Source organism: Girardinichthys multiradiatus, chromosome 14 (assembly GCF_021462225.1).
Source record: "Girardinichthys multiradiatus isolate DD_20200921_A chromosome 14, DD_fGirMul_XY1, whole genome shotgun sequence".
NCBI classification, from domain to species: domain Eukaryota; kingdom Metazoa; phylum Chordata; class Actinopteri; order Cyprinodontiformes; family Goodeidae; genus Girardinichthys; species Girardinichthys multiradiatus.
This window is the reverse complement of record NC_061807.1, coordinates 6,095,431-6,167,519: the sequence shown is the minus strand read 5'-3', so window position 1 is coordinate 6,167,519 and position 72,089 is coordinate 6,095,431. Positions and strand designations below refer to the sequence as shown.

Sequence of the window (72,089 nt, the reverse complement as noted above, 5' to 3'; positions counted from 1 at the left end):
TTAGATGACATAAACTGATGAAGATCCTCAGGTCTGCTCAGCTGACTCCTCGGCAGCATTAGATGACATAAACCTGTTGAAGATCCTCAGGTCTGCTCAGCTGACTCCTCGGCAGCATTAGATGACATAAACCTGTTGAAGATCCTCAGGTCTGCTCAGCTGACTCCTCGGCAGCATTAGATGACATAAACCTGTTGAAGATCCTCAGGTCTGCTCAGCTGACTCCTCGGCAGCATTAGATGACATAAACCTGATGAAGATCCTCAGGTCTGCTCAGCTGACTCCTCAGCATCATTAGATGACATAAACCTGATGAAGATCCTCAGGTCTGCTCAGCTGACTCCTCGGCATCATTAGATGACATAAACCTGATGAAGATCCTCAGGTCTGCTCAGCTGACTCCTCAGCAGCATTAGATGACATAAACCTGTTGAAGATCCTCAGGTCTGCTCAGCTGACTCCTCGGCAGCATTAGATGACATAAACCTGATGAAGATCCTCAGGTCTGCTCAGCTGACTCCTCAGCAGCATTAGATGACATAAACCTGTTGAAGATCCTCAGGTCTGCTCAGCTGACTCCTCGGCATCATTAGATGACATAAACCTGATGAAGATCCTCAGGTCTGCTCAGCTGACTCCTCAGCATCATTAGATGACATAAACTGATGAAGATCCTCAGGTCTGCTCAGCTGACTCCTCAGCAGCATTAGATGACATAAACCTGATGAAGATCCTCAGGTCTGCTCAGCTGACTCCTCAGCATCATTAGATGACATAAACTGATGAAGATCCTCAGGTCTGCTCAGCTGACTCCTCAGCAGCATTAGATGACATAAACCTGATGAAGATCCTCAGGTCTGCTCAGCTGACTCCTCAGCAGCATTAGATGACATAAACCTGATGAAGATCCTCAGGTCTGCTCAGCTGACTCCTCAGCAGCATTAGATGACATAAACCTGTTGAAGATCCTCAGGTCTGCTCAGCTGACTCCTCGGCAGCATTAGATGACATAAACCTGATGAAGATCCTCAGGTCTGCTCAGCTGACTCCTCAGCATCATTAGATGACATAAACCTGATGAAGATCCTCAGGTCTGCTCAGCTGACTCCACAGCAGCATTAGATGACATAAACCTGTTGAAGATCCTCAGGTCTGCTCAGCTGACTCCACGGCAGCATTAGATGACATAAACCTGATGAAGATCCTCAGGTCTGCTCAGCTGACTCCTCGGCATCATTAGATGACATAAACCTGATGAAGATCCTCAGGTCTGCTCAGCTGACTCCTCGGCAGCATTAGATGACATAAACCTGTTGAAGATCCTCAGGTCTGCTCAGCTGACTCCACGGCAGCATTAGATGACATAAACCTGATGAAGATCCTCAGGTCTGCTCAGCTGACTCCTCGGCATCATTAGATGACATAAACCTGATGAAGATCCTCAGGTCTGCTCAGCTGACTCCTCGGCAGCATTAGATGACATAAACCTGTTGAAGATCCTCAGGTCAGCTCAGCTGACTCCTCAGCAGCATTAGATGACATAAACCTGATGAAGATCCTCAGGTCTGCTCAGCTGACTCCTCGGCAGCATTAGATGACATAAACCTGTTGAAGATCCTCAGGTCAGCTCAGCTGACTCCACAGCAGCATTAGATGACATAAACCTGATGAAGATCCTCAGGTCTGCTCAGCTGACTCCTCGGCAGCATTAGATGACATAAACCTGTTGAAGATCCTCAGGTCAGCTCAGCTGACTCCACAGCAGCATTAGATGACATAAACCTGATGAAGATCCTCAGGTCTGCTCAGCTGACTCCTCGGCATCATTAGATGACATAAACCTGTTGAAGATCCTCAGGTCTGCTCAGCTGACTCCTCAGCAGCATTAGATGACATAAACCTGTTGAAGATCCTCAGGTCTGCTCAGCTGACTCCTCGGCAGCATTAGATGACATAAACCAGATGAAGATCCTCAGGTCTGCTCAGCTGACTCCTCAGCAGCATTAGATGACATAAACCTGTTGAAGATCCTCAGGTCTGCTCAGCTGACTCCTCGGCAGCATTAGATGACATAAACCTGATGAAGATCCTCAGGTCTGCTCAGCTGACTCCTCGGCATCATTAGATGACATAAACCTGTTGAAGATCCTCAGGTCAGCTCAGCTGACTCCTCGGCAGCATTAGATGACATAAACCTGATGAAGATCCTCAGGTCTGCTCAGCTGACTCCTCGGCAGCATTAGATGACATAAACCTGATGAAGATCCTCAGGTCTGCTCAGCTGACTCCACAGCAGCATTAGATGACATAAACCTGATGAAGATCCTCAGGTCTGCTCAGCTGACTCCTCGGCATCATTAGATGACATAAACCTGTTGAAGATCCTCAGGTCTGCTCAGCTGACTCCTCAGCAGCATTAGATGACATAAACCTGTTGAAGATCCTCAGGTCTGCTCAGCTGACTCCTCGGCAGCATTAGATGACATAAACCAGATGAAGATCCTCAGGTCTGCTCAGCTGACTCCTCAGCAGCATTAGATGACATAAACCTGTTGAAGATCCTCAGGTCTGCTCAGCTGACTCCTCGGCAGCATTAGATGACATAAACCTGATGAAGATCCTCAGGTCTGCTCAGCTGACTCCTCGGCATCATTAGATGACATAAACCTGTTGAAGATCCTCAGGTCAGCTCAGCTGACTCCTCGGCAGCATTAGATGACATAAACCTGATGAAGATCCTCAGGTCTGCTCAGCTGACTCCTCGGCAGCATTAGATGACATAAACCTGATGAAGATCCTCAGGTCTGCTCAGCTGACTCCTCGGCAGCATTAGATGACATAAACCTGATGAAGATCCTCAGGTCTGCTCAGCTGACTCCTCAGCATCATTAGATGACATAAACCTGATGAAGATCCTCAGGTCTGCTCAGCTGACTCCTCGGCAGCATTAGATGACATAAACCTGTTGAAGATCCTCAGGTCTGCTCAGCTGACTCCTCGGCAGCATTAGATGACATAAACCTGATGAAGATCCTCAGGTCTGCTCAGCTGACTCCTCGGCATCATTAGATGACATAAACCTGATGAAGATCCTCAGGTCTGCTCAGCTGACTCCTCAGCAGCATTAGATGACATAAACCTGTTGAAGATCCTCAGGTCTGCTCAGCTGACTCCTCAGCAGCATTAGATGACATAAACCTGATGAAGATCCTCAGGTCTGCTCAGCTGACTCCACAGCAGCATTAGATGACATAAACCTGATGAAGATCCTCAGGTCTGCTCAGCTGACTCCTCGGCAGCATTAGATGACATAAACCTGATGAAGATCCTCAGGTCTGCTCAGCTGACTCCTCGGCAGCATTAGATGACATAAACCTGATGAAGATCCTCAGGTCTGCTCAGCTGACTCCTCGGCAGCATTAGATGACATAAACCTGTTGAAGATCCTCAGGTCTGCTCAGCTGACTCCTCAGCAGCATTAGATGACATAAACCTGATGAAGATCCTCAGGTCTGCTCAGCTGACTCCTCGGCAGCATTAGATGACATAAACCTGATGAAGATCCTCAGGTCTGCTCAGCTGACTCCTCAGCATCATTAGATGACATAAACCTGATGAAGATCCTCAGGTCTGCTCAGCTGACTCCTCGGCAGCATTAGATGACATAAACCTGTTGAAGATCCTCAGGTCTGCTCAGCTGACTCCTCGGCAGCATTAGATGACATAAACCTGATGAAGATCCTCAGGTCTGCTCAGCTGACTCCTCAGCATCATTAGATGACATAAACTGATGTAGATCCTCAGGTCTGCTCAGCTGACTCCTCAGCAGCATTAGATGACATAAACCTGATGAAGATCCTCAGGTCTGCTCAGCTGACTCCTCGGCAGCATTAGATGACATAAACCTGTTGAAGATCCTCAGGTCTGCTCAGCTGACTCCTCGGCAGCATTAGATGACATAAACCTGATGAAGATCCTCAGGTCTGCTCAGCTGACTCCTCGGCAGCATTAGATGACATAAACCTGTTGAAGATCCTCAGGTCTGCTCAGCTGACTCCTCGGCAGCATTAGATGACATAAACCTGATGAAGATCCTCAGGTCTGCTCAGCTGACTCCTCGGCATCATTAGATGACATAAACCTGATGAAGATCCTCAGGTCTGCTCAGCTGACTCCTCGGCAGCATTAGATGACATAAACCTGATGAAGATCCTCAGGTCTGCTCAGCTGACTCCTCGGCAGCATTAGATGACATAAACCTGATGAAGATCCTCAGGTCTGCTCAGCTGACTCCTCGGCAGCATTAGATGACATAAACCTGATGAAGATCCTCAGGTCTGCTCAGCTGACTCCTCGGCAGCATTAGATGACATAAACCTGTTGAAGATCCTCAGGTCTGCTCAGCTGACTCCTCGGCAGCATTAGATGACATAAACCTGATGAAGATCCTCAGGTCTGCTCAGCTGACTCCTCGGCAGCATTAGATGACATAAACCTGATGAAGATCCTCAGGTCTGCTCAGCTGACTCCTCGGCAGCATTAGATGACATAAACCTGATGAAGATCCTCAGGTCTGCTCAGCTGACTCCTCGGCAGCATTAGATGACATAAACCTGATGAAGATCCTCAGGTCTGCTCAGCTGACTCCTCGGCAGCATTAGATGACATAAACCTGATGAAGATCCTCAGGTCTGCTCAGCTGACTCCTCGGCAGCATTAGATGACATAAACCTGATGAAGATCCTCAGGTCTGCTCAGCTGACTCCTCGGCAGCATTAGATGACATAAACCTGTTGAAGATCCTCAGGTCTGCTCAGCTGACTCCTCGGCAGCATTAGATGACATAAACCTGTTGAAGATCCTCAGGTCTGCTCAGCTGACTCCTCGGCAGCATTAGATGACATAAACCTGATGAAGATCCTCAGGTCTGCTCAGCTGACTCCTCGGCAGCATTAGATGACATAAACCTGATGAAGATCCTCAGGTCTGCTCAGCTGACTCCTCGGCAGCATTAGATGACATAAACCTGATGAAGATCCTCAGGTCTGCTCAGCTGACTCCTCAGCAGCATTAGATGACATAAACCTGTTGAAGATCCTCAGGTCTGCTCAGCTGACTCCTCAGCAGCATTAGATGACATAAACCTGATGAAGATCCTCAGGTCTGCTCAGCTGACTCCTCAGCAGCATTAGATGACATAAACCTGATGAAGATCCTCAGGTCTGCTCAGCTGACTCCTCAGCAGCATTAGATGACATAAACCTGATGAAGATCCTCAGGTCTGCTCAGCTGACTCCTCGGCAGCATTAGATGACATAAACCTGATGAAGATCCTCAGGTCTGCTCAGCTGACTCCTCGGCAGCATTAGATGACATAAACCTGATGAAGATCCTCAGGTCTGCTCAGCTGACTCCTCAGCAGCATTAGATGACATAAACCTGATGAAGATCCTCAGGTCTGCTCAGCTGACTCCTCAGCAGCATTAGATGACATAAACCTGATGAAGATCCTCAGGTCAGCTCAGCTGACTCCTCGGCAGCATTAGATGACATAAACCTGATGAAGATCCTCAGGTCTGCTCAGCTGACTCCTCAGCATCATTAGATGACATAAACTGATGAAGATCCTCAGGTCTGCTCAGCTGACTCCTCAGCATCATTAGATGACATAAACTGATGAAGATCCTCAGGTCAGCTCAGCTGACTCCACAGCATCATTAGATGACATAAACTGATGAAGATCCTCAGGTCTGCTCAGCTGACTCCTCGGCAGCATTAGATGACATAAACCTGATGAAGATCCTCAGGTCTGCTCAGCTGACTCCTCAGCAGCATTAGATGACATAAACCTGATGAAGATCCTCAGGTCTGCTCAGCTGACTCCTCGGCAGCATTAGATGACATAAACCTGATGAAGATCCTCAGGTCTGCTCAGCTGACTCCTCAGCATCATTAGATGACATAAACCTGATGAAGATCCTCAGGTCTGCTCAGCTGACTCCACAGCAGCATTAGATGACATAAACCTGTTGAAGATCCTCAGGTCTGCTCAGCTGACTCCTCAGCAGCATTAGATGACATAAACCTGATGAAGATCCTCAGGTCTGCTCAGCTGACTCCTCGGCAGCATTAGATGACATAAACCTGTTGAAGATCCTCAGGTCTGCTCAGCTGACTCCTCGGCAGCATTAGATGACATAAACCTGATGAAGATCCTCAGGTCTGCTCAGCTGACTCCTCGGCATCATTAGATGACATAAACCTGATGAAGATCCTCAGGTCTGCTCAGCTGACTCCTCAGCAGCATTAGATGACATAAACCTGTTGAAGATCCTCAGGTCTGCTCAGCTGACTCCTCAGCAGCATTAGATGACATAAACCTGTTGAAGATCCTCAGGTCTGCTCAGCTGACTCCTCGGCATCATTAGATGACATAAACCTGATGAAGATCCTCAGGTCTGCTCAGCTGACTCCTCAGCATCATTAGATGACATAAACTGATGAAGATCCTCAGGTCTGCTCAGCTGACTCCTCAGCAGCATTAGATGACATAAACCTGATGAAGATCCTCAGGTCTGCTCAGCTGACTCCTCAGCATCATTAGATGACATAAACTGATGAAGATCCTCAGGTCTGCTCAGCTGACTCCTCAGCATCATTAGATGACATAAACCTGATGAAGATCCTCAGGTCTGCTCAGCTGACTCCTCAGCAGCATTAGATGACATAAACCTGATGAAGATCCTCAGGTCTGCTCAGCTGACTCCTCAGCAGCATTAGATGACATAAACCTGATGAAGATCCTCAGGTCTGCTCAGCTGACTCCTCGGCAGCATTAGATGACATAAACCAGATGAAGATCCTCAGGTCTGCTCAGCTGACTCCTCAGCAGCATTAGATGACATAAACCTGTTGAAGATCCTCAGGTCTGCTCAGCTGACTCCTCGGCAGCATTAGATGACATAAACCTGTTGAAGATCCTCAGGTCTGCTCAGCTGACTCCTCGGCAGCATTAGATGACATAAACCAGATGAAGATCCTCAGGTCTGCTCAGCTGACTCCTCGGCAGCATTAGATGACATAAACCTGATGAAGATCCTCAGGTCTGCTCAGCTGACTCCTCGGCAGCATTAGATGACATAAACCTGTTGAAGATCCTCAGGTCTGCTCAGCTGACTCCTCAGCAGCATTAGATGACATAAACCTGATGAAGATCCTCAGGTCTGCTCAGCTGACTCCTCGGCAGCATTAGATGACATAAACCTGATGAAGATCCTCAGGTCAGCTCAGCTGACTCCTCGGCAGCATTAGATGACATAAACCTGTTGAAGATCCTCAGGTCTGCTCAGCTGACTCCTCGGCAGCATTAGATGACATAAACCTGTTGAAGATCCTCAGGTCTGCTCAGCTGACTCCTCGGCAGCATTAGATGACATAAACCTGATGAAGATCCTCAGGTCTGCTCAGCTGACTCCTCAGCAGCATTAGATGACATAAACCAGATGAAGATCCTCAGGTCTGCTCAGCTGACTCCTCGGCAGCATTAGATGACATAAACCTGATGAAGATCCTCAGGTCTGCTCAGCTGACTCCTCGGCATCATTAGATGACATAAACCTGATGAAGATCCTCAGGTCTGCTCAGCTGACTCCTCGGCATCATTAGATGACATAAACCTGATGAAGATCCTCAGGTCTGCTCAGCTGACTCCTCAGCATCATTAGATGACATAAACTGATGAAGATCCTCAGGTCTGCTCAGCTGACTCCTCAGCAGCATTAGATGACATAAACCTGATGAAGATCCTCAGGTCTGCTCAGCTGACTCCTCGGCATCATTAGATGACATAAACCTGATGAAGATCCTCAGGTCTGCTCAGCTGACTCCTCGGCATCATTAGATGACATAAACCTGATGAAGATCCTCAGGTCTGCTCAGCTGACTCCTCGGCATCATTAGATGACATAAACCTGATGAAGATCCTCAGGTCTGCTCAGCTGACTCCTCAGCAGCATTAGATGACATAAACCTGATGAAGATCCTCAGGTCTGCTCAGCTGACTCCTCGGCATCATTAGATGACATAAACCTGATGAAGATCCTCAGGTCTGCTCAGCTGACTCCTCAGCAGCATTAGATGACATAAACCTGATGAAGATCCTCAGGTCTGCTCAGCTGACTCCTCGGCAGCATTAGATGACATAAACCTGTTGAAGATCCTCAGGTCAGCTCAGCTGACTCCTCGGCAGCATTAGATGACATAAACCTGATGAAGATCCTCAGGTCTGCTCAGCTGACTCCTCGGCAGCATTAGATGACATAAACCTGTTGAAGATCCTCAGGTCAGCTCAGCTGACTCCTCGGCAGCATTAGATGACATAAACCTGTTGAAGATCCTCAGGTCTGCTCAGCTGACTCCTCAGCAGCATTAGATGACATAAACCTGTTGAAGATCCTCAGGTCTGCTCAGCTGACTCCTCGGCAGCATTAGATGACATAAACCTGATGAAGATCCTCAGGTCTGCTCAGCTGACTCCTCGGCATCATTAGATGACATAAACCTGATGAAGATCCTCAGGTCTGCTCAGCTGACTCCTCGGCAGCATTAGATGACATAAACCTGATGAAGATCCTCAGGTCAGCTCAGCTGACTCCTCGGCAGCATTAGATGACATAAACCTGATGAAGATCCTCAGGTCTGCTCAGCTGACTCCTCGGCATCATTAGATGACATAAACCTGATGAAGATCCTCAGGTCTGCTCAGCTGACTCCTCAGCATCATTAGATGACATAAACTGATGAAGATCCTCAGGTCTGCTCAGCTGACTCCTCGGCATCATTAGATGACATAAACCTGATGAAGATCCTCAGGTCTGCTCAGCTGACTCCTCAGCAGCATTAGATGACATAAACCTGTTGAAGATCCTCAGGTCTGCTCAGCTGACTCCTCGGCATCATTAGATGACATAAACTGATGAAGATCCTCAGGTCTGCTCAGCTGACTCCTCGGCAGCATTAGATGACATAAACTGATGAAGATCCTCAGGTCTGCTCAGCTGACTCCTCGGCATCATTAGATGACATAAACCTGATGAAGATCCTCAGGTCTGCTCAGCTGACTCCTCGGCATCATTAGATGACATAAACCTGATGAAGATCCTCAGGTCTGCTCAGCTGACTCCTCAGCAGCATTAGATGACATAAACCTGATGAAGATCCTCAGGTCTGCTCAGCTGACTCCTCGGCATCATTAGATGACATAAACCTGTTGAAGATCCTCAGGTCTGCTCAGCTGACTCCTCAGCAGCATTAGATGACATAAACCTGATGAAGATCCTCAGGTCTGCTCAGCTGACTCCTCGGCATCATTAGATGACATAAACCTGATGAAGATCCTCAGGTCTGCTCAGCTGACTCCTCAGCATCATTAGATGACATAAACTGATGAAGATCCTCAGGTCTGCTCAGCTGACTCCTCGGCAGCATTAGATGACATAAACCTGATGAAGATCCTCAGGTCTGCTCAGCTGACTCCTCGGCATCATTAGATGACATAAACCTGATGAAGATCCTCAGGTCTGCTCAGCTGACTCCTCAGCATCATTAGATGACATAAACTGATGAAGATCCTCAGGTCTGCTCAGCTGACTCCTCAGCAGCATTAGATGACATAAACCTGATGAAGATCCTCAGGTCTGCTCAGCTGACTCCTCAGCATCATTAGATGACATAAACCAGATGAAGATCCTCAGGTCTGCTCAGCTGACTCCTCAGCAGCATTAGATGACATAAACCAGATGAAGATCCTCAGGTCTGCTCAGCTGACTCCTCGGCAGCATTAGATGACATAAACCAGATGAAGATCCTCAGGTCAGCTCAGCTGACTCCTCGGCAGCATTAGATGACATAAACCAGATGAAGATCCTCAGGTCTGCTCAGCTGACTCCTCAGCATCATTAGATGACATAAACCAGATGAAGATCCTCAGGTCTGCTCAGCTGACTCCTCGGCAGCATTAGATGACATAAACCAGATGAAGATCCTCAGGTCTGCTCAGCTGACTCCTCAGCATCATTAGATGACATAAACCAGATGAAGATCCTCAGGTCTGCTCAGCTGACTCCTCAGCAGCATTAGATGACATAAACCTGATGAAGATCCTCAGGTCTGCTCAGCTGACTCCTCAGCAGCATTAGATGACATAAACCTGATGAAGATCCTCAGGTCTGCTCAGCTGACTCCTCAGCAGCATTAGATGACATAAACTGATGAAGATCCTCAGGTCTGCTCAGCTGACTCCTCGGCAGCATTAGATGACATAAACCTGATGAAGATCCTCAGGTCTGCTCAGCTGACTCCTCGGCAGCATTAGATGACATAAACCTGATGAAGATCCTCAGGTCTGCTCAGCTGACTCCTCGGCAGCATTAGATGACATAAACCTGATGAAGATCCTCAGGTCTGCTCAGCTGACTCCACGGCAGCATTAGATGACATAAACCTGATGAAGATCCTCAGGTCTGCTCAGCTGACTCCTCGGCATCATTAGATGACATAAACCTGATGAAGATCCTCAGGTCTGCTCAGCTGACTCCTCGGCAGCATTAGATGACATAAACCTGATGAAGATCCTCAGGTCTGCTCAGCTGACTCCACAGCAGCATTAGATGACATAAACCTGATGAAGATCCTCAGGTCTGCTCAGCTGACTCCTCAGCAGCATTAGATGACATAAACCTGATGAAGATCCTCAGGTCTGCTCAGCTGACTCCTCGGCAGCATTAGATGACATAAACCTGATGAAGATCCTCAGGTCTGCTCAGCTGACTCCTCAGCAGCATTAGATGACATAAACCTGATGAAGATCCTCAGGTCTGCTCAGCTGACTCCTCAGCAGCATTAGATGACATAAACCTGATGAAGATCCTCAGGTCTGCTCAGCTGACTCCTCGGCAGCATTAGATGACATAAACTGATGAAGATCCTCAGGTCTGCTCAGCTGACTCCTCGGCATCATTAGATGACATAAACCTGTTGAAGATCCTCAGGTCTGCTCAGCTGACTCCTCAGCATCATTAGATGACATAAACCAGATGAAGATCCTCAGGTCTGCTCAGCTGACTCCTCGGCAGCATTAGATGACATAAACCAGATGAAGATCCTCAGGTCTGCTCAGCTGACTCCTCAGCATCATTAGATGACATAAACCTGATGAAGATCCTCAGGTCTGCTCAGCTGACTCCTCAGCAGCATTAGATGACATAAACCAGATGAAGATCCTCAGGTCTGCTCAGCTGACTCCTCAGCAGCATTAGATGACATAAACCTGATGAAGATCCTCAGGTCTGCTCAGCTGACTCCTCAGCATCATTAGATGACATAAACCTGATGAAGATCCTCAGGTCTGCTCAGCTGACTCCTCAGCAGCATTAGATGACATAAACCAGATGAAGATCCTCAGGTCTGCTCAGCTGACTCCTCAGCAGCATTAGATGACATAAACCTGATGAAGATCCTCAGGTCTGCTCAGCTGACTCCTCGGCATCATTAGATGACATAAACCTGATGAAGATCCTCATTTTCAGGATGTTTTACTCTGAAGGAGCTGAAATGACTTCAGGAAAACAACCGAGGAACCGAGAGCTGCAGAGTCCATCCCAGCAGGAACATCTGCGATGTAGCAGCCTGGATGATCATCACCAGGAACAGGAGAACATCAGCCAGGACCAGCAGGAAGCTGAGGCAGCAGCAACTTTCTCTAGAAATGTGATTCTGACTCTGTTCTGGGTTCATCTCAGTGTTGGCCCAGTCTAAATCTGGACTTTCATGGTGTTCTGGTGTCCTGATTCTGCTCTGCAGCACCTGAGGTTCTGATGTGGAGATGACTGATGAACAGATTGCTGGTTGACTGACTGATGGACTGTGGATCAGGAGTTGGATCTGTTCTGCTGCGGTTCAGCTCAGTCCGCTGGTGTCAGTCCGTTTTACCTCCAGCTTCCCATCAGACTGACGGAACTTCAGGGATTCTGATGTCTTGAGTTTTCTGGGTCAGATATGTGAGCTGGGTTTCTCCTGCATGTGATCTTCTAGCAGCAGGAGGTTTCAGAGCTTCATCTTCAGTCCCGTAAACAGCAGGAACAAAGGAGTCTCCTCCTCCTCCTCCTCCTCTGAGGACAACAGAGCTGGATCAGGTGTCCTCTCTTTGTTCATGGAGGTGAGAGGAGGAAGCTCAGGTTGAGTCTGGGAAACAGGAAGAGGAGCAGCGACAGACAGGTGAGAGCTCCGCCTCCTCCTCACACCTGCCTCTGTTTGAGGATCAGAACCAGAACAAAGACAGACGTTTCCTCCTCTGTTCTTCTTTTAGACACGATTCAGTCAGAATCTAGAGGAACATGCAGTGTTTTACCACTGGAACACCACAGACATGTCCTCTGTCCAGAGACGCCGAGGACAAACCCACTCATACCCAGGAGAACCGGGACAGAACCCATGTATTCACAGGGAGAACATGCTAACTCCATGCAGGAACAACCCAAGAACCTGGACCTTCTGTGGTGCCCACTGACCCACCGTGCGACCCTCAGATTATATTCAGACTGAGAATGAAAACAGATTCATAAAACTGGAGAAAATGTCAAATAAAGCTTTAAATTTCTCATATCAGACCTGCTGATAAAATGATATAATTAATTTTATCTGGTGTAGAAACCGGTTTAAAACCAGAACCTGATCAGATAAAAGTTCCTTTAAACACAAAAACATTTTGACCAAACTGAACCAACTGGACTTTAATTCAGAGTCAAACTGGATTAAAGCTGTGATTTAAACAGGTTTCTGGTTTTACATGCAGAACAATCATGTTTAAACAGACCCAGAGGTCCACCTGAGTAAGAACGACCTCTGTGACCTCATTTCCTGCTGTTCACACCTCATCCAGGCCTCTGTGTTGCAGTGGTCAGGCTGCTCGGGTCCAGGCCCGTAGCTGAGAGAACCCAGAAGGTATCAGTTCAGTCAGACTGAGATTTAAACTTCCTGTCAGCTAGCAGGAAGTTAATATCTCAACAGGACAGGTTCTGATCATCCAGGATCCTCAGGAATAAGGAACTGGGTCTCAGTACTGGTTTATCAGTGAGAATGTCTCCCCCTGCTGGACCCTGAGGGAACTGCAGTCTGATTGGTCATGTGATTTATTGATCCAATCAGACAGAATGAGCCACAAACAGCTGATTGATGGACTGAAACCTTTATTAACACATCATAAACAGACGAACTGAGCATGCTCAGTGAGTGGAGAACTTGGGCAGCTGGTTTCCCAGTATAACCCGACGCTCCACCCCCTCCTCAGAGATGGTGGCCAGTCTGATGACGCCACCACTGGAGCCGTCCCTCTCCATGGCCAGAGACAGAGCTGGAACACACACCGGCACACAGTTAGCAGATGTGAAGGACTACAGCTCCCAGCATGCCTTGCAGCAGTGTTTTACCTGACGCAGCGAGCTCCAGACACTGGTCCTTGTTTAGTCCTGGTTTGTAGTTGGAGTCCATGAAACCGTAGACGTAGGTGCTGCCGCTGCCGCCCACCGCCACAGGCTGACGGACCAACATCCCACCAATAGGAACGCAGTACACCTGGTGGAGACACAGGTGGAGTCAGACGGGACCAGAACCAGGCGATCTCGCCTGGACGTACCTGTGAAACCCACCTGTCCTCCCTTCCTGCGGTCCCAGCCGGCCACCAGGATCCCCGCCATCAGCTCCTCTCTGTAGCGGTAGCAGCTGGCTCTGAACAGGTTGGCTGCCGTCTCCACCAGGGGGGGCTCATCCAGCTCGATGCTGCGGGGAGGAGGGACAGAACCACAGTTCAAGAACCCGTCAGAACCCAAAGGCTGTGCAGCAAACCCAGTCAGTACCTGTGGAAGCCCAGCTGGTAGGAGACCACCTCAGCGATGGCCTGAGTGTCTGCAGCCGATCCAGACCTGAAACACAGACAGAGTCCAGGTAGAACCAGAACATGGACCAGACGGATTCATGAGGAGCTGCTAACTGTGGGAACATCCTGAAGGTTCTGATGGGACCTTGTCAGTAAAATGGATGGACAACATGGATCAGAGGATGTTTGGTTCGGTTCTGACTGGGGTTCAGAGACACCTTCTGTGCTTTCCAGAACCGGAATCAGGTTGAACCAATGGAGTCACAAGAATCTGAGTCCAAAGTAACCCGGAGCACAGCCGGGTCAGCTGCTGCAGAGTGGGAGGGGTTGGCACATGGTTTTAAACGGTACATAAGCCGGGTCGCACCCTGTTCTGGTCCAACAAGAACAGCAGTAGGCCCACTGAGACCATGTGACTGATGGAAGCACCAGAAGCTGTTTGGGTCCAAAGCAGCGCAGCAGAATCTATCAAACAGCAATCAACCAGAACCGTCTGGTGGGACATCTGAAGAGTTCTACATCATCTGGTTTAATGGGCTTTCACTGCCTTCATGTCTTCAATGGTTCTGATCCAGAGCTCAGAGCCAGATCCTACAGACGGGTCGTCATGGAGATGATTCCTAACAGATAAAATCAGCTTCAACATTAGATGTTTTCGGCCCTGGTGCCGGTTGGGTTCAGAACCAGATTCTCTCAGTTTGCTGGATTTAGTCAGAATATTCTGGTCATCAATGACTGACGTTAGAGGAACACAGAAGATGGAACTCTGAGGTCCATAAATGCAGCACCAGGACAGTTTATGGCCGGGTTGTCCATGGTCGATTCTGGAGGCCCGGTGTCCTGCATGGTTTAGATGTTCCTCTGCTTCAGCAGACCTGACTCAGGGGATTGCTGCTCAACCATCAGTGGAAATCTGGTGTCCTGGAGCAGGGAAACATCTAGAGCAGGACACCGGGCCTCCAGAACCGAACACATTCTGGACCTTCTGGACCAAAGGGAACAAGTCCTGGACCGCTCCAGCAAGTTCAACTAGAAGGAAACATGTATGAGGAACTTCCATCCATGGAAGAACATCAAGCTAATGAGGTCAAACCTTCTGAACTCTGAGAAGCTGAAGCTAATTACAAGGTTTCTACCACAGAAGGTCTACGACCCGTTCTGAACCAGAACTTTAGCCCAATGGACCAGAGTTAATATCCCACCTGAAAGGTTCTTCTCCATAGACCAAAACAAGCAGGTAGGAAATGTCTGAATCACGTCAGCTGGTGGTCAGAGACCAGTGAAGATCAGAGATCCACCTCTAAATGTTCTGGAGAACAAGGTAGCAGAGAAGCAGCAGGTTGCTGAGAAGCTCTGAGTTCCAGATGAAGTCCGAGGTCTTGGTCTCCTTGTCAATGAATCAATGATCCTGATTCTAAGACTCTGGGTCACTGTACACACGACCAGGTGGGTCGTAGACCTGGAGCTCAGGGACTGAAGCTCCAGATGTTTCCTGAATGGCCCAGAAGGTCAGGAAAGAAGACATTTAGAAGAACATCTGTTAGAAAGATGAATAAAGTCCCAGAACTTCACATCTGATCTAAAATCAAGAAGATTTGTTTCTGTTGTCTTCCATCTAAGCGCTGCCTGATCCACCTCAGCAGAAAATGAGTCCAAACTAGAGCAAGCAGCACCGCTACCAGGCAACTACTCACCCAGCTGGGCCGGACTGGCTGTTAGTTGAGTCCAGAACCATCGGCCTGCTTCGTTCATTACCTGAAAGGTCACATGGAGCCTCAACAGGCCTGCAGTAGAGGAGACGGTTCCTTCCAGAACCGCTGTGGAGTCAACCAGAAGGTGGAGGCAGAGCAGCTGAACCCAGGATGAAGGTCGGGTTAAACCTGAGAACCGACTCAGAATGGACCGATTGGACCTAGCGCTAGATTACATCTACTGTAATATTAGTCCTGATAACAGGACAGAAGATGAGAGTCCAAGAAAGGTCCAGAATGAGGTTCTGAGTTCTGAACTAATGACTCCGTGGAGAACAACAGACGGGTTGTTAAATATTTCATTTATTATTTCTAGCAGCTAAAATAATTCTTCATAAATGGAATGAAGATCTGGAAAGATGCAGTAAAGGCTGAACACTGGACCAGAACCAGGCTGAACACTGGACCAGAACCAGGCTGAACGCTGGACCAGAACCAGGCTGAACGCTGGACCAGAACCAGGCTGAACTCTGGACCAGAACCAGGCTGAACGCTGGACCAGAACCAGGCTGAACACTGGACCAGAACCAGGCTGAAAGCTGGACCAGAACCAGGCTGAACGCTGGACCAGAACCAGGATGAACTCTGGACCAGAACCAGCCCCATGGGGAACTGACCTGCAGCAGTAGATCTTGTCGTGGATCCGAGTCAGTTTGTCCGTCACTCTGTTGGCGATGTAAGCTCTGAGGAGGAGACACAGACAGGTGAGGTTACCTGGTTAACTACAGACGGTGAACACCTTCCTGTTGTCCTCACCCTGTGGTGGTCCGAGAGTCAGCTCCAATCACAACTCCTCCATCATACTCCACCGCCATGATGGTGGTCTGAAACACACACACATTTAACTCAGTATTCTTACTGCTTAATGCTCAAAGCTGATTCCATTATCGGACACGTTTGTTCACCAGACACCAGACCAGTTGTTCCTTCAGGTTCTTCAGGTCACCTCCACCTGGTCAGGTCACCTCCACCTGGTCAGGAGGTCACCTCCACCTGGTCAGGTCATTATCCAACAGCTACAATATCGGGCATCCATTATCGGACAAAATCTATTTAACACCGTCTGAGCCTTGATCTGCTGATGATGATGGATGGATGGATGATGATGGATGGATGGATGGATGATGATGGACGGATGGATGATGATGGATGGATGGTGGATGATGATGGATGGATGGATGGATGATGATGATGGATGGATGATGGATGGATGATGGATGGATGATGGATGGATGGATGATGATGGATGATGATGATGGATGGATGGATGATGATGGATGGATGGATGGATGATGATGGACGGATGGATGATGATGGATGGATGGTGGATGATGATGGATGATGATGATGGATGGATGGATGATGATGGATGGATGGATGATGATGATGGATGGATGATGGATGGATGATGGATGGATGGATGGATGATGATGGATGGATGATGGATGGATGGATGGATGATGATGATGGATGGATGATGGATGGATGATGGATTGATGGATGATGATGGATGGATGATGGATGGATGATGATGGATGGATGGATGGATGATGATGATGGATGGATGATGATGGATGGATGATGATGGATGATGGATGGATGGATGATGGATTGATGGATGGATGATGATGGATTGATGGATGGATGATGATGATGGATGGATGAATGGATGATGATGGATGGATGATGATGGATTGATGGATGGATGGATGATGATGGACGGTGATGATGGATTGATGGATGATGATGGATGGATGGATGGATGATGATGATGGATGGATGATGATGGATGGATGATGGATGGATGGATGATGGATTGATGATGATGGATGATGATGGATGGATGATGATGGATGATGATGGATGGATGATGATGGACGGTGATGATGGATTGATGGATGATGATGGATGGATGGATGGATGATGATGATGGATGGATGGATGATGGATTGATGATGATGGATGATGATGGATGGATGATGATGGATGATGGATTGATGGATGGATGATGATGGATGGATGATGGATGATGGATGGATGATGGATGGATGATGATGGATGATGATGGATGGATGATGATGGATGGATGATGATGGATGGATGATGATGGATGGATGATGATGGACGGTGATGATGGATTGATGGATGATGATGGATGGATGATGATGGATGATGATGGATGGATGATGATGGATGGATGATGATGGATGGATGATGATGGATGGATGATGATGGATGGATGATGATGGATGGATGATGGATGGATGATGATGGATGGATGATGATGGATGGATGATGATGGATGGATGATGATGGATGATGATGGATGGATGATGATGGATGGATGATGATGGATGGATGATGATGGATGGATGATGATGGATGGATGATGGATGGATGATGATGGATGGATGATGATGGATGGATGATGGATGGATGGATGGATGATGATGGATGGATGATGGATGGATGGATGGATGATGATGATGGATGGATGATGGATTGATGGATGATGATGGATGGATGATGATGGATGGATGGATGGATGATGATGATGGATGGATGATGATGGATGGATGATGATGGATGGATGATGGATGGATGGATGATGGATTGATGGATGGATGATGATGGATTGATGGATGGATGATGATGATGGATGGATGAATGGATGATGATGGATGGATGATGATGGATGGATGATGATGGACGGTGATGATGGATGGATGATGATGGATGGATGGATGGATGATGATGATGGATGGATGATGATGGATGGATGATGGATGGATGGATGATGGATTGATGATGATGGATGATGATGGATGGATGATGATGGATGATGATGGATGGATGATGATGGACGGTGATGATGGATTGATGGATGATGATGGATGGATGGATGGATGATGATGATGGATGGATGATGATGGATGGATGATGGATGGATGGATGATGGATTGATGATGATGGATGATGATGGATGGATGATGATGGATTGATGGATGGATGATGATGGATGGATGATGGATGATGGATGGATGGATGGATGATGGATGGATGATGATGGATGATGATGGATGGATGATGATGGATGGATGATGATGGATGGATGATGATGGATGGATGATGATGGACGGTGATGATGGATTGATGGATGATGATGGATGGATGATGATGGATGATGATGGATGGATGATGATGGATGGATGATGATGGATGGATGATGATGGATGGATGATGGATGGATGATGATGGATGGATGATGGATGGATGATGATGGATGGATGATGATGGATGGATGATGATGGATGGATGATGATGGATGATGATGGATGGATGATGATGGATGGATGATGATGGATGGATGATGATGGATGGATGATGATGGATGGATGATGGATGGATGATGATGGATGGATGATGATGGATGGATGATGATGGATGGATGATGATGGATGATGATGGACGGTGATGATGGATGGATGGATGATGATGGATGGATGATGATGGATGGATGATGATGGATGGATGATGATGGATGGATGATGATGGATGGATGATGATGGACGGTGATGATGGATGGATGATGATGGACGGTGATGATGGATGGATGGATGATGATGGATGATGATGGATGGATGATGATGGATGGATGATGATGGATGGATGATGATGGATGGATGATGATGGACGGTGATGATGGATTGATGGATGATGATGGCTGGATGGATGGATGATGATGGATGATGATGGATGGATGATGATGGATGGATGATGATGGATGGATGATGATGGATGGATGATGATGGACGGTGATGATGGATGGATGGATGATGATGGATGGATGATGATGGATGATGATGGATGGATGATGATGGATGGATGATGATGGATGGATGATGATGGATGGATGATGATGGACGGTGATGATGGATTGATGGATGATGATGGATGGATGGATGGATGATGGATGGATGATGATGGATGGATGGATGATGATGGATGGATGGATGATGATGGATGGATGGATGATGGATGGATGGATGATGATGGATGGATGATGATGGATGATGATGGATGGATGATGATGGACGGTGATGATGGATTGATGGATGATGATGGATGGATGGATGGATGGATGATGATGGATGGATGGATGATGATGGATGGATGATGATGGATGGATGGATGATGATGGATGGATGATGATGGATGATGATGGATGGATGGATGATGATGGATGATGGATGGATGGATGATGATGGATGGATGGATGATGATGGATGGATGATGATGGATGATGATGGATGGATGATGATGGACGGTGATGATGGATTGATGGATGATGATGGATGGATGGATGGATGATGGATGGATGATGATGGATGGATGATGATGGATGGATGGATGATGATGGATGGATGATGATGGATGGATGGATGATGATGGATGGATGATGATGGATGATGATGGATGGATGATGATGGACGGTGATGATGGATTGATGGATGATGATGGATGGATGATGGATGGATGATGATGGATGGATGGATGATGATGGATGGATGATGATGGATGATGATGGATGGATGGATGATGATGGATGGATGGATGATGGATGATGATGGATGGATGGATGATGATGGATGGATGATGATGGATGATGATGGATGGATGATGATGGATGGATGGATGATGATGGATGGATGATGATGGATGATGATGGATGGATGGATGATGATGGATGGATGGATGATGGATGGATGGATGATGATGGATGGATGGATGATGATGGATGGATGATGATGGATGATGATGGAAGGATGATGATGGATGGATGGATGATGGATGGATGGATGATGATGGATGGATGGATGATGATGGATGATGATGGATGGATGATGATGGACGGTGATGATGGATTGATGGATGATGATGGATGGATGGATGGATGATGGATGGATGATGATGGATTGATGGATGATGATGGATGGATGGATGGATGATGGATGGATGATGATGGATGGATGGATGATGATGGATGGATGGATGATGGATGGATGATGATGGATGGATGGATGATGATGGATGGATGATGATGGATGGATGATGATGGATGATGATGGATGGATGGATGATGATGGATGGATGGATGATGGATGGATGGATGATGATGGATGGATGGATGATGATGGATGGATGATGATGGATGGATGGATGATGATGGATGGATGATGATGGATGGATGGATGGGTGGATGGATGATGATGGATGGATGGATGATGATGGATGATGATGGATGGATGGATGGATGATGATGGATGGATGTTGATGGATGATGATGGATGGATGATGATGGATGGATGTTGATGGATGATGATGGATGGATGATGGATGGATGATGGATGGATGATGATGGATGGATGGATGATGATGGATGGATGATGATGGATGGATGGATGATGATGGATGGATGGATGATGATGGATGGATGGATGGATGGATGATGGATGGATGGATTGATGATGATGGATGATGATGGATGGATGATGATGGATGATGGATTGATGGATGGATGATGATGGATGGATGACGGATGGATGGATGATGGATGGATGGATGGATGATGATGGATGATGATGGATGGATGATGATGGATGATGATGGATGGATGATGATGGACGGTGATGATGGATGGATGGATGGATGATGATGGATGGATGGATGATGATGGATGATGATGGATGGATGATGATGGATGATGATGATGGATGGATGATGATGGATGATGATAGATGGATGATGATGGACGGTGATGATGGATTGATGGATGATGATGGATGGATGGATGATGATGGATGGATGGATGATGGATGGATGGATGATGATGGATGGATGATGATGGATGATGATGGACGGTGATGATGGATTGATGGATGATGATGGATGGATGGATGGATGATGATGGATGGATGGATGATGATGGATGGATGGATGATGATGGATGGATGATGATGGATGATGATGGATGGATGGATGATGATGGATGGATGGATGATGGATGGATGGATGATGGATGGATGGATGATGATGGATGGATGATGATGGATGATGATGGATGGATGATGATGGACGGTGATGATGGATTGATGGATGATGATGGATGGATGGATGGATGATGGATGGATGATGATGGATGGATGGATGATGATGGAAGGATGGATGATGATGGATGGATGATGATGGATGGATGGATGATGATGGATGGATGATGATGGATGATGATGGATGGATGATGATGGACGGTGATGATGGATTGATGGATGATGATGGATGGATGGATGGATGATGGATGGATGATGATGGATGGATGGATGATGATGGATGGATGATGATGGATGGATGGATGATGATGGATGGATGGATGATGGATGATGATGGATGGATGGATGATGATGGATGGATGATGATGGATGATGATGGATGGATGATGATGGATGGATGGATGATGATGGATGGATGATGATGGATGGATGGATGATGATGGATGGATGATGATGGATGATGATGGATGGATGATGATGGACGGTGATGATGGATTGATGGATGATGATGGATGGATGATGGATGGATGATGATGGATGGATGGATGATGATGGATGGATGATGATGGATGATGATGGATGGATGGATGATGATGGATGGATGGATGATGGATGATGATGGATGGATGGATGATGATGGATGGATGATGATGGATGATGATGGATGGATGATGATGGATGGATGGATGATGATGGATGGATGATGATGGATGATGATGGATGATGATGGATGGATGGATGATGGATGGATGGATGATGATGGATGGATGGATGATGATGGATGGATGATGATGGATGGATGATGATGGATGGATGGATGATGGATGGATGGATGGATGATGATGGATGGATGATGATGGATGATGATGGATGGATGATGATGGACGGTGATGATGGATTGATGGATGATGATGGATGGATGGATGGATGATGGATGGATGATGATGGATTGATGGATGATGATGGATGGATGGATGGATGATGGATGGATGATGATGGATGGATGGATGATGATGGATGGATGGATGATGGATGGATGATGATGGATGGATGGATGATGATGGATGGATGATGATGGATGGATGATGATGGATGATGATGGATGGATGGATGATGATGGATGGATGGATGATGGATGGATGGATGATGATGGATGGATGGATGATGATGGATGGATGATGATGGATGGATGGATGATGATGGATGGATGATGATGGATGGATGGATGGGTGGATGGATGATGATGGATGGATGGATGATGATGGATTATGATGGATGGATGGATGGATGATGATGGATGGATGTTGATGGATGATGATGGATGGATGATGATGGATGGATGTTGATGGATGATGATGGATGGATGATGGATGGATGATGGATGGATGGATGATGATGGATGGATGATGATGGATGGATGGATGGATGATGATGGATGGATGGATGATGATGGATGGATGTTGATGGATGATGATGGATGGATGATGATGGATGGATGTTGATGGATGATGATGGATGGATGATGGATGGATGATGGATGGATGATGATGGATGGATGGATGATGATGGATGGATGATGATGGATGGATGGATGGATGATGATGGATGGATGGATGATGATGGATGGATGGATGGATGGATGATGGATGGATGGATTGATGATGATGGATGATGATGGATGGATGATGGATGATGGATTGATGGATGGATGATGATGGATGGATGACGGATGGATGGATGATGGATGGATGGATGGATGATGATGGATGGATGATGATGGATGATGATGGATGGATGATGATGGATGATGATGGATGGATGATGATGGACGGTGATGATGGATGGATGGATGGATGATGATGGATGGATGGATGATGATGGATGATGATGGATGGATGATGATGGATGATGATGATGGATGGATGATGATGGATGATGATGGATGGATGATGATGGACGGTGATGATGGATTGATGGATGATGATGGATGGATGGATGATGATGGATGGATGGATGATGGATGGATGGATGATGATGGATGGATGATGATGGATGATGATGGACGGTGATGATGGATTGATGGATGATGATGGATGGATGGATGGATGATGATGGATGGATGGATGATGATGGATGGATGGATGATGATGGATGGATGATGATGGATGATGATGGATGGATGGATGATGATGGATGGATGGATGATGGATGGATGGATGATGATGGATGGATGGATGATGATGGATGGATGATGATGGATGATGATGGATGGATGATGATGGACGGTGATGATGGATTGATGGATGATGATGGATGGATGGATGGATGATGGATGGATGATGATGGATGGATGGATGATGATGGAAGGATGGATGATGATGGATGGATGATGATGGATGGATGGATGATGATGGATGGATGATGATGGATGATGATGGATGGATGATGATGGACGGTGATGATGGATTGATGGATGATGATGGATGGATGATGGATGGATGATGATGGATGGATGGATGATGATGGATGGATGATGATGGATGATGATGGATGGATGGATGATGATGGATGGATGGATGATGATGGATGGATGATGATGGATGATGATGGATGGATGATGATGGATGGATGGATGATGATGGATGGATGGATGATGGATGGATGGATGATGATGGATGGATGGATGATGATGGATGGATGATGATGGATGATGATGGATGGATGATGATGGATGGATGGATGATGGATGGATGGATGATGGATGGATGGATGATGATGGATGATGATGGATGGATGATGATGGACGGTGATGATGGATGATGATGGATGGATGGATGATGATGGATGATGATGGATGGATGGATGATGATGGATGGATGGATGATGGATGGATGGATGATGATGGATGGATGGATGATGATGGATGGATGATGATGGATGATGATGGATGGATGATGATGGACGGTGATGATGGATTGATGGATGATGATGGATGGATGGATGGATGATGGATGGATGATGATGGATGGATGGATGATGATGGATGGATGGATGATGATGGATGGATGATGATGGATGGATGGATGATGATGGATGGATGATGATGGATGATGATGGATGGATGATGATGGACGGTGATGATGGATTGATGGATGATGATGGATGGATGGATGGATGATGGATGGATGATGATGGATGGATGGATGATGATGGATGGATGATGATGGATGATGATGGATGGATGATGATGGATGGATGGATGATGATGGATGGATGATGATGGATGGATGGATGATGATGGATGGATGGATGATGGATGGATGATGATGGATGGATGGATGATGATGGATGGATGATGATGGATGATGATGGATGGATGATGATGGATGGATGATGGATGGATGGATGATGATGGATGGATGGATGATGATGGATGGATGATGATGGATGATGATGGATGGATGATGATGGACGGTGATGATGGATTGATGGATGATGATGGATGGATGGATGGATGATGGATGGATGATGATGGATTGATGGATGATGATGGATGGATGGATGGATGATGATGGATGGATGGATGGATGATGGATGGATGATGATGGATGGATGGATGATGATGGATGGATGATGATGGATGGATGGATGATGATGGATGGATGATGATGGATGGATGATGATGGATGGATGGATGATGGATGGATGGATGATGATGGATGGATGGATGATGATGGATGGATGATGATGGATGGATGGATGATGATGGATGGATGATGATGGATGGATGGATGGGTGGATGGATGATGATGGATGGATGATGATGGATGGATGGATGATGATGGATGGGTGGATGATGATGGATGATGATGGATGGATGGATGGATGTTGATGGATGATGATGATGGATGGATGTTGATGGATGATGATGGATGGATGATGGATGGATGGATGATGATGGATGGATGGATGATGATGGATGGATGGATGGATGATGATGGATGGATGGATGATGATGGATGGATGGATGATGATGGATGGATGATGGATGGATGGATGATGATGGATGGATGATGATGGATGGATGGATGGATGATGATGGATGGATGATGGATGGATGATGATGGATGGATGGATGGATGATGATGGATGGATGATGATGGATGGATGGATGATGGATGGATGGATGGATGATAATGGATGGATGATGATGGATGGATGGATGGATGATGATGGATGGATGGATGATGATGGATGGATGATGATGGATGGATGGATGATGGATGGATGGATGGATGATGATGGATGGATGGATGATGGATGGATGGATGGATGATGATGGATGGATGGATGGATGATGATGGATGGATGGATGGATGATGATGGATGGATGGATGGATGATGATGGATGAATTTCATAAGTTGATCATCGGACAAACCTGATTTAAACATATTTGTCCGATGATGGAAACATGAACACGAGCCACCTCTACCGATATCCGGATCAGACCCACCAAATTCTGCTCCCGGACCGGTTCGGGTCTTTACTGTGTAGTCTTTAATCAAACAGGAGCTAACGTTAACCATCGCTAGCTGCAGCAGATCTGCTGTCTCATTCTGTCACACTTTCTGACTTCAGACGATCTGACTAAGAACCGAACCAATCCCAACTCAAACCGACCCGGTACCTACCCCAGTGCTGACTTCCTCTCTTGTCCAGTCCGGAACCATGTCGTTATTAATAGAAATCTGCTGCCCAAAGATCGGTATCATAGGTGCTGCGGCCGCCATTTTCGTCTCTATCTGCTCAACAATGAGTGGACGAGGTGTCCGTGAATACCGCCAGAATTTATTTCATTTTCAGCAGGCACCGAGTCGGAAACCTCTAAAATAAAAACAGCGAAAAGCAGTTCACGATTCAAAATATATTTTCCCAGTATCTGTTTAAAAACACAACCATAGGTTTTACCATATCTAACCCAGAAACATTTTGGTCTGGCATGTAAGCGAACAGCTGTGCAGTGAGGTCCTGACGGAGACTGCAGGAGAAGGTAAACACAGTCACCGCTTTAAATTCATCGGATTATTGTAATTTTTAAGTTTATTTTTTTATTATTTCCTATAATTTAGTTTCAGAATGTATGTGGCTGTAAGTTTAGTTTGAAACCTGGGGTTTAAATTTAATTTCTTTTATTTTCTGACCTTTAAACGCCATCTGATCGCTGCAGTGAACCAGACTCCATTTAAAAACCATCTTTTTTAAACTGTAGCATTTAAAACTTGAAAGAAAACACTGCAGTGATGGGTTAGAATAAACTGTTAGAACTATTTCAATTATATAGAAGCTGATCTTTGATTCGGCGCATATTGAGTCTTTACCAGCTCTAAATGATTGATTGGTTGGTTGATTGATTGATTGATTGGTTGGTTGGTTGGTTGGTTGGTTGATTGGTTGGTTGGTTCATTGGTTGGTTGATTGGTTGGTTGATTGATTGATTGGTTGGTTGGTTGGTTGGTTGGTTGATTGATTGGTTGGTTGATTGGTTGGTTGGTTGGTTGATTGGTTGATTGATTGATTGGTTGATTGATTAGACTGATCAGTAAATCTTTCTGTCTGTGCCTTAGATGACTGTTCATAATCTGTACATATTTGACCGTAACGGGAGCTGCTTGTTTTATTATGAGTGGAACCGGAAGAAACAGGCAGGGATCTCTAAGGATGAGGTGACGTCACACACAAATAAACAAACAAACGAGTAAACAAACAAACAAGTAAACAAACAGCCAGTAACCAGCTTCTGTGTGTTTGTGTCTGCAGGAGTTTAAGCTGATGTACGGCATGTTGTTCTCCATCAGATCTTTTGTCAGCAAGATGTCTCCTCAGGACATGTATCCTTTGAAACCTGCAGGTTTACCTGTCAGTGCCCCCACCTGTCAGCCGGTGGTCCTTAGCGTCTCCGTTTGGCTCAGGAAGGACGGCTTCCTGTCCTTCCAGACCAGTAAGTATCGCCTCCATTATTACGAGACGCCAAGCGGACTGAAGTTTGTGATGAACACAGATCTGTCAGTGAGCAACGCCAGAGACACCCTGCAGCACATATACAGCAACGTAAGACACACACACAAACACACACACATACACACACTCTTGTTTTGCTATATGTAGTGAGGACCATGTGTTGACTCCCATTGACTTCCATTGATTTTCAGTCATTTTCAACCCTTTCTATGCCCTAACCCTGACAATAACCCTAAACCTAACTATTACCAGTGCATGCCTAACCCTAACCTTAACCTAAACTCAATTCATACCTTAGTCCTAAACCTAACCATTACCAAAATAGGTCGTGAGGACCAGCAGAGGTCTGAGTCAAAGGCTGCTGACTTGACTCTAAAAACAGAAACATTTTGATTGGTTCAGCTGAGTGAGGAAGCAGACAGGAAGCTGTGGTTCAGATCTCCTTATAAAGATCTGGGACATGTGGAGCTGCAGAGTACGGAAGCTGACAAGGGTCAAAGCTGCAGTTATTAAGTCTGATGTGTTTAACTAGTGACCAGCTTGGCAGGTTGGTTGGACCATCAGCAGGTCTGCTTCCACTGATGAAATGAGACACTCCTTCCTTTGGACTTTCACAATAAAAGTATTACCTACATGTACGACTGATTAAAGCAGTTTCTGAAGAACAGAACATGTTCTGTGTGATCAGTTAGAATATGATGGTTGTTACTGCTGCTAATAGCAATCTTCATCACAGTGATACGATGATGGTGATGAGGTGAACTAATAAGTGATGTTTGCACAGATAATCCTTACAGAAGATGTTCCATCTCTACAACCTGCAGCTGTAACTCTTAGTTATTAGTAGCTGAGCTGTGGTGTTCTTCATGTCCAGTTAAAACCTGGTCAGAAACGTTCGTTGGTCTGCAGGACTTTCTTTAGAAGCTGGTTTTATGCAGAGAAATCTAGAAGCTCCAGAAGATTATGGTGATAGAATGAGAAGGTCTGTCCTCCATTGGTCAACCTTCATGACTCCTGGAGATGATCTGTGTCAGTAATCGGTTCTGATGAGATGTTCTCAGCATAAATCTGTGGTCATCATCATTGTCCTGATCTTCTCATCAAGATAACATCATGTATGAAAGTGTCCTCCTGAGAAACCAGCTTTAACATTTAGACCAGTACCTCATTGTGTCTGGATCAGGTTCTCAGAACCAAGGTTTTAACACTGGAGGCAAGAACAGAACCTGCTGAGTTCTGGTATTGGTTCTGTCTGAGTGTCCTGTCTCTGTTTCAGCTGTACGTGGAGCTGGTCGTGAAGAACCCCCTGTGTTCGTCCTCCCAGACGCTGGACAGCGAGCTGTTCGGCACCAGACTGGACTCCTTCATCAGATCTCTGCCGTACTACAGCCCCCGAGCCGCCTGAATGCACCACACAGTACTGATCCAAAAGTCCTAATTCGGTTCTTAGAGTCCTTCAGTCCAGATCCTCAATCATTCCAAGGTCAGAGATAAAAATGGTCGTTTGGAAATGGACTGGGTAAAAAATTGTACAAAGTCCAAAGAAAACCGCTTTTAGAACTTCAGAAAGTCTGGAGTGCTGTTGATCTGCACTGGGTCAGAGGAAGGAGGAGGACTGGATCAGAAGAACTGGATCAGAACTTAGGATCAGGGTTCTATTTATTGAGTTATTTTGGTATTTTCAGCAGAACTCTATCTGTGTTTAATAAAACTAACTTTGGATCAGTCTGGTTCTGGTGTTATTGGGCCATGAAATATTAATGCTGCAGAACAACAGTGACCCAGTCAGAGTCCAGCACGGTTGGTTCAGCTCAGTCCAGATGGTGATGGTATTCATTTTTTCTCAGAACCTTTTCTACCTTTAATGTTAATTCAATCTGTTATAGGGAAACATGAACAAGGTTCAGTGACCTGGTTCTGTTAGGGTCCAAACCCTTCAGCTAACTCTAGACTGAAGCAGCTTTAGATCCAGGTGTCTGTCAGCATCTGACATCCTGACTTGGTAACGTGTCCGTTCTACCCGCAGAAGGTCTCCAGACGTCTCGGATCATCAGGACATCTCTGTCCATGGTCCTCTTCAGGGGAGCCCACAGAGAATATTAATAATAATAATACGTTTGATTTATTGACGCCTTTAAAGACTCTCAAGCTCACACTATGAAGGACACATAAAAGCAACAGATCAAATTTTAATATTGAACTGGGGGATGAAACTAGACAAATGTGGTAAAAGCACAGTGGTGGTTAGCATGTAGTGATCCTGTGGGATCGGCAAGTCTGAACAGGTGGGTTTGGAAGTGGGTCTTGAATAGGGTTTAAGATGAAACTACAAGTCCTTCTCAAAATATTAGCATATTGTGATGAAGTTCATTATTTTCCATAATGTCATGATGAAAATTTAACATTCATATATTTTAGATTCATTGCACACTAACTGAAATATTTCAGGTCTTTTATTGTTTTAATACGGATGATTTTGGCATACAGCTCATGAAAACCCAAAATTCCTATCTCACAAAATTAACATATCATTAAAAGGGTCTCTAAACGAGCTATGAACCTAATCATCTGAATCAACGAGTTAACTCTAAACACCTGCAAAAGATTCCTGAGGCCTTTAAAACTCCCAGCCTGGTTCATCACTCAAAACCCCAATCATGGGTAAGACTGCCGACCTGACTGCTGTCCAGAAGGCCACTATTGACACCCTCAAGCAAGAGGGTAAGACACAGAAAGACATTTCTGAACGAATAGGCTGTTCCCAGAGTGCTGTATCAAGGCACCTCAGTGGGAAGTCTGTGGGAAGGAAAAAGTGTGGCAGAAAACGCTGCACAACGAGAAGAGGTGACCGGACCCTGAGGAAGATTGTGGAGAAGGGCCGATTCCAGACCTTGGGGGACCTGCGGAAGTAGTAGACTGAGTCTGGAGTAGAAACATCCAGAGCCACCGTGCACAGGCGTGTGCAGGAAATGGGCTACAGGTGCTGCATTCCCCAGGTCAAGCCACTTTTGAACCAGAAACAGCAGCAGAAGCGCCTGACCTGGGCTACAGAGAAGCAGCACTGGACTGTTGCTCAGTGGTCCAAAGTACTTTTTTCAGATGAAAGCAAATTCTGCATGTCATTCGGAAATCAAGGTACCAGAGTCTGGAGGAAGACTGGGGAGAAGGAAATGCCAAAATGCCAGAAGTCCAGTGTCAAGTACCCACAGTCAGTGATGGTCTGGGGTGCCGTGTCAGCTGCTGGTGTTGGTCCACTGTGTTTTATCAAGGGCAGGGTCAATGCAGCTAGCTATCAGGAGATTTTGGAGCACTTCATGCTTCCATCTGCTGAAAAGCTTTATGGAGATGAAGATTTCATTTTTCAGCACAACCTGGCACCTGCTCACAGTGCCAAAACCACTGGTAAATGGTTTACTGACCATGGTATCACTGTGCTCAATTGGCCTGCCAACTCTCCTGACCTGAACCCCATAGAGAATCTGTGGGATATTGTGAAGAGAACGTTGAGAGACTCAAGACCCAACACTCTGGATGAGCTAAAGGCCGCTATCGAAGCATCCTGGGCCTCCATAAGACCTCAGCAGTGCCACAGGCTGATTGCCTCCATGCCACGCCGCATTGAAGCAGTCATTTCTGCAAAAGGATTCCCAACCAAGTATTGAGTGCATAACTGTACATGATTATTTGAAGGTTGACGTTTTTTGTATTAAAAACACTTTTCTCTTATTGGTCGGATGAAATATGCTAATTTTGTGAGATAGGAATTTTGGGTTTTCATGAGCTGTATGCCAAAATCATCCGTATTAAGACAATAAAAGACCTGAAATATTTCAGTTAGTGTGCAATGAATCTAAAATATATGAATGTTAAATTTTCATCATGACATTATGGAAAATAATGAACTTTATCACAATATGCTAATATTTTGAGAAGGACCTGTATGAAGGTCCAGAGTGAGTCGAAGAGCTGAAATGTCTTTGAACCATGGAGGAGAATTGTGGCAGAACTGAACCTTAGCATTTGGGTCATAGAGTTCAGTGAAAGGTTCTGGATTCTGGCGTGACCAAACTTTAGTTTTCCTCAAGTCATTCTTCAGTTGATCTGGATCAAGCATGAACAGAATATTAGCTTCATCTCCATCTTTCTATCAGACACCTGAAGGTTTTGGGTCAGAACCGACTGAAGAAATCATAAACAGTTCTAAATAGCAGTCGGTCATGATTAAAAATTCTAGTTCCATTTGAAAAAACGTTGCCCCAGAACATAATGCTGCCACCGCCATGTTTCCCTGTTGTCATGGTGATGGGTAGAGCTGTTTTTGCGGCAAACGTACCTTTGGAAAATGAATGCCCAACAGGATGACAAAAAGAGCAACTAGTTAAGGTTACTCAGATGGACAGTAACTAGTTACAGTTATTAAGGCTGACAGTAACTAGTGAGTTATTCAGGCTGAAAGTAACTAGTTAGTCATTCAGGCTGATAGTAACTAGTTAGTTATTCAGGCTGACAGTAACTAGTTACAGTTATTCAGGCTAGCAGCAACTAGTTAAGATTATTCGGATGGACAGTAACTAGTTACAGTTATTCAGGCTGACAGTGACTAGTTAGTTATTCAGGCTGACAGTAACTAGTTACAGTTATTCAGGCTAGCAGCAACTAGTTAAGATTACTCGGATGGACAGTACCTAGTTACAGTTATTCAGGCTGACGGTAACTAGTTAAGATTACTCGGATGGACACTAACTAGTTACAGTTATTCAAGCTGACAGTAACTAGTTACAGTTATTCAGGCTGGCAGCAACTAGTTAAGATTACTCGGATGGACAGTAACTAGTTACAGTTATTCAGGCTGGTGGTAACTAGTTAGTTATTCAGGCTGACAGTAATTAGTTACAGTTATTCAGGCTGGCAGTAACTAGTTACAGTTATTCAGGCTGGCAGTAACTAGTTAAGATTACTCGGATGGACAGTAACTAGTTAAAGTTATTCAGGTTGACAGTAACTAGTTATAGTTATTCAGGCTGGCAGTAACTAGTTAGTTATTTAGGCTGGCAGTAACTAGTTACAGTTATTCAGGCTGGCAGTAATTAGTTACAGTTATTCAGGCTGACAGTAGCTAGTTACAGTTATTCAGGCTGACACTAACTAGTTACAGTTATTCAGGCTGGCGGTAACTAGTTAGTTATTCAGGCTGACAGTAACTAGTTACAGTCATTCAGGTTGGCAGTAACTACTTACAGTTATTCAGGCTGACCGTGACTAGTTAGTTATTCAGGCTGGCAGTAACCAGTTACAGTTATTCGGGTTGGCAGTAACTAGATACAGTTATTCAGGCTGGCAGTAACTAGTTAGTTATTTAGGCTGACAGTAACTAGTTACAGTTATTCAGGCTGGCAGTAACTAGTGAAGGCTACCATGGTGGACAATAACTAGTGAGTTATTCAGGCTGACAGTAACCAGTTACAGTTATGCGGGTTCGCAGTAACTAGATACAGTTATTCAGGCTGACACTAACTAGTTACAGTTATTCAGGCTGGCGGTAACTAGTTAAGATTATTCGGATGGACAGTGACTAGTTAGTTATTTAGGCTGACAGTAACTAGTTACAGTTATTCAGGCTGGCAGTAACTAGTTAGTTATTCAGGCTGACAGTAACTAGTTAGTTATTCAGGCTGACAATAACTAGTTACAGTTATTGAGGCTGACAGTAACTTGTTACAGTTATTCAGGCTGGCAGTAACTAGTTAGTTATACAGGCTGGCAGTAACTAGTTACAGTTATTCAGGCTGACGGTAGTTACAGCTATTCAGGCTGACAGCAACTAGTTAAGGTTATTCAGGCTGGCAGTAACTAATTAAGAATACACGGATGGACAATACCTAGTTACAGTTATTCGGGCTGCCGGTAACTAGTTACAGTTATTCAGGCTGGCAGTAACTAGTTAAGATTACTCGGATGGACAGTAACAAGTTACAGTTATTCAGGCTGACAGTAACTAGTTACAGTTATTCAGGCTGGCAGCAACTAGTTAAGATTATTCGGATGGACAGTAACTAGTTACAGTTATTCAGGCTGACAGTGACTAGTTAGTTATTCAGGCTGGCAGTAACCAGTTACAGTTATGCGGGTTGGCAGTAACTAGATACAGTTATTCGGGTTGGCAGTAACTAGATACAGTTATTCAGGCTGGCAGTAACTAGTTAGTTATTTAGGCTGACAGTAACTAGTTACAGTTATTCAGGCTGGCAGTAACTAGTGAAGGCTACCATGGTGGACAATAACTAGTGAGTTATTTAGGCTGACAGTAACTAGTTACAGTTATTCAGGCTGGCAGTAACTAGTTAGTTATTCAGGCTGACAGTAACTAGTTAGTTATTCAGGCTGACAATAACTAGTTACAGTTATTGAGGCTGACAGTAACTTGTTACAGTTATTCAGGCTGGCAGTAACTAGTTAGTTATACAGGCTGGCAGTAACTAGTTACAGTTATTCAGGCTGAAGGTAGTTACAGCTATTCAGGCTGACAGCAACTAGTTAAGGTTATTCAGGCTGGCAGTAACTAGTTAAGATTACACGGATGGACAATACCTAGTTACAGTTATTCAGGCTGCCGGTAACTAGTTACAGTTATTCAGGCTGGCAGTAACTAGTTAAGATTACTCGGATGGACAGTAACAAGTTACAGTTATTCAGGCTGACAGTAACTAGTTACAGTTATTCAGGCTGGCAGCAACTAGTTAAGATTATTCGGATGGACAGTAACTAGTTACAGTTATTCAGGCTGACAGTGACTAGTTAGTTATTCAGGCTGGCAGTAACCAGTTACAGTTATGCGGGTTGGCAGTAACTAGATACAGTTATTCAGGCTGACACTAACTAGTTACAGTTATTCAGGCTGGCGGTAACTAGTTAAGATTATTCGGATGGACAGTGACTAGTTAGTTATTTAGGCTGACAATAACTAGTTACAGTTATTGAGGCTGACAGTAACTTGTTACAGTTATTCAGGCTGGCAGTAACTAGTTAGTTATACAGGCAGGCAGTAACTAGTTTCAGTTATTCAGGCTGGCGGTAACTAGTTAGTTATTCAGGCTGACAGTAACTATTTACAATTATTCAGGCTGGCGGTAACTAGTTAGTTATTCAGACTGACAGTAACTAGTTAGTTATTCAGGCTGACAGTAACTAGTTAGTTATTCGGGCTGACAATAACTAGTTACAGTTATTCAGGCTGGCAGTAACTAGTCACAGTTATTCAGGCTGGCAGCAACTAGTTAAGATTGTTCTGATGGACAGTAACTAGTTACAGTTATTCAGGCTGGCGGTAACTAGTTAGTTATTCAGGCTGACAGTAACTAGTTACATCTATTCAGGCTGACAGTATCTAGTTACAGTTATTCAGGCTGGCAGCAACTAGTTCAGGTTATTCAGGCTGACAGTAACTAGTTAGTTATTCAGGCTGGCAGTAACTAGTTACAGTTATTCAGGCTGGCGGTAGTTACAGCTATCCAGGCTGACAGCAACTAGTTAAGGTTATTCAGGCTGGCAGTAACTAGTTAAGATTACACAGATGGACAATGCCTAGTTACAGTTATTCAGGCTGCCGGTAACTAGTTACAGTTATTCAGGCTGGCAGTAACTAGTTAAGATTACTCAGATGGACAGTAACAAGTTACAGTTATTCAGGCTGGTGGCAACTAGTTAGTTATTCAGGCTGACAGTAACTAGTTACAGTTATTCAAGCTGGCAGCAACTAGTTAAGATTATTCGGATGGACAGTAACTAGTTACAGTTATTCAAGCTGACAGTGACTAGTTAGTTATTCAGGCTGGCAGTAACCAGTTACAGTTATGCGGGTTCGCAGTAACTAGATACAGTTATTCAGGCTGGCGGTAACTAGTTAAGATTATTTGGATGGACAGTGACTAGTTAGTTATTTAGGCTGACAGTAACTAGTTACAGTTATTCAGGCTGGCAGTAACTAGTTAGTTATTCAGGCTGACAGTAACTAGTTAGTTATTCAGGCTGACAATAACTAGTTACAGTTATTGAGGCTGACAGTAACTTGTTACAGTTATTCAGGCTGGCAGTAACTAGTTAGTTATACAGGCTGGCAGTAACTAGTTACAGTTATTCAGGCTGATGGTAGTTACAGCTATCCAGGCTGACAGTAACTAGTTACAGTTATTCAGGCTGGCAGCAACTAGTTAAGATTATTCGGATGGACAGTAACTAGTTACAGTTATTCAGGCTGACAGTGACTAGTTAGTTATTCAGGCTGGCAGTAACCAGTTACAGTTATGTGGGTTGGCAGTAACTAGATACAGTTATTCAGGCTGACACTAACTAGTTACAGTTATTCAGGCTGGCGGTAACTAGTTAAGATTATTCGGATGGACAGTGACTAGTTAGTTATTTAGGCTGACAGTAACTAGTTACAGTTATTCAGGCTGGCAGTAACTAGTTAGTTATTCAGGCTGACAGTAACTAGTTAGTTATTCAGGCTGACAATAACTAGTTACAGTTATTGAGGCTGACAGTAACTTGTTACAGTTATTCAGGCTGGCAGTAACTAGTTAGTTATTCAGGCTGACAGTAACTATTTACAGTTATTCAGGCTGGCGGTAACTAGTTAGTTATTCAGACTGACAGTAACTAGTTACAGTTATTCAGGCTGGCAGTAACTAGTTAGTTATTCAGGCTGACAGTAACTAGTTAGTTATTCAGGCTGACAATAACTAGTTACAGTTATTCAGGCTGGCAGTAACTAGTCACAGTTATTCAGGCTGGCAGCAACTAGGTAGTTATTCAGGCTGACAGTAACTAGTTCAGGTTATTCAGGCTGACAGTAACTAGTTAGTTATTCAGGCTGACAGTATCTAGTTACAGTTATTCAGGCTGGCATCAACTAGTTCAGGTTATCCAGGCTGACAGTAACTAGTTAGTTATTCAGGCTGGCAGTAACTAGTTACAGTTATTCAGGCTGGCGGCAACTTTTTAGTTATTCAGGCTGACAGTAACTACTTACAGTTATTCAGGCTGGCAGTAACTAGTTCAGGTTATTCAGGCTGACAGTAACTAGTTACAGTTATTCAGGCTGGCAGCAACTAGTTAAGATTATTCGGATGGACAGTAACTAGTTACAGTTATTCAGGCTGACAGTGACTAGTTAGGTATTCAGGCTGGCAGTAACCAGTTACAGTTATGCGGGTTGGCAGTAACTAGATACAGTTATTCAGGCTGACAGTAACTAGTTACAGTTATTCAGGCTGGCAGTAACTAGTTAGTTATTCAGGCTGACAGTAACTAGTTAGTTATTCAGGCTGACAATAACTAGTTACAGTTATTGAGGCTGACAGTAACTAGTTACAGTTATTCAGGCTGGCAGTAACTAGTTAGTTATTCAGGCTGACAGTAACTAGTTAGTTATTCAGGCTGACAATAACTAGTTACAGTTATTGAGGCTGACAGTAACTCGTTACAGTTATTCAGGCTGGCAGTAACTAGTTAGTTATACAGGCTGGCAGTAACTAGTTTCAGTTATTCAGGCTGGCGGTAACTAGTTAGTTATTCAGGCTGACAGTAACTATTTACAGTTATTCAGGCTGGCAGTAACTAGTTCAGGTTATTCAGGCTGACAGTAACAAGTTACAGTTATTCAAGTTGACAGCAACTAGTTCAGGTTATTCAGGCTGACAGTAACTAGTTACAGTTATTCAGGTTGGCAGCAACTAGTTCAGGTTATTCAGGCTGGCAGTAACTAGTTACAGTTATTCAGGCTGACAGCAACTAGTTAAGGTTATTCAGGCTGGCAGTCACTAGTTAAGATTACTCAGATGGACATTAACTAGTTAGTTATTCGGGGTCCAGTGACTACTAAAGGGCAGATAAATTTTGCCACGGCTACATCGGATGAGGAGGAGCTGCTAATTTGCTTTGTAACGTTGGACAAACACGAAGAATGAAGCTGGTATTTAAGGCCATTAAACCAGACTAGGGACGAGGAATACATCTGTCAGTGCGGCGCAGAGAGGGGCAGTGTACTAGTTGCGTACTAGTACCAGTGGTGTGACACTGCAGACGCCGTTAAAAATTGGGCTTTGTGTGTCATGTCCGGCAGATGTCCGCTTTGAGCACAGACAAAGTTACTTCAGTAATTTTGAAGGGAAAGTACTAGGAGTAGTTTTACTGAACTGTTTACTTCTAGTTGAGTAATATTATTTTGAAGTACCCCTTCTCTGACTTGAATATAATTTCTGGCTACTCTACCTCCTCTAGTAACTTAATTCAATGAAAATCAAGGATGTTTTAAACAAATATGAAGCAGACACAGAAACAGTTTCTGTTTAAATGTGACTTCCTTCATGTGCAGCAGCTTTGTGGTTCTGAAGCTGTTTTCCTGCCTACTGGGCCAGCTGGAGGTCCGATGAAGATGCAGTGAACAGGATATATTTGTTCTAACATCTATAGCTTTTCTACTGACTGTTGGCTTCAGTAGCTTCATGTTAACATAATCAGTGTTTGTTCTGTCTAGAGTTGTTATTCAGTAATTATTGTTCCTTATTTATTCTATAAAACACCAAAAGCATCACTTGTGTTTCTAAAGACATCGTTTTGTAGAAATCATATCAGATGTTCTGATCCAACAGTCACTCAGTACTTGAGTCAGCTTTTATCAAACCTCCTGAAGTATCGCTGTTCTTCCAAGCTCCTTCGTTGCTGAGCTAGATGTTTCCTGTCCCATCACTCTTCCACTCGTCAGCTTTTAAGGAAGAAGTTAATGGAAGATCAAGTCGCCCTCACCCTCCAGTCAGCTGTCATCACACGGTATCTCTCCAGAGCTTTAAAACATCGGTCTGAAATCTAAAGCGTAGCATGTTTTCACTCAACGTTGATGAAGCCTTCACTGGTATGGATAGATGTACTGGTCCCATGGTATGATGAGGGTACAAAGCTGGCACTGTTTGGGATGCAGTCGTGACCATTAAAGGAGTCATTAATGTTAAAAGAGTTATTAAAGCTCATGAAACAGATTCATGTCTTGTTCCTGACATCCTCCTCATGTCACCTCCTCCAAATAAAGTTTTACCATCATTTTAAAAAGTCAATTTTGCAGCTTTAGTAGCTGTTGCTGTGAACACACTGGGAGCAGTGGGCAGGCAGTGAGGCGACCAGTTAAAAGCAGGGATGGATTACTGGGCCATTCTACCAGGGTCCTAAGAGCTCAGAGGGACCTGAAGCCAGAAGTTCTGTCCAGAGAATCTCCTGTTAAGGTTCACGTTGGGTTTGTTCATCTCCTGTCTGAATGTTGTCCATTTATATCCTGAAATTCATCAGAATCTATTATTTAAGGAGCAACTGTTCAAAATGTTCTGCTGGAGGATCATACAGAACCTTCCTTGATGAACATGTGTGGCTGACCAGGATAATAAATACATCTGGGCCCAGGAGCCCACAGCACCATAAACCCGCATACACGGCACCCCCACCTCACATCCACCTTCCAGCCATGAAGGAGGTTCAGGCCCAGGGTTTGTTTCCACTGTCAGCCCTGTAGTCGTGTTTGGACCTTTTGGTACTGCTCTCTTGACTGATGCCTTTGTTACCCCTCTGAAAACTGTGGTTCTGGTTTAAGCATGAAAATGAGCAAAGGTCCAGAACCACCTACCTGCAGGGCTGAACTTGGTTCATTAGGTTCTGTGTAGCTGGTTTCAGGAGGAACTCATGAAGGTCCAAATTCATTTAACCCGGTTCCTGTAGCTTATTTTGCTTTGAACTGATTCATTTGTTGTAAATATTATATTAACAAAACAAATTCCTTGTATGTCCAAAAACGTACTTGGCAATAAAGCTTTTCTGATTCTGATTCTGATTCTGATTCTAAGAGGTCCAATTTGTCCTGGTGTCAAACATGTTAACAATAAACGCTTCAGAAGAACCATTTCTACGTGACGAGGTCCAGTCAGCTTACAGAAGGACAGGGTCGGACCTCTGACAGGCTGATGGTGCTGATGTAACGGGTCAGAGGTCAGCTCTCACTAATGCTGATTAACATCTGGATTAATCTCAGTAATCTCATGAGTCCAGCTGTGGGTTTGGCTGCACATTCTGCACACAGACCTACAGAACCTCCGCTCCTGAATTCTGTTCATTGACCCGGATGGTCCTGCTTCAGTTCTCTGCAGTGTCTTCATCGGCCGGGTTCTGGTTGCTCTGGGGGACCTGCTGCTGGTGATGCTGTAAGGTCAGATCTCGCCCCGATGCTGCTGTCAGGTCAAAATCAGGACCAGCCATCGGATCAACATTGACCTGCAGACAGTCCGGCTACTGAGATTAGAAGTTCTCAGATGACCATCAGCTGTTTGGGTCAGCAGGATAATCCTGGTGCTGATCTAATCGGATCTAATCTGAGGGAAAAAACTGCTGCTCACAGCTGGCTACAGAGGAGACGTCCAGAGAGGACATCTGGACACCGAGGCTGAACATCACAGCCCCTCAGTGGGTTTCTGCTCCTCATTGCTACAGAGAAGAAGATGAAGAACAAAACTGACCCAAACTGCTGGTTTCCACTGAAGATCTTCAGTTTGAGGAGGTTCTGTAGAAGGTGACGTCCATCATCACGTCCCCAACAGCTTACAGCAGCTTTCCTGTCTCTGAGACACAGACAGGTCCGGTTCCATCTTCTGGTTCTGACTGATCAGAGATCCGTTTTCTACTCAGACTTCAGTCTTCTCCCTCAGAGGTATAACTGATCCTTTACTAATATCCATATGAACGGTTCTGATTCTGGAGCTGTCCTGGTGAACCCACCTCTGTCCCACTGGCCACCAGAGACAGACGTCGGAGTGGACCTTATGAAAGACGGTTCTGGATCAGCTGTTAATGGGTCCAATAAGGAATAACAATCATGAACTCATAGAAGACAGAGATAAACAGAACCACAGGTCCCGGTTCGAACTGGAAAGCTTCTCAAGAAAATCCTACAGAACCTTCAGTAAACATCTAACTCCAGAAAAAACTGAACTGGGTCCACAGAGCGTGTTCTGTTCCCACCAGTAAAACCATCAAACCCACCGGTGGAGAAACATGACAGATCAGAACAAACCCGAATCCTGCTTATCTGGGATCAGTAAGCTCTCACTGGTACTGGTACTACTGAATGAAGTGATCTCCTACTCAGAATCCCTGACTTGAGCTGGGTAGAACCAGAGTCCAGAAGGACTAATGACCTTCAGTCCGACTAGAAACCCAGACACAGATTCTGGTTCTACGGTCTACCAACACTGTCAGGGTGGGTCCAGTCCTCACTAGATACTGGGTTAGCTGAGAGAACCTAGAGCTGTGGGTCTGAACGGGTCCAGTTTCATGGTTTGTTTTGTTATCTGAGGAAAGTTTGAGTCCAACTGAAGCAGGAAAAGGACAAAGTGTCCGTCTGTTGTCGGGCCGAACATCACTGCTGGATCAGGAACATTAAGACCCGGTCAGAGAGTGCAGCTTTAATCTGCTGCTGCGCTGCGTTCAGGGTCGGTCCATGTTTCTGAGCGGGCAGGAGGCCAGGTCCAGATTCTGCTCTCAGAGTTTGGGTTTAAATCTGACAGATCTGAGCCCTGATTGGTGGGATTACAGCAACAGGATTAATGCTGGCGCTGCAGCAGAGACGGCCGGAGCAGAGGAAGGTGGACGGACACACGGAGGACAGCAGGTTCTGGGACAGGAACCACCACAGCCACTGGGACGGGGTTATTCAGGACTTCTTCTCCAGAGAGGACAGGAACTAGAGCCCTGCTTAGTGTCCAGGTTGGACCATGTTCGCGGGCCGAGCGACAGCAGCTGGAGCTGCAGGACCATCAGCTGTTGTGGCTGGAGGTAAAGCTGGGAAGTTCAGCATGGAGGAGCTGTACGGATTCACCAAGAAGCCGAAGGTGAACAGAGGAACTTCTGGGAAGCAGGAGAAAAGCAGTGGAAGGAAGGAGGTCAAGGAGAAGGAGGAGTCAGAGCTGGCCTCTCAGATCCTGGAGGCCGCCAGGAGGCTGATGGAGAGACGGAGGCTGGAGATCTACCTGAAGGAGTGTGACGTCACCATGGAGCAGAGCAGCATGGCCTACAGGTACACCACAGGGGAGGGGTTGTCATGGAGATGGTTAATAGACAGCTTGAGTAATAATAGGCGGTGCGCTGGTGAGTTAGAGTGCAACAGGTGGGGCAGAGTCAGATGTTGGAGATGAAGGTGAGACAAGGTGAGAAAGAACAAGTAACAGATAGAGGGTGGAGCTTGGAGATGGGACATGTGAGACCAGAACCACTCAGGTATAGCCCTGTCAGACAGGTGTGACCCAGAGAAGGTACTGGTGTTTAAAGCCAGCAGTAAAGTGTGACCCAGTTTATCTGTGTTTGCTCTTCAAATGCTTCCAGTTAGTCTGACTGCGATGTTGCAGTTACACAAAGTGACCACCAGAGGGTACTGATGGACTCTGATAAACCTAAGCTTCCCACAGTGGTCACAGTCTGCAGTTGGTACTGGTTTTACTGTTGTAGATAACTGGCTTAACTGGTTGGTACTGGATTTACTGTTCTAGAGAGCCAGTTTAACTGGTTGGTACTGGTTTTACTGTTCTAGAGAGCTGGTTTAACTGGTTGGTACTGGTTTTTACTATTCTAGATAACTGGTTTAAGTGGTTGGTACTGGTGTTACTGTTCCAGATAACTGGTTTAACTGGTTGGTACAGGTTTTACTGTTCTAGAGAGGTGGTTTAACTGGTTGGTACTGGTTTTACTGTTCTAGAGAGCTGGCTTAACTGGTTGGTAGTGGACTTACTGTTCTAGATAACTGGTTTAACTGGTGGCTACTGGTTTTACTGTTCTAGAGAGCTGGCTTAACTGGTTGGTACTGGTTTTACTGTTCTAGAGAGGTGGTTTAACTGGTTGGTACTGGTTTTACTGTTCTAGAGAGGTGGTTGAACTGGTTGGTACTGATTTTACTGTTCTAGAGAGCTGGCTTAACTGGTTGGTAGTGGACTTACTGTTCTAGATAACTGGTTTAACTGCTTGGTACTGGTTTTTACTATTCTAGATAACTGGTTTAACTGGTTGGTACTGGTTTTACTGTTCTAGAGAGCCGGTTTAACTGGTTGGTACTGGTTTTTACTATTCTAGATAACTGGTTTAAGTGGTTGGTACTGGTGTTACTGTTCCAGATAACTGGTCTAACTGGTTGGTACAGGTTTTACTGTTCTAGAGAACCAGTTTAACTGGTTGGTAGTGGACGTACTGTTCTAGTGAGCTGGTTTAACTGGTTGGTACTGGTTATACTGTTCTAGAGAGCTGGCTTAACTGGTTGGTACTGGTTTTACTGTTCTAGAGAGCCAGTTTAACTGGTTGGTAGTGGACTTACTGTTCTAGTGAGCTGGTTTAACTGGTTGGTACTGGTTATACTGTTCTAGAGAGCTGGCTTAACTGGTTGGTACTGGTTTTTACTATTCTAGATAACTGGTTTAAGTGGTTGGTACTGGTGTTACTGTTCCAGATAACTGGTTTAACTGGTGGCTACTGGTTTTACTGTTCTAGATAACTGGTTTAACTGGTTGGTACAGGTTTTACTGTTCTAGAGTGCTGGCATAACTGGTTGGTAGTGGACTTACTGTTCTAGATAACTGGTTTAACTGGTTGCTACTGGTTTTACTGTTCTAGAGAGCTGGCTTAACTGGTTGGTACTGGTTTTTACTATTCTAGATAACTGGTTTAACTGGTTGGTACTGGTTTTACTGTTCTAGAGAGCCGGTTTAACTGGTTGGTACAGGTTTTACTGTTCTAGATAACTGGTTTAACTGGTGGCTACTGGTTTTACTGTTCTAGAGAGGTGGTTTAACTGGTTGGAACTGGTTTTACTGTTCTAGAGAGGTGGTTGAACTGGTTGGTACTGATTTTACTGTTCTAGAGAGCTGGCTTAACTGGTTGATAGTGGACTTACTGTTCTAGTGAGCTGGTTTAACTGGTTGGTACTGGTTATACTGTTCTAGAGAGCTGGCTTAACTGGTTGGTACTGGTTTTTACTATTCTAGATAACTGGTTTAAGTGGTTGGTACTGGTGTTACTGTTCCAGATAACTGGTTTAACTGGTTGGTACAGGTTTTACTGTTCTAGATAACTGGTTTAACTGGTGGCTACTGGTTTTACTGTTCTAGAGAGCTGGCTTAACTGGTTGGTAGTGGACTTACTGTTCTAGTGAGCTGGTTTAACTGGTTTGTACTGGTTATACTGTTCTAGAGAGCTGGCTTAACTGGTTAGTACTGGTTTTTACTATTCTAGATAACTGGTTTAAGTGGTTGGTTCTGGTGTTACTGTTCCAGATAACTGGTTTAACTGGTGGCTACTGGTTTTACTGTTCTAGATAACTGGTTTAACTGGTTGGTACAGGTTTTACTGTTCTAGAGTGCTGGCATAACTGGTTGGTAGTGGACTTACTGTTCTAGATAACTGGTTTAACTGGTTGCTACTGGTTTTACTGTTCTAGAGAGCTGGCTTAACTGGTTGGTACTGGTTTTTACTATTCTAGATAACTGGTTTAACTGGTTGGTACTGGTTTTACTGTTCTAGAGAGCCGGTTTAACTGGTTGGTACAGGTTTTACTGTTCTAGAGAGGTGGTTTAACTAGTTGGTACTGGTTTTACTGTTCTAGAGAGCTGGCTTAACTGGTTGGTAGTGGACTTACTGTTCTAGAGAGCCGGTTTAACTGGTTGGTACTGGTTTTTACTATTCTAGATAACTGGTTTAACTGGTTGGTACAGGTTTTACAGTTCTAGAGAACCGGTTTAACTGGTTGGTAGTGGACGTACTGTTCTAGTGAGCTGGTTTAACTGGTTGGTACTGGTTATACTGTTCTAGTGAGCTGGTTTAACTGGTTGGTACTGGTTATACTGTTCTAGAGAGCTGGCTTAACTGGTTGGTACAGGTTTTACTGTTCTAGAGAACCAGTTTAACTGGTTGGTAGTGGACGTACTGTTCTAGTGAGCTGGTTTAACTGGTTGGTACTGGTTATACTGTTCTAGAGAGCTGGCTTAACTGGTTGGTACTGGTTTTTACTATTCTAGATAACTGGTTTAAGTGGTTGGTACTGATGTTACTGTTCCAGATAACTGGTTTAACTGGTTGGTACAGGTTTTACTGTTCTAGGAGAGCCGGTTTAACTGGTTGGTAGTGGACTTACTGTTCTAGAGAGCTGGTTTAACTGGTTGGTACTGGTTTTACTGTTCTAGAGAGCTGGCTTAACTGGTTGGTAGTGGACTTACTGTTCTAGATAACTGGTTTAACTGCTTGGTACTGGTGTTACTGTTCCAGATAACTGGTTTAACTGGTTGGTACAGGTTTTACTGTTCTAGATAACTGGTTTAACTGGTTGGTACTGGTTTTACTGTTCTAGAGAGCCGGTTTAACTGTTCGGTACTGGTTTTACTGTTCTAGAGAGCCGGTTTAACTGGTTGCTACTGGTTTTACTGTTCTAGATAACTGGTTTAACTGGTTGCTACTGGTTTTACTGTTATAGAGAGCTGGCTTAACTGGTTTGTACTGGTTTTACTGTCCTAGATAACTGGTTTAACTGGTTGGTACTGGTTTTACTGTTGTAGATAACTGGTTTAACTGGTTGGAACTGGTTTTATTGTTCTAGAGAGCTGGTTTAACTGGTTGGTCCTCATCTGACAGGGCCATTGTCCACAGGAACAGAGTTCTGGTCTACTGTAACACAGTCCAGGTCTGCAGCAGCTGTACGTCAGGCTGGCTGCTGTCAGTAAACCGTACAGAACCAGTTCTCAGATGAGCCCCTCCAGGTCAAGGTGTTACTTTCCACCAAGGAACAGAAGAAGAAGGTGCAGCAGGAGAAAGAACTGCTGCCAGATTGAGCTCTATTGATTTCCCTCACACTCGATCGAGGGTGGTTCTGTTCTGCTGGATCACAAAGGAGAACTAGTTCTGACTTTATCTCTTCTTGCACGGCTGTCATAGAACCAGTCCTCTGGGCCTCCAGATGGGTCTGAACCACAGCTCCATTCATCCTCTACACACTGAGTTGCTGCTCCTCTTCATCACTGTCCTGCCCTGAGGATGAAGGAGGAGGCTGCAGAGGCTTTTGAAGGCACAGCCATGCATTACTTCACAAAGAGCAAGTGTGCACGTGAGCCGTGCACGAGCAGGGAGCACTTTACCATGACGACCCGAGCGGGTTCCTCCTCGGAATGACGGGTTTTCTCCCCAAACAGTAACTCCCACTGACAGCTGACCTTCAGACTGATGACCCAGCAGAAAACCCATAAGAAACCCGCCAGGTCCAGTTCTGACTGGGCTGTTTTTAATGATGATGAAGGTTCAGGACCGTCAGACCAGCCAACAAAGAATCTCATATAAAATTCATCCCATCAGAGCTCAGCCTCTGGTGTCTCATTAACATTTCAGAACCTCTTTCATTCAAACTGTACCACACTGCTGGGTCACCAGGCCTGAAACAGAAGGTTCTGGAGCTGAAGCTCAGAGGACACCCAGTCGTTTTTTCACAGACCAGAACACAGCAGTGCATGCTGGGAGGTAGAAGGAAAATAATAACTGTTTACATAATTTTTTATTAAAATCTGAGAAATGTGGAGTGATGCACCACTGGCCCTGCAGCCTGAACTCACCATCCCCACACTGGAACATGGAGGTGGCTGCGTCATGCTGAGGGGATGCTGGGATGAACTGGACCTAAAGACCAGGATGTTCTCCACCCAGATACGAGCAGACAGCCACCAGCAGTGTTGGCCTGATATCTGCATATCTCACATGAAGTTCAGGTTCTGCATGCGGCCTCTGCATGTTGTCACTGCTGACTGGGAGCTGGCCCACGAACTGGGACGGTACTGAAGGTTCTTCTTGGATCATCAGAGGAAAGAATGAGGATGAAACCATCTGCAGGAAAACAGACGCAGCACAGAGCATCTTCTAAAATCAGCAGCAAAGAGCAGAGCTCCAAGGAAGGAGCCTCGAACCTATTTTAAGGACATTTAAAATGTCTCCTGTCCTCTGATGGAGGGACAGTCTGCCTGCAGTAGAACTTATTTTAGGACTAAAACAGACTCGTGTCTTCAGCGTCTCTCTGAACTCTGTCCCAGAATAAAGAACAAAGCAGCACGGTTCTAAAATAAGCTCCAACAAACACAGACGTGGTTCTGATGGCTGCTGTTTGCCAAAGGATGTTTAAGCCTGTGTGTGTGTGTGTGTGTGTGTGTGTGTGTGTGTGTGTGTGTGTGTGTGTGTGTGTGTGTGTGTGTGTGTGTGTGTGTGTGTGTGAGGTCCGGTTGGAGCCAGGGTCTGTGTGTATTAGACCCGGTCTGTAGGCAGGCAGAGCAGAACAATGTCTCTGTGAACATTAACCCTCCGCCCCGGGCGCCTCACCGACCCAACGCTCTAACACAGCCGCCACAAACACTCAGAGTCAGGTCCATTCAGCGCCGGGTGATGGACGGCAGAGAGGAAGAGTGGGGGAGGGTCTTCATCTCTGCATCCGCTGCAGGAAACACATGACAGTAGGAGCTGGACTGGGAAGAACTCATCTGAACGTGGTCCAGAGGTTGTTCTCCAGGTTGTTTCGGGTCTCGCTGTGTGTTTGTGGTGCTTTGTCTGGTTCTGGATGTGGACTTTTGGTTGACATTGTGTTACGTACTGGACTCATTATCTCTGTGTGTGTGTTTCAGCCTCTCTGGTGGCTTCATGCTGGTCCAGGAGGGATTGCTGCTCAAAGACTCGGTCCAATCTGCCGGGTTTCCTTAGCTAGAACCTTATTACCAGAACAATAAACTGAGCTTGGCTTGATAACTAGGATCTACTGGACCTGACTGAGTCAGTCTGTGTGATTGGACTGAACCGTATTTAGACGTTGAGACAATGGCGAACATTTCCTGGTGATTTCTTATTGGTTCCTCTCTAGCAGTCAGCGGGGCAGAGAGGAAGAAACCTCTGCAGAGGTCATGACCAAAGAAACACAACGTTCAACCACGTTCATGGAGGTTCACAGGTGGAGTCTGAAAGCTCTGCAGCAGCCTGGTGGTTCTGATCCACATGCATGACTGGAGTTCACAGATTCTGCTGGTTTTAACCTGGAGATCATGAACTGAGCACAGCGCCACCTGCTGACGTTAAACAATGTTCTGTTTGAAAATGTGTGCTTTGAGAAATTAAGCAGTGACTCCCCCGCTTCAAACTCACTCATCAACTCGTCTCTGTGACCACCTCAGAGGGGTTGACTTTAACCCACCTTTCTAGATTGATCCTTACATGACCCAGACTGATCTAGAACTCCTCTAGATCCTAGCAGGAAGGGGCTGAAACCTCTGAGACGCTGTAATTAATATGCTAATTAACCTATTAGCAGGTTATTGTAGAAAGTTGCTAAATGAACTAGTTCTGAACTTTGCCTTGCAGGCATTAACGCTGCATCAGAAGCTGCTCTGATTGGTCAGTTCAGAGTCATGTGATTAAAGCCCAGCATGCTTCCTAAAGTTACTCTGACAGTAATAATGATCAGCTGCTGTTTACTGCCTCTCTCTCCCTGTCTGTCCAATGCTTGCTCGCCCAGAGTGTCCCAAGTAGAGGGAGGAGGAGGAGGAGCTGCCTCTGCCTCCTCTCCCGGCTCCACTGTCCAAGAAGACAGATACTCGTTCTGGGGATTCACTCCTTCATCCAGTCCTCTGTTATTCCTTCCTGGATTCTCCTTTTTCCTCGTGTGGACAGAAGCTCTTCATCACCTCCTCCTCCTCCTCCTGTGGGACGGTATCAGCTGGATGTCCGGATGCTTCATACTCTCAGGAAGTTGTTGGTCTGATCAACTCAGACTCAGTAAAAGTTGCCGTCCCACTCATGCATTCTCACCTTAGTGACTGGCGTTTCCATAGCAACCGGGATGCAGGTGTCCATAGCTTGTAATGTGGGAGGGGGCGGCAGTGGAGGAGGTGGTGCCAGCGAGCACCAGCTGAAGGAACGGCGAGCTGCGGCCAACACCAGCAACGCCCTGGCCTGTCAGACAAAGGTCAGGGCCGAGTCGATGGTAAGGACCACCCTGTTAGGCCACGCCCACATGAAGGAGGCCCTGGGTCGTCATAGCAACATGAAGTACAGGTGAGACAGGGAGCGAGTACAACTCAAAGGGAGACGGGTCGGGTTTCAGCTCGGAGTTTGAGTTAGTGTGTGTTGATGTGTGTGTGGATGTATATGGAAAGGTGTGTGTGTGTATTTGTGTGTGAGCTTTTAAACCAATCAGATGCATTGATTGGCTCCCGGGTCAGTCCTGATTGGTCAGCAGGAAAACCTTATCGGGATGAATATTAATGATTAAATCTTAACGAGTCGATCACAGATATGATCAGATATAAATGAACCAGACTCAGAAACAACTCAGAAACGACTTGGATTAATTATTGACGACCTGATTATGAATACGGGTCACTCTTTATTGACACGTTGCTGTATCTGAGTCAGTGGGACTTCAGTCCATCTGAGCAGAACTCCACAGAGTCTGTGACTCGACTGGGACATGGACATGTGGAGGACCTGGACAAGGAGAGGCTAAATGATAAAAAATGGACATGTAGTAACAATCATCTTCTCCATGTCAGCTTGTTCCTTTGACCCGTCCCATTCTGCCCTTCATACTTCGTAAACAGAACATTTCAGAACCAGGAACTTGTTGCCATGGTGAACAGCTTTACTGTAGTTTACTGTTTTCAGCAAATAAAGAAAAATAAATGAGCAGAAAACTGTTTAAACATATAATTGAGTTGATTATTATTACCATCTGAAAAGTTTGCATTGCGCTCTTTTTCCATTAGTTTGGTTCTGATCCCAGTTTGGACCAGTCGATTGTAAGGAAATCGGACAGATTCTGACCCTAATACTCAGTGACCTACTGCTGGTAAATAGGATTCATTGGAGCCACAGAAGAACATTTCTTTACTGTAGAAGATAGAAGGAGTCATGAAAGTATCTGCTGTAAAAGCAGGCGTGTAACAAAGGAACCAGGTCCATATAAAAACGGCCCGCGGGCCAGACAGCTCCATTTGGACTTTGTCAGGTATGAAATGACCAAAAGTGCAAAGATATAAAATCTGGAAGGACTGAGACGACAGGAACTTAATCAGCTGGTCTTTGACAGAATCACGTTCAGGAGCGGCGGGTCACGGCAGAAACCTCTAAATGGACCATGTGGAGAATCACAGGTGGGTTATTATGGTTCTAAGACCTCCTGAAAGCGAGACAATAAATCTACATGTCCTGATCTTTGACATGACATGGACGCTGTCCACACCTGGAACTAAAATCTGTCCTGGAGGATCGAGTCATGCTCAGACAGTCCTAAATACAGGAGTGAACTTGGAGGATGATGGTCCAAACACCCTGAGATGCCTCCGCCGACCCAATCAGAAAGTTAGAAATCATAAGGTCATTTGCCTCACTGCACACACACCACAGTGAGAGACACATAGGAAACATACAGGGAAGACCTCTACACATTTACACATAATCTTTCTCTGGATGATGGACTGGCGACGTCTGCAACAGAGAGACAGTCAAACATGCGCCATGATGCTTATTCTCCTTAATTTCTTAACATTTGGTGGCTACTAGGCTCCTTTGCCTGGACAGCAAGGGTCAGTCAAATTATTTCTACCACTTTGACAGCGAAACTGACTCTGAGGAGGAAATCTTGGATGCTTTTATCTAACTTTCATGTTTATTGCTTGATATCTATCATTATGGTATTATTACAAATTTGAATGTGTTCATTTCCACTGTTGTTTAGTTGGACTATGGAAGCCTAACTTCCAGCAGGTTAGAGTTCCTGTTTCTAGATATATTTCTAGAGGAGCTTCCTACGACCGCCCACCTGTACCAGACTGGTAACAGGGCAGCTTGAAGCCACTCAGGAGAGACAGCAGGTTTTATGAGTTTTGTTTATAATTTGTTTTCTTTGATAAAAAACTGTTTGCTTTCAGTACCAGAAGAAAGGACATTCCACTTCAAGGTCACGATGCAGTTAAATGGAAGATGGTCTGTTCTGATGCTAATGATTGGTATTGCACGTATTTTTATAACTCTTGTGTTCATTTGAAAAAAGGTACAGCAAAGACAATGTGTGGTTAATCAGAATCAGAATCAGAATCAGAAAAGCTTTATTGCCAAGTACGTTTTTGGACATACAAGGAATTTGTTTTGGCGTAGTCGGTGCAATACAGTACAAATTAAACAGTATAAACATATCTACAATATAATATAAATATATGTGCACAGTTTTAAGTGAGTGAGAGTAAATATAGAGCAGTATAAGATGCAAGAGCAATACAACAGTGCAGGTGATCATTGTGCAAGTAAAGCAGGAGTCCAAGCTGAGCGTTAATGTAACTCATAGAGTTACAGGTTACAGGTGTCCTGTCAGCAAAAACAGGGGGGGTGTCAGGGTGGTTTCTGGGCTTTGTTAACCAGGCTGGTGGCAGATGGGAAAAAACTGTTCTTGTGGCGTGAGGTTTTGGTCCGGATGGACCGCAGCCTCCTTGCCAGAGGGGAGAGTCTCAAAGAGTCTGTGACCGGGGTGGGAGGGATCAGCCAGAATCTTCCCGGCCCGCTTCAGGGTCCTGGAGGTGTACAGTTCCTGGAGCGACAGTAGACTGCAGCCAATCACCTTCTCAGCAGACCGAATGACACGCTGCAGCCTGCCCTTATCCTTGGCTGTAGCAGCGGCGTACCAGATGGTGATGGAGGAGGTGAGGATGGACTCAATGATGGCTGTGTAGAAGTGCACCATCATAGTCTTTGGCAGGTTGAATTTCTTCAGCTGCCGCAGGAAGAACATCCTCTGCTGGGCTTTCTTGATGAGGGAGCTGATGTTTGGCTCCCACTTGAGATCCTGGGAGATGATGGTTCCCAGGAAGCGGAAAGATTCCACAGTGTCAATTGTGGAGTCACAGAGGGTGATGGGGGCAGGTGGGGCTGGGTTCTGCCTGAAGTCCACAACCATCTCCACTGTCTTTAGAGCGTTGAGCTCAAGGTTGTTCTGGCTGCACCAGTCCAACAGATGGTCCACCTCCCATCTGTACGCGGACTCGTCACCATCAGAGATGAGTCCGATCAGGGTGGTGTCGTCCGCAAACTTCAGAAGCTTGACAGACTGGTGACTGGAGGTGCAGCTGTTGGTGTACAGGGAGAAGAGCAGAGGAGAGAGAACACAGCCTTGGGGGGAACCGGTGCTGATGGTCAGGGAGTCAGAGACGTGCTTCCCCAGCCTCACGCGCTGCTTCCTGTCAGACAGGAAGTCAGTGATCCACCTGCAGGTGGAGTCGGGCACACTCAGCTGGGAGAGCTTCTCCTGGAGCAGAACTGGGACGATGGTGTTGAAGGCAGAGCTGAAATCCACAAACAGGATCCTGGCGTAGGTTCCTGTGGAGTCCAGGTGCCGGAGGATGAAGTGAAGGGCTAGGTTGACTGCATCATCTACAGACCTGTTGGCTCTGTAGGCAAACTGCAGGGGGTCCAGGAGGGGGTCGGTGATGTCTTTTAGGTGTGAGAGCACAAGGCGCTCAAAGGACTTCATCACCACAGAGGTCAGGGCGACGGGTCTGAAGTCATTAAGCCCTGTGGTCCTTGGCTTCTTGGGAACAGGGACGATGGTGGAGGACTTGAAGCAGGCTGGCACATGACATGTCTCCAGTGAGGTGTTAAAAATGTCTGTGAAGACTGGAGACAGCTGATCAGCGCAGTGCTTCAGGCTGGCTGGTGAGACAGAATCCGGACCAGCAGCTTTCCGGGGGTTCTGTCTCCTGAAGAGTTTGTTTACGTCCCTCTCCTGGATGGAAAGAGCCGTCCTCGGCGTGGGTAGGGGGCTGGTGGGGGGGAACTTCAGGGTGGGGGTTGGAGGTGCCAAGGCCCCTCTTGAGGTTGGAGAGATGGGGGTGGATTGTGGCTGCAACTGTTGGGGGGCGTCGTGGGGGATGGTTGCAGGACTGTCCCTTTGTCTTTCAAAGCGGCAGTAGAACTCGTTCAGGTCGTTGGCGATGCGTCGGTCGTTGATGGAGTGGGGGGCTTTCGGCTTGAAGTTGGTGATTTGCTTGAGCCCTTTCCAGACAGACGCAGAGTCGTTGGCTGAGAACTGGTTTTGGAGCTTCTCAGAGAACAGTCGTTTGGCCTCTTTCACTGCCTTGCCAAACTTGTACTTAGCCTCTCTGTATATGTCTTTGTCCCCACTCCTGAAGGCCTTTTCCTTAACCAGTCTTAACCTTCTGAGTTTGGCTGTGAACCAGGGTTTGTCGTTGTTGTAACTCACCCTGGTGCATGATGGTACACAGCTGTCCTCACAGAAGCTGATGTAGGAAGTCACAGCCTCTGTGTACTCGTCCAGACTGTTGGTAGTAGTCCTGAACACATCCCAGTCTGTACAGCCTAAACACGCCTGGAGATTCTCCACAGCCTCTCTGCTCCACTTCCTTGTCGTCCTCACAACAGGTTTGCAGAGCTTTAGTTTCTGCCTGTATGCAGGAATCAGGTGGACCATGATGTGGTCGGATTGGCCCAGTGCAGCACGTGGGACGGCGTGATAAGCGTCTCTGATGGTGGTGTAACAGTGATCCAGAATGTTGTCCTCTCTGGTCGGACATTTTATAAACTGTCTATATTTGGGGAGTTCGTGGGTGAGATCACCTTTGTTAAAGTCACCAACGACGATAACTAAGGAGTCCGGGTTGGTCCGCTCCACACTCAGTATCTGGTCGGCGAGCATGCGCTGTGCGACCTGCACGTTAGCTTGCGGCGGGATGTAAACACCGACCAGGATGAACGAAGCGAACTCACAGGGGGAATAGAAAGGCTTACAGTTTATGATGAAGGCTTCCAGGTCTGGAGAACAGTGCTGCTGAATCACTGTCACGTCGTTGCACCAACCACTGTTGAGGTAAAAACAGATTCCTCCACCTTTCGCTTTGCCGGAGAGTTCCGTGTCTCTGTCCGTTCTGTAGAGCTGGAATCCTGCCAGCTGCAGCGCAGAGTCCGGTATTAATCCACACAGCCACGTCTCCGTGAAGCACAAAACTGCCAATGAATAAAAGTCCCTGTTTTTCCCCAACAACAGTTGTAGTTCCTCAATTTTGTTGGGAAGTGAGCGCACGTTAGAGAGAAATATTCCAGGTAACAGTGTTCGTAGTCCACGTTGGCGAAGTCGTACCAGCACCCCAGCCCGTTTTCCTCTCTTCCGGCGTTTCACCGCGTGAACAAAGGTGAGCGCACCTTTGACCAGAATGTCCACAAATTCCAGAGCAGTAGGCAGAAACGTTGGAAATAACTCCTCTGGTGTAGTAAACCTGATGTTCATGAGTTCTTCTCTGGTGAGAGAGCTCCGGGTACCATCACAGAAGACCGTTTGAAAGCAAAAAACAAAACAAAACAATGCGCACCAAAACACCGCGAGGCGATCATCTGCGCCATCTTATATCTAAAGATGGCGCCGCATGACCCTACTCAAGCAGCAGAGTTACCGGGACAGCTCCAGGTAGAAGTACGGGTTGGAAACAGACAATTCAAAAATGATTCAGTGTGGTTCAGAAGATGACAGGTCCAGTATGGCCCGGAGAGTTTCTCCGTACTGGGATACTGATCTGGATCTTTTTTGGAGCTGACTGTACCGACAGTGGTACCTACCCTAAAATGTCTTGTATTGGTCACCAGAGAACATGAGTTCTCCAGCAGCATGTTTTCTGGTGCTTTCTAAACAGCATCATGTTCTGGATGGCTTCATCGCCTGGCTGGAAGTCTGGTAAAAATCTCTGGCAAGAACTAAAGAAGGTAACTCCAGTCTCAAATATGAATGAACTGGAGGCCCAGGTCCATGAGGACTGGACAGAGGTTCCTCAGGAACATTACCAGAAGCTGCTCTCTGGTTTATGCTTCATGTTGCAGCAGGTCGGTACAGCAAAGAGTGCTCTACAAGGTACCATAGATGTTTGTCATGATGGAGACTCAATCTTTACCTCAATCAAATCTCACAGCGACGTGAAGCTGGACTCCAGCATGACTCTCGGTGACTAGGAGAACATCCATGACTAGGTTTGCAGCTGAGTTCATATCAACACGTCCTTGAACCCCAACCCTTATCATGGGGCAGTTAGGAGGTTGTTAGCTCCCTTCCAGGTTCACCTCCACAGAAGGTCACAGCGTGCTACTGTCCTTGGACCCGGAACCTCACCTGGTCTATATTACAGCTATAACCGAGTCAGGAACCATGTCACGTTAGAGGACCACCTGTTTCTGAACACAATGAGCTCTCAGACCCTTTCTGGTTCATCTTGCTCATGGCCCACCACCAGATCTCTCCACCTTCAGTTCTACACCGTCACCAATGAGTAGAGCTACATCATCTGCATACTGTTTACTGGACCAGTTTATGGCTTTGAGTCCTGGTTCTGCCTCCTCTTCATCACCAGTAAACGGTTAAATGTTTATCTCAGGTCCAGTCAGGTCTGCCATGAAGCTCTGATGTTACAGCTGAAATGACTTGATGAAGGTGACTTGTGGTCTGGAGGACTAGAAAAGAGTCAGGTCCATTTTAGAAACGTGAACTCTTTAGTAGAACCAGGTCTGACTGTTACTGACTCCAGTTTAATATTTAATGTTAAATGGTTTAACTGGGACTGACTTGGACCTGAATGCTGCTGGTTTTAAATGTTCTGTTGGACCAACACTTCAACAGAAACCAAATGTGGACTCCAACTCAGAAGGTTTCAGAAGGCTTAAATAGTTCTGATTGGATCAGAATAAACCCGACAACGATCTAAACCTGAAATCCAACATTAACACAGTCAAGAAGCAGCATGACTCTGTTCAGCAGAACTCAGCAGAAACAAGTCCTGCAGACCGACCTGGACCGGGACTGGTTAATGGACCTGATCATGAGATGTATTTCAGTGACTGCTCTCTTCTACTTATTATAATCTGCTTCTTCTGGGTCGTAGAAGTTTCTGGAGCCGTCAGCTGATGTTCAGCTTCTATTTCTGACTTGGTTTGATGTTTGAAAGTCAGAAATAAGCACCAGAACCACCAGGTGTCGGTGTTTATAGCAGCTGCTGGTGTCTGAAGCTGCTGATTGGTGGGTTTATCAGACTGAAGAGTCTGAAGCTGATCCTCTTCACCATAGACCCTCTGAGGGTGGATGAGAGGCTGGGATCCCTCTGCTGCTGCTGGGGAACATCCAGCACCAACTGGGAGCTTAACCTGGTTCTTGGTTCCAGCGGTGAGGTCGGCCCAGAGGTCAGAGTTCCTCAGCAGAGCAGAGGGTGGACCTCTCTGTCATATCTATCATCTACCAGAGGATCTGATGATGGCTTGAGTCCAGTTTACTACTAATGAATGTTCATTAATAAATGTTAAAACAATAAAGAGCAACATACAGTGTGTTCAGTTCTACAGAACTGGTTCTGAACAGAACCTGACCATCTGCTGCTTCAGAGTCACTGATAAACTGATGGTTCTGGTTCTCTGACAGGAACCTGGGGAAGTCTGGACTCAGAGTGTCCTGCCTGGGCCTGGGTGAGTCCTGGAGCACACGCTCTCTAACAGACACACACCAACACACACACTAACACACCATCACACACACCCATTAACCCGTATTCCCATCTATGCTCCCCAGAAACACTCAGAGATGTTTTCTCTGCTCCACAGGAACCTGGGTGACGTTTGGTTCTCAGATCTCTGATGAGGTAACCACTGAGTGTGTGGATGTGTGTGTACCTGTCAGACAGAGAGCAGGGCTGCTTTAACCCACCCTTTTTATTCAACTAAACACAGAATCTGATTTAAAAGCTCTGATTTATTTTACTGAATGAAGAAGGAATCATTTCAACAGCTGATGGGACAGATCAGTAACACAGTTCTGCTGAAGACAGTGGTGTCCAACAGGTCCTCAAGGGACGGTCTCCTGCATGGTTCCTTAGCAGGCTCTGCAGAGACACACCAAGGAGGTAACTCAGTCATTTACATCAGCTGTGTTGGACACATCTAAACCCTGGAGGACACCGACCCTCAAAGACTGGAGATGGACACCCCTGGTTTAAGACAACCCTTGAACCTTCCTGTTTCCCCCTGAGATCCAGACTCTCTTGGACTCTGTTGAAGAGGTCTGGATCAGCAGTTCTCTTTCAACAGGAAGATTGTTCAACCTATCGTGATGTTAACTAGTCCATACAGAGAGCAGAACAACTGTCTCTAATGAGGACAGAACAAGGAGAAGGACATCCTGAGGATCAAGTTTAGACAGAGATAACTACATCGATGAAAGACGGTAAAACGCTCATCCTTACCATATATGGAAAAGGACATTCTAGGACCACAAACCTGTGCTGCACACTGAGCAATATGGAGGACCTGGGATTGTTTCATTGCCATCCATTAAAATACATATTTTTCAGTTTTCCTGGTTCCTTTTGTTAGAAAATGCCAAACTGTTCTGCTGCTGAGGTTTGTAGGAACATTAAAGAACATATAAACAGGAAGTGATGAGTATCATGTCTCCTGATGCCGAAGCAGCTCCCTTCCTCTTCCAGCATCTCAAAGATGCTCCTCAAGTCCATGTTAAGCAGACAAACATGCTACAAGTCCCCGAACACACGTAAATAATCTGTCCTGTTACCGTGGAAACGGACAGTGCCCTTTACTGGCTACTAACAGCTATGTCTGTGAGTTCATTTATATTTTCTGCATTCAGTCTTTTTATAATAAATGATGAAGGACAATGATCATCTCAGCTTAGTCCTGTTAGATATGTAGTCATAGAGTTGAGGAACCTGCAGGAAAGATCGCCACTGCTCCAGCTGACATTAGCACATGTCAGTAAAATAATTAAAACATTAATTTAGTCTCTAAACATAAAGACAGCACAGAAAATGTAATTATCTGCCAAACATTCATCTTACATAATAGCCAAGTTACCAATGACAACACAAACCAATCTGGGTCGGCAAGTGTTCGGCTGCTCAGTCAGCTGCTCAGTCAGCTGATCAGTCAGCTGCTCAGTCAGAAGCTCACTGCAATATCCTGGCTGTAGCTCGCCTTGTTGGTTACTTTTTACTAGAAAGCCAATATGCTGCTGTAGGCAAAGCAGAGATCTCTTCCTCCTGCTATGCTTCCCCCTGGTGGCAACCTTAGGTAAATACTCAGCTATTTCCATTCCCCTGTTATATATGTGCTAACTGCTTAGCTAGTGTCAAAATCTTATTCTTTGGTCAAAAATACAGAAAGCATTGAAAGAGGTTCATATTGGTGAGTTAAAGTCTCCTTACAGGTTTTTAGCTGCCAGCTGTTCTACGTATTACCCATGAAACACCAATGTTACCATCAACAGTGAACAGAGGACTTCAAGATGGTGGATCAAGACAGAACCATGTCTCAAACTGGATAATAAAAACAAAAAGACAGACTGAGATGTTGGACGGCTGTGAGACAGGAAAGGTTGTCTAGAGAGACGAGTCAAAGTTAGACGCTCTGTTATCAAACTGAAACAAACCTGGAAGAGACTCTGAACAAATCAAACGGTGCAAGAACCATCAGTCTGGCATGAGTGGAGGTAGCATGATAGTCTGGGGAGCTTTGGATGTGGGAAAGCAGGTGATCATCACATAAAGGAAGGGATCCTAACGAAGCCAGGTTTCAGAACACCTCTTAATTGGACCTGATCCCATAACAGCATATCGACCCAGAATCAGAAGCTTGTCAGAGTTTTGGCTGTAATGGAGTGGCCAGCTCAGTGTCATGATCAGAATTATTATCAGTAATACCATAAAATATGAAAATGTCTGCATCCCCAGTTTATTTTCTACCATTAACCCTAATTTCATGTGTTTGAAGAAGAATTTCTAAGTGACATCCAATGTTAAGAGCTGCTGCATCTGCTCATACCTTCCTGAGCTCTAGAAGAAGGCATAGAAACCACAGAGCAAAGAACATAATAGTAAAACCATTTACCCAGATCTCCAGAACTCTGTGTTCGGAGACCCGGCTGTAAATGTCCTGGCAGTCAGTCCACTCGGTCCACAGTGGGTACAGTAGAAATGCGGCAAGCGTCCTGAATGCAAGGACACGTTAGATAACCACTGTCACTGACGGCTGTGTGTGTGTGTGTGTGTGTGTGTGTGTAGATGGCAGAGAGTGTGTTGACGGTGGCCTACGACAGCGGGGTGAACCTGTTCGACACAGCTGAGGTCTACGCTTCAGGAAGGTAAAACACTCTCTGTTTTAGTGTCCCTGTTCCTCTAATTAACTAACAGCTCAGGAATCCCATTACATCATTTCTAAACTGGGTCAGAACTATGCTTTTCCAGAGATACTGGACCCTTTACTACAAAAATAAATACATTTTATATTTATTTATTTTCTAAGGAATTATTAAACATTGGTTATTTGCTGGTTTTTTTTTACACCATGTCCTGTACAGCAGAGTAGAGCTCAGAACTGTTGTCTGAGTGCCAAGAAGAAGCCCAACAGATTTACTTTCACAAGTGGAGCGTTACGGCTAACGCTTTAAGGCTCTGCTTGATATTCATAAAAAGAAACTTTATTAGAAACGGCTTTGAGATTATTTCAGTTGTTACGGACACAGAGACAGAAATGGAAAGAAAAAAAAGAAGCATGAAAGAGAAAAAGGTGGGCAGAAAGGAAAAGAGGAGAGAAGGAGAACAGAATGGAGGAAAGAAAGAAGGATGAAGAGAATACAAGATAACACCCTGCTTGCTTCTACACCTGCAGAAACATTCATATTAACATCTTTTTTACAGAAAAGTACACCGTACTTATGAATGCAAGATGTATTTAGTGGTAAATGTGGCTCAATATAGAACATTTGTGTTTCTGTTAACACCTGAATCTAAACACCTCTGGGTCTGAGCGCGCTTGTGTATGCAAGGTTTCTCCATAAAAATATGCAATAGTGAGTGTGAGGAGCCACAGACCTGCATCCCTGGACCCAGGACAGATGTAGAGGAGATCCGAGCCACAGACATCCAAAGGCTCCCCAGAGCACAAGGACCCCAGGAGAAGCACCGCCGGGACTACCACAATCCCCCCAGAGAAGAGCAGGGGAGAATCCCAGGGTAACCACCCAGCAGCCACAGTGCAGAAGCCCCAGGGAGCTGCAACGACGAGCCCACAGGCCCCGCCGGCAGCCGTCTACGCCTGTCTATGCAGATCTAGCCATGGACCCAGAGACCCGAGAACCCGGGACATGTCACTCCCCAAGCAGAGGCCCGACAGAGCCCAGGGTCCAGGCCCTGTCAAGCAGCCACGGGAAGTGAGCCGGCACACACCAAACCACCCAGGACACCAAGAACTACAAGTACACCGGTGGACAGAGACACCGACCACCGGACACAAAAAACAGGCACACACTGTCACAATCCCACATTCTCACCCTCATGCGTATACATAAAAACACTCACACCCACACACACCCAACGTAAAGACAAACAATAATGGATGTCGTACACTCACACTCCACTTACATACTCTATACTCCCAGGTCCAGGTGCCAATACACCATAGGGAGAACCAGCCCCCGGACCCAGAAGGTGGCCCCCAGCGCCTGAACCTGGGCAGGGCTAGCCTGGGCTGGTGCCTGAACCTGAGCAACCTCGGCCCAGACTCCGACGCCCCACCCCGACTCGATCCCAGTCCCCAACAACCCCCATCCTCATCCGGAGAGGGGGCCATGTACAAAAGAGGGGTCTACATGGTCCAAACTAATCCGCCAACCACAGTTCCAACACCCCCAAAGAATTCTGATCCTAACCCCATGAGCCCCCCACACCCAACGAACCCCAACATGAATTTCCCCACAGGGCCGCCCCCAACCAGGACACAGATATCAAATACATGCCCCCGAACCCAAACACCGTGAATCTCCTCCCAACAGCACAGGGGCTGTTTTTTATGCATGCTTTAACACAGCAAATTCTTGATAAAGTCTTGTTTAAAAAATCTTGAATCTATTGAAACTTTGAAAGTTTGTGTTTCAGGGCAGAAGAAACTCTGGGAAACATCCTGAAGAAGAAAGGCTGGAGGTAAAACACCTGCTTGTCACCTTCAGCTCTAATAAATGTGAATTTAATTTAATTTTGACACAACACCAGTGACGGTCCACTGTCTCTACATGCTCATCCAGGAGGAGTGAATGCTGCAAGTCACTGACTGGATGCAATCTGCTGGGTTTCCTTAGATAGAAAAACTTTTTATCCAATTTCAATAAATAACTGAATCTGACTGTTTGAAAGTTAGGATTAATTAGAAAATATGAACCTGAATGGAAATCAGGATGATTGATTAAATTGACTTTGTGAAGTGGAGGAGCTGCAGCACGCTTAAACCCACAGTTACCCCACCCTGGGTTTAACCTGGAGCCAGGTAGGGTGGAGTCAGTCTGGGTGGAGTCTGTTGTATTAAAGTGAACCTCTGTGTACCCAGCAGCCTTTCCTCCTTCATCGTGCTTTAAGCTTCTCCTCTTCATTACGGTGACTGAGAACAGATAGAAACCCTGATCCGTTTTCTCTGACAGGAGGTCCAGTTATGTGGTCACCACTAAGATCTACTGGGGAGGACCGTAAGTGATGAATCCAGTTTATCTCTTCATGCGATGTTGTTTCAACTGCAGAAACCCGTACTCAGAGGTCACTTTATTAGGTACCCCTGTTCAGGTGTCTAACACTAATCAGCCAATCACATGGCAGAAGCTCTGGTTCCAGATGAATACAGACAGGTTGAACTTTGAAGTAGATGGGCTACAGCAGCAGAAGACCACACCTGGTACCAGAACAGGAAACTGAGTCACCAAATGTTGTGTGGTCCAATAAGTCTGGAATATTCAGATTCAGAATTCTGGGTTAGAATTCTCATCATGGAACCTTCAGAAACTGAGAGGCTTCTATGTCCTTATGGACCAGAACCTCTGAGCCACGTTTTTTTTTATTGTTCAGCCGTGTTATAACCTCATCTTCAGAATAAACACAGCAGGACTACAACCATTTGTCAACCTAGCTACCGTTGATAGGACATAAAATGTGGGTTTTGTCCGACCAACAACGATAGCGTTTGATTTTTTCCTATCAGACATCCGATGATGGCAAACAAAATAGTTGTTAACCTACCAGTGATACCGTTTATAAATCACTTGTTTGTAGATTTGTCCTCATCCCATTTCCTTATTCAGAACATTTGACAATGACATACGTTTATGTTTAAACAAGCACATATTAAGAGTACATAATTCTCCATTTCTGAGATTATATTAAAAAAACTACACAATGTTACACTTTAAGTCAGAGTACATTTCAACTGATTATTAGTGTTCTACCTTAACCAAAGGAACATTATATAATATCACTATAACTTAACACTACGTGTAAAATATGTTCTTAAAAAAATACAAATGATTAGCATTGAAGAGAAAATGAAAGCTGGATCAGTACCATAACATATGAGTATTACAAAAAGAAATAAAAAATAGAATAAGAAAAGTAGAAACCAAAAACCTAATACAAGCAAGGCTAAAACACATGTTTCATACTTTTAAGATCAATCTCATGGGCTTTCATCCAAATAAGATAACCTGTTCTTAAACCTCCATTGTGTGATTTCTTTGATACTTGGATATTCTCCTTCCCCCGCTTCAACTTGCTCAAACAAACTTCCCAAAGACCCCTTTTTCTTCTTCTCTTTACCTTTCACACGCCACAGGGCAATCGTAATCAGACAATACAAACCTTCAGACAATACAGGACAGTCACAATGCAGGTTCTATTGGAAAATGACAATCCTACAGATTGAATCTATGCCATGAAGAATTAGTAGGAAGTGGCCAGTGAGTGTACCAGTCGGTTCAGGTTCCTTATGATTGGACCTGATTCTATAAATAGAAATTTGACCATAAAAACATGAAAGCTGCTCCTGTAGTTTCTCTGTTTGACCTGTAGAGGGCGGCGCTGAGTGTCTGTTTGTTTACAGGGCAGAAACAGAGCGGGGGTTGTCACGGAAACACATCATAGAAGGTAAACAACAGACTCAGCTGGTTTTACTTTTCTGTTTCAGAGCTGCTTTTCCTACAATTCCCACAATGCTTTGCATTTAGACCCCCCTAAGAGGAACATCAGTGTAAATCATGCATTCAGCCAATTTATTTGAACCGAAGAGAAAAACTGGATTGAGCTGGAATGCATCCAGACTCAAAAAACCAGAGCAGTTCTTCTGCTGGAGCAAAGGGACTGGGAGTACTAGCTAGCTTGGAGGGTGGGTGGGTGGGTGGGTGTCCTCTGTGGGCTGCAGGAGGTCGTAGAAGCTTTCAGAGGCTCAGTGACTCCATGACTGGATTAAAGAGAAGCATCAATCACTGTCCTGCTGCTGAAAGCTCTGCTGGTTCTGAAACTCTAAATTTATCCCTCAAACAATCGGTGATGCTTGTGTTTCTTTGTGTCTGTTTTAGCCTTTCTGAGCTCAGCTCTGCTAAACTAGCTCCTCTGTGGTTGGGTCTGAGTTCTTCAGGTTCTGTGGTGCTCTGGGCCGTAAGCTCTGATGCTAGTTAATAAAGTCTAACTTCCTCTCTTGAATTAAACCACAACCTAAATCAGTGATGTCTCACATCAGCCACCGTCCTCAAAGACACACATATATACCTGAGATCAGTACGGAGGCCCTTGAGGCCCAAAGTCACACGTCAGAGTTAATGACAGCTGGTTAGATGTGGTCGGTTCTGACCTTCAGGCTGAAAATAAAACACAGTTTATTACATTATGTTGGTATGATGGGAATGACTCTGTGTGTGTGTGTGTGTGTGTGTGTGTGTGTGTGTGTGTGTGTGTGTGTGTGTGTGTGTGTGTGTGTGTGTGTGTGTGTGTGTGTGTGTGTGTGTGCTGCAGGTCTGCGGGGGTCTCTCTCCAGGTTACAGCTGGACTATGTGGACATCGTGTTCGCCAACAGGAGTGACGTTAATGCGCCCATGGAGGGTCAGAACCCACACTCACCCACTGCTAAGGTGTGTGCCGGGTCTGCTGTGCCTCACACGGTTCTGGTTCTGTTGCAGAGATTGTGCGTGCGATGACCTTTGTGATCGACCAGGGTTTGGCCATGTACTGGGGAACGTCCCGCTGGAACGTGGTGGAGATCATGGTAGAACCTGTTGCAACACGTTTCAGGGTTTCACTGAGCTCCACCTGAGCCTCACCTGTGTGTGTGTGCGTGCGTGTGTGTGTGCGCGTGTGTGTGCGCGTGCGTGTGTGTGTGTGTGTGTGTGCGCGTGCGTGTGTGTGTGTGTGTGTGTGGGTCAGGAGGCGTACTCCATCGCCCGGCAGTTCAACCTGGTTCCCCCGGTGTGTGAGCAGGCAGAGTATCACTACTTCCAGAGGGACAAAGTGGAGCTCCACCTGCCTGAACTCTACCATAAGATCGGTAAGAACACGCCGTCATCTGATCAGAACCTGCAGGACAGAACCCACAGCACTGAGCGGCACACACATCCTGGTTTAACCTGTGAATCTGTCAGAGAGCAGAACCCAGAGGATGTCTGGCTGCCATGGTTCTGAGGAGTCCGTCCCAAATGAACATTAATTCTAGATTATTAATTTCTACACGTCTCATGATTTGTGGTTCTGGTAACAAATGTTGGTCCTTTTAGGGAGTTCTTGTTTTTCCTTTTTACTAGACATGATTCTGGTTCTGCTTTTTGCCAGATTGGATCCACTGACTGTGTTTAGGTTCTGATCCAAAGCACAGAGACATGGTGTGAACGCATAATAATTAGAGGAAATAATTCAGTGGTTCAAACCAACCAGAATCTGTCGGTGGTTCTAACTGACCCGTACCTGTTGGTGGTTTACCCTGGTGCAGTGAGGACTTGTGTTGTTAAGCCCTCTGGTGGACAGTGATGCCTAGCAGGACAGCAGCTGCTCAGGTTCTGGTTCTAAACTGAGTCCAAATGTTTCTCAGGAGTGGGAGCCATGACCTGGTCTCCGTTAGCCTGCGGCCTGCTGACGGGGAAGTACAACGAGGGCGTCCCTGAGAGCTCCAGGGCCGCCATGAAGGTACGACTACTTTCTGAAACCTACAAACCTCCCTCTGTGTTGTCCTCATAGCTGTCTCTCGTCTCTCCAGGGTTACTCCTGGTTGAAGGAGCGTCTCCACAGCGAGGAGGGGAAGAAGCAGCTCAGTAAAATCAAGGAGCTCCACCTGCTGGCTGACAGACTCAACTGCACTGCTGCTCAGCTGGCTATAGGTACGGCGCTCCCTGCAGGGCTGCAGATGCGCTGCATCATTGTTCAGGTTATGTGTGATGATGCAATGATGAGAGAAAGTCCACAACTAAACCACGCCCACTCCACTCCACTCCAGAGTATAAAAGCTTCTCATTCCAGAGGTTCTGCAGGTGCAGCCTTCAGATCCTCCTTGCTTCTACCGTCCAGCTGGTTCTGGACATCCTTCTTGGACTCCATCACAGTTTCTCACCTTCATCATCTGCTAATATGATAAAATGGTTTCTGCTCATCATACTTCCTTCACCAATAAATCACAATTTATTCCAACATTTCTTCATTAAGATTCATTTTAATTAACATTTAAATTAAATCAAAAACAGGTTTTAGTGAAAATAAAAATATAACAAAACCTAAATAAAATATGACACCAGTTTTCCAGAACATGAATCATAAAATCATGATAAACATCTCAGTTATTGTATTCAGGTCAGACAGCAGAGGTTCCTCTGAGTCTAGAACATGTTCATCTTTTCTTGGAGATGGACATGGACACCTCAGAGAGGACACCTACAGCAGGACATTCAGATCTTCAGATGTTGGGTCACAGTTTCAGTTCTGGACACGTCTCCAATGTCTCTGCAGTAAAACGTGTCTTCGTTTTCCAGCGTGGTGTCTGCGCAGTGAAGGCGTCAGCTCGGTTCTTCTGGGAGTATCCAACACGGAGCAGTTTCTGGAGAACCTGGGTTCCCTCAGGGTAACACACTGCACCTCCACCAGTAGAACAGGCAGAACCAAGTCCAGCTCAGGTCCAGAGTTTGTAATCAGAAACATTGATCAGTCACAGGAAATGATGCAATAGTCTCATCACACAGAGCAGCTTCTCCTTCCTGTCAACATCCCTGATCTCCACGGGACACTGTAGGACAGTCTGACTGTCCCTGAGGACAGGTCCAATTCTGTGAGGGTAAAACTGAGGCGGAGCGGTTCTGATGACATCATTGAATGGACCTGGTTCTACCTGTAGCTGCGGTTCTGTCTGTTTTAATGTGTTGAGCTCCACCACTGCTGCCAGTAACTCCATCCTAATCCTGTCTCAGGTTCTGACTCAGCTGACTCCGCCCCTCATCACAGAGATGGATGCGTTGCTCGGCAACAAGCCAAGAAACGGCAAGAAGGAGGGAAGGAGCTGAGGAGGGAGGACACAAACCTTTAAAAAGGAGACATTAGAGGACAGACATGAAGGACAGAGGCAGAAGAGGACAACGACTGGACTAATGAGCTTTTATTCTCTAGACGAGACCATGGTCGCCATGGAAACCACAACCTAGAGACGTTAGATGTATTCAGCAGAGAACCACTCAGTGATTAATACAGGAAAATATTCACTATAATAATCATAATAAGCTAACACTGTGTTAATCCATCTATGAGGAGGTAGTTTTATCTCAGATGGAGCTTTTACTCCATGGGTATGAAAGACTGGGCCATGAACCTCCTTACCATCACCCTAATCTATAGCTCCACCCACAGATCCAGGACTCAGGCTGGACCGTTCCAAACATTAAGACTGTCAACCATGTTGTTGAAATGAAGACTTTAAACCTGAGTCTTCCAGGGGTGTGAATACTTTACAGATGGTCTGTGTGTGCTTGTTAACGTGTTCCTGATGTTAGAAAAAATCTTCATATGTGTTGTGGGACATGTCCATGTTGGACGTGTCCCAGGAGACAGCAACACCCTCAGAGCAGAAACCTTCAGAGGACACAGTGATGGTGGTCCTTAAAAACCTGCTCCTCTCTGTTGTCATCAGTCTGGATTAATAAATTACCAGACCTACAGAACCCAGAACAGTACCTCAGTGAACTCATGTATTAGAACCTTTTAGAAATTTTCTTACTTTAACTTGATGTCTGCAAGAAATATTAATTCCAATAAATCCCGTAGATATGAAGCTTTACACTAATATCTGCAGCCATAGGTCCGTCCCTAAGGTTCTCCTGATGAAAAAGACCTTGAGAACATCACGAGTTCAAAGGTCTCCATCAGCAGAGATGGAACCAAGAAGGAGGAGGAGCAGAGAACATCTAGAACCAAACAGGAGGAGGAGCAGAGAAAATCTAGAACCAAGCAGGAGGAGGAGCAGAAAACATCTAGAACCAAGCAGGAGGAGGAGCAGAGAACATCTAGAACCATGATGGAGGAGGAGCAGAGAACATCTAGAACCATGATGGAGGAGGAGCAGAGAACATCTAGAACCTAGCAGGAGGAGGAGCAGAGAACATCTAGAACCAAGCAGGAGGAGGAGCAGAGAACATCTACAACCATGATGGAGGAGGAGCAGAGAACATCTAGAACCATGATGGAGGAGGAGCAGAGAACATCTAGAACCAAACAGGAGGAGGAGCAGAGAACATCTAGAACCATGATGGAGGAGGAGCAGAGAACATCTAGAACCATGCTGAAGTTTAACATCTGAAACAGAAGATTAATTAATAATCGATGCTCTTATGCATATAAAGAACATTTCTCCAATAGAAATGGATTAAAAACAGGATGAAAATGTGGTTCACAGTGGGTCAGAACCAGAACACATCTGTTTATCAGAACAGTTAAGGAGCAGTTGAAGAAATAAATATAAAATACTAAAACTTTGTTTTTATTGTGACAGATGAGAAGCTAATCGGGTTCTGTCAGAACAGAACCAGCTGGATTTGATCTCCCAGTAGTTTCTGGCATCCAATAGACAGTATTTGCTCCGACCCAGTGAGGCAGATTTAAAAACCTGATGGTGTTTGTGTGAGAAGCATCCTGTTTGTTCTGGTGCTGGAGCTCGTGACAGATGGACCTCTGGATGTTCTGCAGTAAATTCTGCAAGTTGTGAAATGTGTTTACTGTCAGCTGCTGGTGTCGGTTCACCACAGCTGTGTCAGTCTGTCTCTGGGGACACATTCTGGTCTCCTGGAGGTTGTCCTCTTGGCAGACCATAATCACATGGTGATTCTGTCTGTGTCACACCTGTTCCTTGTTCTCCATGATTGTCTGGTCTCATCGTTCATTGGTTCCACCTGCTGTTCTGTCTGGATATATGTTCCTTAGTTGCCTTCGTTCCCCGCTGGTTCCTTGATGTGTCTTCCATGTCATTCTGTCTGGTCTGGTCTGGTGTCCTGGTTGTTGTAAACCTGCTGTCTGGATTCAGTGTGGACAAGAACTAAAACCCGATTTACCTTCATTCCACTGGCTCCTGGTATCTTCTCTGCACTTTGGTCCTACCTCAAACTCTCACCATGACACATGGAAGTCCTGGGGTTTCATCAGAACCTCTCACAGCAGTGGTTTCAGTTACCACATCACAGCTTGTTTTACGATACATTCACACCTTTCAGGTGAAGGTTCTGATCCATTGAGCAGCACAGGTGTTTCTCAGTTGTTTGTTCTGCAGTGGGGGTTCAACTTATCATGGTGACAGGTGTACCTGGGCCAGAACCTGGACCGACAGTCTGCAGGAAGTGATCAGGAACAGCAACAGCTCAACAACACAGTGGTAGGCATGGTGGGGCCGGGTGATACTGAGGAGCAGAGGGTCCAGTAAGTTGCTCCAGACCGCCAAACCTCATGTGGTCCTCAGGTGAACTCTAACAGATGAGTCTCTAGAAGCATTTAGCCGACTGCATCGTGTGAAGGTTGACGTTTGATGGAGGAAGGATTATGGTGTGGGGCTGTTTTTCAGGAATTGGGCTCAACCCGTTAGTTCCAGTGTAAAGAAATGTCCAAAACACACGGAGGAGTGGATTTGGTGTGGAAGAACTTGATTGGCCCACACAGAGTTTGGACCTAAACCCGGTTAAACATCTTTGGGATAAATTAGATCACAGTCCTTCTCGTCCAACATTAGTGTCTGACCTCATATATGGTCCTTTAGAACCACATGTCCCATAGACACACCGTTCTAAACCTTGTAGACCCCCCAGGAGGAATTGGACCTGGTACAGCTCCAAAAATTGGGCTGACATCAGGACATCATTAAAGGTCTGTGAAGGCCAGTGATCCAATTGATGTGCTTCTGGAATTTAGTTATGGAAATTCAGATATCAGAACCATCCTCACAAACAGCATCATTATCTTCTGGGTTTCTTGACTCTATCAGTACCGCTGAACCTCATTACCCTCAGCTGTAATAAACAGGGTCACATCTTCATTTGGACCAGATAATATGGATCCATGGTCCACCAAATAAAACCCAAAGTAGCCACAGAATTGCAGATTATTGGTTGGTGGACATATTGGATCCTGAGTGGACCCACTGAAGGTCGGATCAGAGAGCTGAGTAACAGAACCTTGGGTCCAAATAATGAAAATGATTCAGTGCAGAAAAACCTTTCCTGTGTGATGGAAATTCTTGCAGTAAGTATTCCACAGTGTGCGACCTTTAGGTTACCTCACTCCAGTGAACATCTGTGTTATTGGAGAAAGCTGTAAAAGCCATTATCAGAAGTTTAATGGTTAAGGCCATTTGTTAGGGTGATGCCTCGGGGAGAGTAGATGGTTGTTCCTAGGTAACCTTGTCACCTATGAACCTGAGAAGGCTCTGGGGTCATAAAACACAGACTCTTTGAAGTTGAGATAACACTGTCATGTTCTGGTATAAACACTGTGTGTAACTGTTGATCGGGGCTCTGCTTCACTGACTAACCTCAGTGTCAGGGTCTTCAAACGCTGAATGCCTTTGAATAAAACTTATAAAGACAAAGTCCGGATTTTCTCTTGTTATGAGTCAACTTCTACCCACTTTGATTAGAAAATTCCACAACAATTTTGGCGTCACGAACAGGATCTAACGTGCCAGAGGAGACCGCAGGACGGGACACGGACACCTGGCCAGCCTGAGAGTTGTTCTCAGTCCACCTCCATTTTACGGAGGGGAGTCCTCATGCCCGCCTGCGGCTTCTGGCCGATTGGATCCGAACTATTTGTCTTCAAATATATCTGGGTGAGAAGTTGCTCTGTATGATATAATGTATATTATTATTTTTATTACACATTAACCATCATCTCCTAACTAATTAATTAGGTTCCAGAGTTGCAAGAGGGAGGACATCAGCTGAGGGTCCGGTTACCCTGCAAAAGGAATGGCAGGGAGGTTCTCATTGGTAACAATGGGATAAAGCAGAACACAGGGTTTTGCGGGTGGTTTTTAGCAATTTTCTACACCTCATAAAGGAGAAAAGCCAGACGGCAGACGTGCCGCTGAACGGGTAAAAAACAAAATGGTTCCAGAACCTTGAGGCATCAGGGGTGTCTCCTTGTTCATACTCTGATTTATAAAATAATGAAAGGAAAAAGTGGGGATGATTGTGTTAAATGTGCTTTAATTTGGAAGATAAGTTTGGTTTTTCACAGTGTGGAAGTTTAAGTGTAAATAAGTTTAAAAAAAAAGTTAAAACTTTCCTGAAGGAAGTTTCATTTCTCTTAAATATTGCGATCAGTCGGAAAAGAAGGTAAAAGTGAAAAGGGACATTAGAGATGCGAAAAGAAAGTTGTTTTAGAAAGGAGTATAGTTCATGTTATGAAAAGAAGTGACAGGCAGGTGGACAACTGACTGACTGACTGATAATATTTCTTTGTGCAAAAATCTGAACCTATACTAAACTTTTTCTTCTGCCTCTCTCACACACAAATACACACATATACGGGATTTGAGTTCAACATCTGTGTTTTTGAGTCTGGATTTTAGAAACCTGCCCTTCTCCATGGCTACTACACCAGAGACGCTTCTCCAGCACGGCCTGAAAGAGAGAGATCTGCCTTCCTGTCTGCCTGCTTGTTGCAAATTGCAGTGAGTTTTCACCAAAAACGAAACTCAGAAGAAGTCTGGCCCAAACCCACTGAGATGGACAACGATCCATGCTGTTTGCAAGAGCCAGAAGAGCGATACACTGGATGTATATTAAAAGCATCTTATGTGGGCAGAAGAGAAACCGGAGCAACGTTTCTTCTTTCTCCCTCCTGGAGAAGTTAAAGTGGACAAAGAATGATTCAATGTCTCACCAACAGACCTGGGAAGGGCCTGGTTGTTTTTTGGACTGATAGAGGACTGTGTGCCATGACAGTCTGACTCTGGAGCGATCAAGAAACTGATGGAGGTAACGTACAAACACACACACATTTGCATAAATCTTTTCCTATTTTCTGCAATGAAGAACGCTTATTAACCACTGCTCATGTGACGCTTGCTTGACGTTGACAGATATAGCGGGTTAAAATATTATTTTACGGTTAGAAAAGTATCTTTAAAAGGGTGATAACTTAACTCATTTGATACTTCCCGGTTAATTCTTTTAGAGAAACAAGTTCTCTTTCGTTGTGGAATATTTAGGGTCAATTATTATAGTTATTAAAAGTTATTAAAAAGCAGAGGAAGTTACAACATCTCCAAAACTCAGCAGTAACCAAGTGTTTCTATGTTATTCTCAGGACAGATCTCATGAAGGAGCATTTTTAAAACCCACCACATGTTTAAAACCTGATGGGTTTCTCCTTCAGATATTAGTTTCTGTTGTCAGAGTTTGGATCCCATAAATCTAATGGGTAGAGACCTCATTAAAACAGGCTTAGTTCTACTGCAGATGGTCTTCATACAGTCTCAACAAGTTCTCTGTTGTCGTGGAATATTCAGGGTCAATTATTCTAGTTATTAAAAGTTATTAAAAGCAGAGAAAGTTACAACATCTCCAAAACTCAGCAGTAAACACATGTTTGCAGCGGTCTGCAGACAGTATGGTCTCCATGGATGTTTACTTCCTGTACTTCAGTACTAGTACTACTGCAGTATTTACTGCTAGTTAAACATGCAGCGGTCTGCAGACAGTATGGTCTCCATCGATGTTTATTTCCTGTACTTCAGTACTAGTACTACTGCAGTATTTACTGCGAGTTAAACATGCAGCGGACTGCAGACAATATGGTCTCCATCGATGTTTACTTCCTGTACTTCAGTACTAG

General features: G+C 45.5%; 3 protein-coding genes across 6 annotated transcripts; 2 read left to right on the top strand and 1 right to left on the bottom strand.

Annotated features, from left to right (window-relative positions):
• Positions 1 to 13,227: 13,227 nt before the first annotated feature.
• psmb6 (proteasome 20S subunit beta 6) lies at positions 13,228 to 26,632 on the bottom strand. The gene is made up of 7 exons (XM_047386781.1): positions 26,481 to 26,632; positions 16,438 to 16,505; positions 16,299 to 16,364; positions 13,911 to 13,976; positions 13,704 to 13,833; positions 13,485 to 13,629; positions 13,228 to 13,408 (listed from the first exon to the last, which is right to left on the bottom strand). Exons 1-7 carry the CDS (start codon positions 26,577 to 26,579, stop codon positions 13,281 to 13,283), a joined length of 702 nt encoding a protein of 233 aa, XP_047242737.1. The 5' UTR covers positions 26,580 to 26,632; the 3' UTR covers positions 13,228 to 13,280.
• A 68-nt stretch (positions 26,633 to 26,700) lies between these two features.
• On the top strand, positions 26,701 to 29,534 carry trappc1 (trafficking protein particle complex subunit 1). The gene is made up of 5 exons (XM_047386782.1): positions 26,701 to 26,839; positions 27,414 to 27,512; positions 27,607 to 27,677; positions 27,759 to 27,897; positions 29,084 to 29,534. Exons 2-5 carry the CDS (start codon positions 27,414 to 27,416, stop codon positions 29,210 to 29,212), a joined length of 438 nt encoding a protein of 145 aa, XP_047242738.1. The 5' UTR covers positions 26,701 to 26,839; the 3' UTR covers positions 29,213 to 29,534.
• Positions 29,535 to 41,480: 11,946 nt separating this feature from the next.
• LOC124880085 (voltage-gated potassium channel subunit beta-3-like) lies at positions 41,481 to 68,319 on the top strand. Of its 4 annotated transcripts, none has more exons than XM_047384985.1 (14): positions 41,481 to 41,914; positions 56,348 to 56,391; positions 56,527 to 56,564; positions 58,998 to 59,077; positions 60,870 to 60,914; positions 61,406 to 61,450; positions 62,851 to 62,894; positions 63,759 to 63,845; positions 63,923 to 64,008; positions 64,167 to 64,287; positions 64,825 to 64,919; positions 64,990 to 65,110; positions 65,756 to 65,844; positions 66,188 to 68,319. In XM_047384985.1, exons 1-14 carry the CDS (start codon positions 41,613 to 41,615, stop codon positions 66,278 to 66,280), a joined length of 1,290 nt encoding a protein of 429 aa, XP_047240941.1. In that variant the 5' UTR covers positions 41,481 to 41,612; the 3' UTR covers positions 66,281 to 68,319. The 4 variants fall into 4 exon arrangements, with proteins under 4 accessions (XP_047240941.1, XP_047240940.1, XP_047240942.1 ...); XM_047384984.1 differs by having other exon boundaries at positions 60,858 to 60,914; XM_047384986.1 differs by lacking the exon at positions 41,481 to 41,914 and adding an exon at positions 48,333 to 48,945 and having other exon boundaries at positions 60,858 to 60,914.
• The last annotated feature ends 3,770 nt before the right edge of the window (positions 68,320 to 72,089 follow it).

Coding starts and splice junctions, on each gene's coding strand:
- psmb6 (XM_047386781.1), bottom strand. CDS start 26,579: ATGGCGGCCGCAGCACCTATGATACCGATCTTTGGGCAGCAGATTTCT. Junction 13,834..13,910: donor TACCAGCTGGGCTTCCACAG/GTACTGACTGGG, acceptor TCCTCCCCGCAG/CATCGAGCTGGATGAGCCCC. Junction 13,409..13,484: donor TCTGGAGCTCGCTGCGTCAG/GTAAAACACTGC, acceptor TGTGTGTTCCAG/CTCTGTCTCTGGCCATGGAG.
- trappc1 (XM_047386782.1), top strand. CDS start 27,414: ATGACTGTTCATAATCTGTACATATTTGACCGTAACGGGAGCTGCTTG. Junction 27,513..27,606: donor CAGGGATCTCTAAGGATGAG/GTGACGTCACAC, acceptor TTGTGTCTGCAG/GAGTTTAAGCTGATGTACGG. Junction 27,678..27,758: donor AAGATGTCTCCTCAGGACAT/GTATCCTTTGAA, acceptor CGTTTGGCTCAG/GAAGGACGGCTTCCTGTCCT.
- LOC124880085 (XM_047384984.1), top strand. CDS start 41,613: ATGTTCGCGGGCCGAGCGACAGCAGCTGGAGCTGCAGGACCATCAGCT. Junction 61,451..62,850: donor AAGATCTACTGGGGAGGACC/GTAAGTGATGAA, acceptor GTTTGTTTACAG/GGCAGAAACAGAGCGGGGGT. Junction 63,846..63,922: donor CGTTAATGCGCCCATGGAGG/GTCAGAACCCAC, acceptor GTTCTGTTGCAG/AGATTGTGCGTGCGATGACC.